Source organism: Hypomesus nipponensis, chromosome 19, assembly GCF_054491055.1.
Source record: "Hypomesus nipponensis isolate SF chromosome 19, ASM5449105v1, whole genome shotgun sequence".
NCBI classification, from domain to species: Eukaryota; Metazoa; Chordata; class Actinopteri; order Osmeriformes; family Osmeridae; genus Hypomesus; species Hypomesus nipponensis.
Genome location: NC_140379.1, coordinates 8,656,037 through 8,713,339, shown reverse-complemented (window position 1 = coordinate 8,713,339; position 57,303 = coordinate 8,656,037). Strand labels below are relative to the sequence as shown.

The following is a 57,303-nucleotide window of genomic DNA, read 5'->3' as shown; positions in this document are numbered from 1 at the left end:
TGATGGTCAGAGAGAGACAGGCCTTGCGACGGAAACACATAAATGCCTTCCTCACAATCCATTCTGTTAATGTAAGTCAGAGTGTGCTTGGCCAGGCAGGAATCGATCTCAGATACAAACCACTCTGGCATGTCCTGAGCCTGTCCTGCATGTGATGGCTCAGTGGAGTGTTAGGGAGTCCTGGGACCAACCCCTCTGTCCCGGGTACAGGAGCCTGCTGTGGCAGCTGTCTGTCCCTATTAGAGGCCCAGAGAGCGGTCCTTCCTCTCTCATTCAGACAAGTCTGTCTTGTTTCTAAGGGAGTGTTTTGCCGGTACAGCGTCCGGTGCGGTGTGTGAAGCAGCTTCCTATATTGAACAAACGTCATGTCTCGTCTTGCAGCTGAGGCTGAGGTCGCCACTAGCCAGTCAGGGCCAATAAGCGGCTGAGTGGCGGAGAGAGGAGAGGACGAGGACTGGGGAAAAAAGAGCAGAATGTGGAGAGAAAGATGAGAGAAGAAAGGAGGAGGGGGAGGGATGGAGAAGGAGTGGGGGCAAGGAAGAGAAATGGGGAAAGGAGTAGTGGGGGGTTTGGAAAGAGGAGAACCCTACTTTAATAGTTCCCATGGTTACTACTAACTCCTCTTCTACAGCACTCTACTGTGGCACTAGAAACAGGACCAGTGCCTGTATGAAGGAGGGGAGTGGATGTGGGTCACCCTCTGTGTTGGGGAAGAACAAGTGGGTCAGCCAGCCTGTAATCTGCCTGTCTGCATGCAGGCCTAGCTTCTCCTAGAGCACCCATTATGATTATCATTATTATGCTGCTGTCCCATATTTCACTGACAGCCTATTGCTTTGCTGTGGTCAACAGATGATGTCATACCATCACTGATGTTTATTTCTAGCCGGCGAGCCCAAAGCCAGCTCCTACTGCACACCCACCATCAGGCCTCACATTGGAGATGCAGCAGGCCTCCTCTGCTGCTGTCTGGCTGCGGTGTGATGTGGACACACCGTTCACGCCAGCCAGGGCAACAGCAAGGCTGCAGGACAGAGAGGAAAATCCCCCTGTCAACATCATAATGGAGAGATGATTTACTGGCCTGGACAGACCATCATCCAGAGATCAGTCACTAGTCCAGGCCTGAGCCCCTGATCCGCAGCTCTGGGCTGGGGATGATTGGCCCATCTGGACCTAACCATACGGATATTAAACATGTCTGAACTTCCCCTGGAGGTCTTGTTGATGGCAGGCCGGAAATGAGCTGTGATTGGTTTGTCCCCTGTGAAGAGATGGCGTTGATTGGCTTGCTGAGAGCCTTAGGGCAGAATGAATTATTTTTGTGTGTGATCAGGCCCCCTACTGAGCTCTACCACGGCAACATCACCTCTGAGGCAGTTCCTCAAGGGGGGGTACCTGAGTCTTGAGAACCAGCGAGAACATTACATGAAAATGACATGCTGGGGGCGTGCTGGCATACATCATCTGAGGTCTGGACGACCAGTTTGTTAAAACCAGGTTGTTAGAAGGGAGGGTGGAACAGTCTGTATCTGACAGACATAGGAAGCAACAGATGGAAATTAACAGCACATCACATTCTGTGTTATGCAACCATGTCTTCTTGATTTGAATGAAGGGACTTGTCAAGGTCATTCTCCCTTCTCCAATCTACCTCCCTGTCCCCTGCCTGCATCACCCCCCCCCCCCCCCCTCGCTCCACAGCAGTTTACCATGGCAATTATTAGATCCTATTAAAAAGCCTTGGTCGCTAATTGCTAAGCAAACAGCTCTCTGTCTCCAGCAGGCTGGATGAGATTCACCCGACATCTGCTGCTGTGATCTGCCCTCCTGCAATGGCTCTCATTGGGAAGGCTTCTCACTGGCGCACACACATGTACACACACACCTTTCGACACATATCTCTCTCTACACACCTCTTTACACACATCCCACCTTGATACAAACATCACAACCCTATACACACACAGGCTTTCTACACCCCCCCCCCCTCTACACACAAACAGACTTAAGCACCCCCCCGCCCACTACCCCCTACTGGGTACACACACACCTGATATGCATATAGATGGCCATATGGGGGTGGGCAGGGGAAGGGGGGGCTGAACTGAAATATGAATTTTTCTGACATTTTCATAACGCATAAAAATAGGGGTTTATGTGTGAGGGATGGAGGGATCCCGGTAATGGGCTGCTGATGGATCCTGGGCACTGGGCCGGAACAGAGCCCCTCCCGTGGTGGGATTCTGGCCCAGGATCTCATCTGCTCAGAGAAGAACAATCACGCCTTGAGATGCAAGCACAGTGGTAGAGCTGAAAGCTGCTTAAAGGGAGGGAAAGCTACACTCACTACGGCAGGTTATGTGACGTGCTTACAGATGTGTTGATGTCAAATTAATGTGTTAAATAATGTGAGACATTCATCCTAATGTGTTCAACTTGATAATGTGATGGCAGATAATGTCGCGGAGTGATAGTGAGTTACCAATGAAAAATGTGTTGACAAAGTAAACACCAGAGATCTCTTCTCCCACCTCTATTACCTCTGCACCATCATGACATGAACAGTGGAATGTGTTGGGAGTTTTGGGTAAACCCATGGAAGATTACTTTCTGGTGAGGGTGAACACCAGGGACGAGCCCAGGTGTTGGGGGGGGGGGGGGTGAGGAGAAAAGAAGTGACACCATGGAAACGCAGCAGCCAATTAGCCGACCTCTCACCGTTCCTGCCTCTATTATTAATAAGCTTAGCAGCTTTCCTGGTAGGGGGTTTTGAGGGTGGGGCACCAGCCTCTGTTACACACCAGCCTTTACAGAGAAGTCCCACTACAGACCAGCCTCTACTATAGGCCAGCTTCTATGGCGCTCCAGGGTAAACTACAAAAGTACACCAGGGTATACAGGGTAACAACTAATATGAAAGCATAATCTCCAGCATCTCCAGCCTCTTCAGTATAACAGCTCAGTGTATCAGTACTGTACATCAGTCTATCTGTCAGAATGTTAGAAATAATGGAGAATAGGATGCTCATAATGAAGCATCTTATTGCACCACATGATTGATAATTAGCACGAATAGGAGAAGAATGGAATGTGTTAAAAGAGATCTGTCTTTGGCGTGCATGGGGCGCCAGAAAGGTATGTGCCCTGAGGCAACAGGAGAGATGCTCGTTAACTGTCTCTCACACACAGACAGCTGCCTCTCACATAGCTAACTGCCTCTTCTACAGTTATCTGCCTCTTACACAGCTAGCTTCCTCTCACACACATCTAGCTGCCTCTAACACAGCTAGCTGCCTCTCACACAGAGACTGCTGTCTCGGCCAACAACACAAAGCAGCGTCCCCACTCCTCCAGCAAAGCTGGTTTGCAGATGATATACACTGGGTCTCCATGCACACTATTCACAGCTGTGTGGCACACTGCTAAAGTTAATGCTGTTGATTTCTGAGTGAATGTGCATGTCTGTGTGTGTGTGTGTGTGTGTGTGTGTGTGTGTCAAATGACAAGCTGTCTACAGCCTGGGGTGCTGGTGACATTTCCGGTGTGGAGGAGTAGGAGGGCTGGTGAATTATAGATGAGAGGCTGACATGGTCGAGTATGATTATGTGAACCTAGTGATACTCAGAGACACCTTTGTAGCTAACGGAGCACACAGCCTCTACACAGACTTCTGCCGCTATAGATTTACACAGCAGCCTTTTAACATCAGACAGGACAGGACATCATTTAGCAGACGCTCTTATCCAGAGCGACTTAAGGTAAGTACAGGGACATTCCCCCGAGGCAAGTAGGGTGAAGTGGCTTTCCCAAGGACACAACGTCATTTGGCACGGCCGGGAATCAAACCAGCAAACAGCAGACAGCAAACAGCTCAGCCACCTGACTCCCCTAACATGAGTCTGACACAGTTGGGAGACAAAGGAGCTTGTATAAGGGGCCTTGGTCAACAGGTCTGAGCTCTGGGGTGATGCTCGCGACCACCCCTCTCTGCAAGCAGGATTCTGATCTGTGACAGAGACTAAGGAGAAGGCCAGGGACCATGTGACCTCCCTCGGGTTCCATCACGACTGCCATAACCCGTTTCCATTGGTGTTTGTTACAGGTGACAATGTTCTGCTTTGGCAAACAGTTTAGAGAAATTTCAGACTGCGTTTATATGGGTTGGAACTAGCTCTGTGTCTGGGGACAAGGTGTTCAGACTAGGGCTGCTTCGCTCCACCACTTAACCAATAAGATCCGTTATCCACCATGGAGATGGGACAGATACGGCCAGGTCACACCTGAGGCTGAGGATGTCTTTTTGTGTTAGCAGAGGGACATAGAAGTGTTTCCACCTCTGTTCCATTCATAGCTCTCATTAGAGGGTCTAAACCTGTTAGACTGCCACGGGGGACAAAGTACCGGGCTCACCTAGCCATCCAGGGGGGTATTCCAGGAAGCAGGTTATGTGACGTACCCGGGTCAGTTAACTCCCCAGCTGACACCCAGCATTGTAGCAACATTGCCAGTAGGTTGCTGCAACATTGTGAATCAGCTGGTGGGTTAACTTACCCGGTTGTGTGGCATAACCTTCTTTCTGGTAAATTGCTGTGTTTAACAACAACAACCCCTTCACTGTTGAATATGTGAGGTGTCCACAATGCCCCTTTATAGAACTTTTACAGAACTTTTGATTTCATAATGTATGTGGGCAGTTACTTATGCAATACAATTTATTGGAAAAAAGCTAAAAAAGGGTTGGCTGTTTGAATCAGTTATAAATTTTACCTAAACACAGCAGTCAAAACTGGCAACACAGCAGTAGAAACATCACATTTAAGAACACCACATTCACCGTTTACAGGGGAAAAAATCAAACTAATTTAAAACGTCGTAACAAATAAACAAGAAAATGTTGATGTTTTGTCTTACCTGAGCAGATCAATTTCATTAGCATGTACTCCCGTTGTCTGTACCTACAGCAACATCACAACCTGTTAACCAGACAGTATCTGAACCTGAGCTGGATGTCTCTGCCAAGCCGAGCGACGACGTCCACAGCTGCTGGAGCGGGGGGGAGAGAGATGAGAAGAGGAGGCGAGCAGAGGAAAGGAAAGCAAATGAGATGAGGGAGAAGAGTGATGTGAGTGACAGCCTCTCAGTTGTTTATAAAGCCCCAGAGGTGTGTGTGTGTGTGTGTGTGTGTGTGTGTGTGTGAGTGAGTGAGTGTGTGTGTGATCAGTCAAGGGGACATTCAAACACAGCCTGTGTTCAGAGGTCTTTCCGGTACATGACTACAGCGTACTGATCAATAATGACACATTGACCTTGACACTCTTATCTTCTCAATAACTTCTGTCAGGCCTGTCACATGTTAAGGGTGCATGGAAATGAGCTCATCTTCAATATGTTAATAAACAGTTTTTGTGTTCTTCAATGGGTTTCTGTTTGATGCTATGCTTCATCTAATGCCTCTTTTAATTGAACTAGAAAGAAAGAAAGAAAGAAAGAGATGGATGGATATTGATCACATTGTAAAAGTCCTAGAGACTTGGCATCAGTTGTCTAGTGAGGGACATGAGGGAGCCAGTCAGACAGCAATAGCAGACGTTAGAACACTGGGGTTCTGTTTCATTCTCAGGGTAACACGTCATAGAGGACGGAACACGTGACAACGTAGTGTTGTCCCCAATGTAGAGTCCTCCCTAACTCCTCTATCTCTTCCTTATCCTCTCAGTTCTCCCTATCCTCTCATGAATGTGAGGGAGGGGAACTGTTTGTCCAGAATATAGAGAGATGCACAGCCCTGGGCAGGTGGGAGCTAGCAAGTACATAACCTAAAACTACAAACCATACAGTCACAGTCTGTCTCTTTATATATTTTTGTATCTTAGGAAAGATATGGCTATAATGTGTTTGGTGTATTTTTATTGCTACTTGTTTGAAGTTGTTTTGGTTTGGAATGCCAATTTTACGTCCGCAATTTAAAGGGCTCTTTTGTGAATCTTTGGTCTGAAAAGATGTCCCTCGTGTAGGTGAAAGATAAATAATAAATAAATCATGCCTACAGCCAAAACACAATACTATTTGTAGCCTGGACCGAGAGTCTTCACCACGCTCATCAATCTTGACTAGCCCTCACTGACAACACAATTTGCCCCTGCGTAAGTCAGTTATCGTATTCCTTAGAGGAGAACCAAACTCTCATATCATCTACAGATTATTGTAGCAGCATAGGCTATCAATTAAAAGTGTACTAACTTTCTACCCGAAGCCCTGTTAGAGGCCACAGAAGTATCTTTTTCACAAAGATATTCCTCATAAGACATTTAACATCTATAGGCTACAATTAATGTGTCCAGCAGTGTACTTGTTTCTTTCGTCGACATGGAACAACAGAACTGGAGCAAACATACTGGTAACCAACATTGAGGAGTACATTGTAACGGGAGAGAGAGATGAAGAGAGAGGGGTAGAGAGACGATAGCCTAGGCTACGTACCCGCAGAAGAAATGAAATCCCACGCAAGGCTGGCGTCCCTGTCCCTTAAATGGCTATGACAGCAGAAAAGAGAGATGGTGAAACTCAATTTGTAACGAAAACGACTCGTTCATCTTATCAAATATGCTAAGATGTAGCCGTATGTCCGCAGCATCAACCGATCCTGACCTGAGTGAAATCCCGACTAAACACGCGCAGTCGACTGGGGGCACGGCCCACCTCCACAGATTAGCGAGAGAATAACCTGTTAAAACTATGCGTAACACGTTCCTAGAGTGGTCACAATCTGATGCTCTACAGATTGCATTTAACATTTACTATCAAGGCACTTAATTATTTCTCCGTCTCCTGATAAATGTTCTCCCCTCTGCGGGTCGGCAGACATCTGCATTTAGCTGCGCTTTTGGTCATGACAACAGTCAAGTTGCCGTCGGGGCAGTGGAAATACAACCTTTTGGGTTAAACTCTGGCCGACGGTCAGGTTCTTGCGCTTTGATCTGAGTCTGCTCGGTAGCACATACACTGTTACAGTGTTGCATTTGTGTGACTCTGGGCAACAGCGCGGCAGTTTGTTTACTGAAGCGGCACGGGTTGGCACGTGGGTTGCGTCTCCCCTCAGAGAAGCCAACGGAGAAAAAATCTCTTAAAAGCGAAACCGTTTTCTAAAGAACAATCATGCATGATATTTACAAAACACCGATAAATAGCCTACAGTTCTAGGCAACATTCATCAAAAGCTTATGCGCTGTCCACGCTACAGGCTGTAGCGCTAACAAAGATTAATGATAGGTGTGTCGTGTGTATGAGATAGATCAGAATCCATGAAAGGGTTTGGCGACATCTACGGGCGATGTGGGCGTTCCAATGTTGTTATTTCCCACAGGTTTGCAGTAGCAGTTGTATTACTGCCCTCTTTAAGACTTTAAGCGTCGAAATCCGTGTCAGCTGCAAGACTGAAAATATGTTCTGTATCATTGCAGCTTGATAGGCGGCATGGGTGGATGTTGACAGACGGTGATGTTGTGTGGGTGGTTGTGGTTGTGGATGCTATGGGAGTGAGGCCTGTCTCAGAACTGTAATCAATACATGGGGCAGTCTTAATTGATCAATCGGTTAGGATCAATATTCTGTCCTCAACCAGAGACTATGGGCTGTGAGAATAAAATAACAGCCAGCCTGCTGTAGTCATACAGCAAACTCCCTGTTCAGTATTGGCAACTTGGCATTAGTTGAGGGTAGGCTGTACAATTCAAAGACCAATATGGTGATCACACTACTGATGCTTAAGGTTTGACCATTGAGAAGAGAGATGTCCTTTCCGACCACTTTCTCACTACAGCTGACTAGGAGAATTTACTGGACAAAAAGGAAGGGTTTTTACTGCAATTTCACAATCGTATGACTTTGTTATGAGCCCTGACCTGGCAGAGGCCTTGCTGAGTCATGTTTACAGACGAAGCCGAGAGAGAAGAGAATGAAACGTCATTCGCTGTCGTTGCCTCTCAGCCGTTGTGCTATTAACTTGGACTGATGGACTGGCTGAAGACTGGGGCGTTGGAGGCTCCCAGGACAGGCCATCTGGTCAGGGATGGACTCCTCCACGGCTGCCAACCATGTCACTGTCCCCCCCCCCCTCTCCCCACTGCTCCTTCCTCTTGAGCTCCTGATGCTGATGTGGAACATGTGTTGAAAAACGTGAGAAGGTCAGCTTGAAACACACACACACACACACACACCACTTAACCTATAACTTGAGTGTGGAACTGAGTGACCAATGGTGTATGTGTGTGTGTGTCTAAGTGAAGAGGAGGCTGAACACCAGAAGGCCATCTGAGAGCACTCTGAGGGCAGTGAGCTGGAAGATACTGAGTCGAGCGGGGAAGAGAGTGAGAGGAGAGCAACAGAGCCACAGGAAGGGGGGGGGGGGCGGTGTGATACAGAGAGGAGAGAGCGGAGGAAAAGATTAGGGTGAAGGAGATTGAAGGAGAGAGCAGAGGAGGACAGAGTAAGAGGGAGTGAAAAAAATGAAAGGGGGAGAGAGAGGAATGTGGGACATGGACAGAAGAGAGAGAGAGAGTGAAGAATACAGAGAAGAGGGAGTCAGATATAGTCTTATATAACACTACTACCCAATATCTAATTTTGAAATGCACTTTAGCCTTCTAGCTAAGTTATTCCAGGGTATTGGGTTGTCATGCAAAAATGATCTGTAGGAGGACAGTGATGTATAGATATTCTACAGTGAGTGCAATATTCTGACAAAACAAGTGCTACATAAAACCAAATAGTCATTTTTTCTTGTTATAGACCCTTTTCAGGATTTCCAAAAGTAAAAAATGTTTCCTTGTCAGAATAGTTGCAGTAGCAAAGGAAGGTGCCTGACCTTCACTTGTCATTTTGCTGTGTCACTGCATCTAATCTCCCCTGTAGAGATCAGCAGGGATCGATTCATGGTCAGGTGTGTGGGAGGTGTAAGCTCCACAGGGCACAAGAGACGAGAGAAGGGAGAGTGAGAGGAGAGGAGGAAAATATTTTCAAACATATGTTTGAGCATGTGTGTGTGTTTTCTAATGCTGGTCAAAGCAGGGCCTAGCACCACATGCTTATCAATAGGGAGATTCCTGTGCTGTGTGTATGTGTGAGTGTTTGACTGTGTCTGATTGTGTTTGTGTGTGTTTGTTTACAGAGTGAAGGGCAGACAGAGAAGACCAGTATGTAGGGCACAGGAAAAGAGAGTGTTTATCACTGTCTGGTTTGTGGTGTATTTCCATCCTGAAGAAAGGTCTCATCATTGTTCCCATGACTCTGCTGTTAGGTTTATATTTGTAAGTATTTACTTTTGTGAATCATAACATGCAGGGTTATAAACGAAATATTGTTTGTATTGCTCAGTAACAGGTCAGAGAAGTTTTCTATTTGTGAGTTTCATACATACTATTGGTAAGCATACATTTTGGTTATTCATAAAATACATACTAGGTAATAGCAACATTTAAAGCAACACTGTCATCTAGTGTTCATTTGGTATAACTACACCAGCCATCTGACACTTCAATATAAATGTATTTTAAATGATCGAGTTGGGTCCATGTCCCATGCCTTGTCGACAAAAACAACAGTGTGTAGTTGGGTTGAAAAGTAGGTAACAGGGTAAGGGTTTAAGGTTGAGGTTTAGAGTTCAACAGCAGCTGAGAGGAGGGATGGCCTCTTGTCGGTTTACTGTCAACGTATAAGCTTTCCATCATCCTTCCGGTCAGTACTTTTTCCGCTGTACGCGTGTCTCAATAAGTACATTTTGACATGTTAGTTTCCCCATAGAAGTTCTGTCATAACCATTGTCTCTGTGCTCCGTTTATTCAACATATACAAAACTTTTAAGTAAGAAAAGCAGTTGTTTTACATAATACAAACCATATATAAATTCAAGGCACATCATTTAGCTCATTTAAAGTATATCTACACAAAAAGGAAATGCATTGTGTTCTCAATCTGTTCAAATGTGTCCTGTACTGGTACCAACAGGTGTGTACAGTATGTAGGCTTTTCCATTCACACAAAACTCACACAGTACATCAACCCAAACACACCACTTGTACTCTTGTGCTAGCTCTTCTCTGCTACACAACCACTTAGTTATAGAACGTGTTCAGACGGCAGAGTGAACCAGTACTGAGCCACTAGCCTGGGGATAGTGAGGCCAGCTCCGAGGTACATGGCTCCAGTACAGTATTTACAGTGTCCAGACTATTACAACACATCTCAAGATCACAGGACATTGTCTTGATGCAATCTCCTTTGAAATCCAAAATGTTTTCAACACATGCTGACATACACTACAAAGCACCATTACCACACAATGTAACCATTATTCCCAAATAGTACTGTGGTGGAACACAATACAAATATGACATAGGATCTTTTTATAGTATATACCGCTACTTTAGAAGATGAGGATAAACTGGATAAAGGTAGTCTGGATAAAGGGTGAGGGTGGAATGGGATAATGGGATACAGTCAAGAGTAGATTGAGTTAGAGGGAAGACTGTCCAGATCTTTGCCAGTGGTCACCAGTGAATGAGACAACCGAAAAACGAGGCCTGGTGGTTAAAGCTTTAGGCCTGGACATTGTTCTGCATCTGTAGTGTCCCTCTCCCAAGGTTTTCCTCAGACCAGGAAAACAGGATGTGAGCTGCAATGTGTTGCTTTACTTAATAGATAAGCAGACAGGAAGCTGACTTCCTCTATCGCAGGAAGCTCATTCCAGAGTTGTGTTTAGGTGATTTCGAAGGGCGGGTGACGGAGCTGGACAGAGAGCTATATCCCAACAGCAGACTGCCAACATGGCTTCCATGTATTGTATCCATTGTTTATAAATGGGGTACCCAGCTGGCAGTGGGGTTTACCTGAAACAAAATGGGAAAAAAAGAAGAAAAAAAACCACACAAACTGACCAAACAAAACGAAAAAAGGATAAACAACATTTCAGAAATCAGATCAAGAGATCCAATAACATTTTGGGTGTAAACCTCTCCCTACTGCGTCACTGAAGCAGGACAGTAATGTCATCAGCTAAATGGCAACCCAACTAAAAAACCTAGGATGTGTGATTGAAAACACTGAAATCCATCTCAAACCCTGCTCCACAGAAAGGAAGATGGAAGGTTAAAAGAACAACAGGTTAAAGCTGTTCAGAGCCCACCATTGTCTTCTGTGTTCTTCCCTTCTCCTTGTCGTTTCCTGAGTTGGCTGAGATGTGTGAGCCACCAGGCCTGAAAGACTCAGGGTTGAAAGATCGACAATAGGCTGGGGAGTCCAATCAAATAAACTGGGGCCGGAGTTTGATTCTGTCAGCTTGGCAATCAGTGCTTCCTGCTACTGTGTCCCTGGGCACTGCTACTGTTGACAGCCCGGAGTCATTTTTGTGAGGGTGATTCAGAACAACTTGACTCGCTCACTGACTCATTCCCATTACTTAGGGTTCACATTATAGTGATTCAGTTAACCCAAAGAAAAAAAAACAACACCCAGTTTTTTAAATGTCCCTCCTTCTATGCACGAGTAAGAACCAGATAGCACTTTAAATGATACAGTTGTCAATTAACAACCCTCATTGCTGTGATTATTACAACTGTTGTCTTTGATGCCTTGTGACCATTCTATATCATAGCTCCGTTCTGTCCCCAAGACATTGTTTCATGGTTGATTTGTCTTTGTTGTTTTTTTTTAAAAAGGTCAGGATTTTTCCCCTCAACAAACACTTTGTAATAAAAATATATCAAAGTTATAAAATGTACAGGCTTTAAATTCAAGGCAAGTGTCAAAGATGATATAAGTAGAGGACTGACCATGCAGAAAGAACAAAAAAGAAAATAACTTGTTCAACAGGAACAAGAAAACAAGGATTAAAAAAGATACAAAGAGTAAGGGATGGATTGAGAGAGTGATAGACTGGGAGAGGAAGAGAGACAGGGAGTAGGCGACTGGGTTTTTAGCCTGTTGGTTCTTTAGCTCAGTGTTGGCATCAAGAAGGGTAGAGTGGTTCAGGCTTCAGGGGTCAGGGGAAAGGGGTCAGGGGTTGGGGTTGGGGTCTGTGTAAGGATTATCAATGGGGGCTGTATGTGTCTGGCCCATCCACCCCATACAGCTCGGCCAGGGGTCTGAAGCGTGGACCCCAGTCCTGGAGGAAATCATAGTCCAGGTTGGAGCTGGTGGAGGAGTTGTCCAGTGAGCTGAGGCTCCCGGCCAGGGACTCTGGGCCTTCATAGCCGTAGATGTGCAACGTGTCATAGGGGATGCCATCCCGGTCATGGTCTGCCTCGTCCTTCTTCACCTCAATCATCACTGCCATGTCGCCCTTGCAAGCGGGGGGCCGCTGGACCATGGCGTAGAGGGAGGGGCCCTGGCACATCATGCTGCCGTCGTGGCGGGCGGAGGTCAAGATGGACACGTCATAGCCGTTGGTGTCCATCTCCCCGCCGCCCTCCTCGTCGTAGGTCACGAGCTGCTCGTGGATCTCTGCATTCTTCCCCATGCTCACCAATGCCTCCTTCTGGTAGCGCTTCCTCAGGACAAACAGGATCACTATGACTGCAGGGGGAGAGGGAGGGAGGAAGAGGGAGAAGTACAGTATAGTGTGTAGTGTGGTTATGTGTGTATAGTATAGTGGTAGAGATGGAAAGAGGGGGGATAAAGTGAGGAGGGAAAAGATAAGGAAATGGAGATAAAGAGAGAAGGGGGGAGAAGGAGAGGGGGGGAGATCAAAAGAGGCAGAGGAAAAAAGAGAGATGGGAAACAAACAGTTAGATAGGCATATCTTGAAGTTTTATCCTCAACAGAAGTTCCAGAGGAGCTTCAGGAGATTTACAGAGAGGAAGGACAGCATCTAGGTCTGGGACACACTCTGGATTTTTAATAAGCGCCACAAGAGAAGATAGCATTTCTTTCATGAGGCAAATGAGATCTGTCTGTGAGAAACTTCTGTGGTTGAATGGATGGTGTGAGCGGCTCTGGGAACCTCACGATAACAAGTCCCAGAATTGAAAAGTTCATCTCCACTTGGTTCTATGTACTTGAAAAGAAGCCCAGTGTATTTGATCCTCTGTTCTGCTCCTGTTTTTCCCACACATCTGCTCTGCTTGGCAACTTCTGCCGGAGCTTCCGCAGCTCCTTGCTCCAACTCACCAGCTTTTCACTTAACATCTGTGGCACAAGGCTCATCTAATATGACAAATAAGGCCTTCTCCCTCAGAAAGCAGCCGTGAGAACGCATCAAAGTGAATATTCAGCTCAATGGCTTCTATTCCTGTTGTTATTTACATACTTGTGCATTATTCATACAATCAACACTGTGGAAAATAAAGGTTCTCACAAACACAACCTGGTCTGTAAATAGGACAGAAATGTGCCGTCTGTTGTCATTGGAGACCCGATAAGGATCACTGACATAACTTTACCATTAGCTCAATGATACTACCTGTCTTCACCCACAGTACAGTATAACTTACATTAACTAAAACCAGGTCGATGCTAACTGACCCAGGCTATGTGACATGGGCTAACCCATACCAAACTGAACTGGGTCTAGGGATCTACACTAACCCAGACTAAGTGTCCCAAGCTAACACTGCTGGACTGACCGAGGATGGTGAGGATGCAGAGAAGGATGGCGATTAGAGCTGGCGTGCTGACGCCCATCTTGAGATGGGAAGCTTTACACTGGGTGTGGATCCTGTTCCTGTCACAGCGACACACTCTTATTGGCAGAGAAGTGACACTGCTCTTTGCCGGTCTCCCTCCATCGTTAATCCCAATCTCAAGGATGTAATCCTTGGGGTCGTCCACACTGAAGCTGCCGTGTTTTAGCAGGATGTTGGCTGTGTTATCTGAAAGAGAAACAACAATGGCGGTCAGGGGATCTTACTTTGGCCCAACGAACCTCAAAGAACATTCTTAAGGCATGACGGGAATCCTGAGAACCGCATTTGGCAGGTTGGTAGTGATAGAACAGGATGTGAGAGAACACACTAAGAGTCCTCGCTTATGAATGTCTTCCCTTATATGGAATGATTGGAAATTACATCTTGAAGATGTACATCTTGAAGATGTGTCACACGAACACGACATCCACATCCCACTGATTTCTTAAGTGTGTTTCTTCCGTTCCTTATGACATTCCCCTGTAGGGCAGTGTAATAATGCACACATCACCCAAACAGAGCCATGTTCCTGTCTCAACTTAACAGGCTGGAATCTGAATTCAGCTCATTACACAGCTCCGCTTAACCGAGCCAGGTCACCCCCCCAGCTCTCGCCAGATATGCAGAAAAGGGCCCATGGTCGGTTTTAAAGAGCTTGTACGGCATGAATATTTCACATACTTTCCCGCCATATGTCGCTGTCCTGGTTTCCGACCTACTAGGTGAGGAGCTACTCAGATGTCTGATTGGTTTAGAGCTGAGTGGCGCACTGGCTGAGTGTTCCATGTCGAGAGACACTATCCTGAGCCACTCTGTGACCTCGGGAACCCACCAAGTACACCAGCTTCATGTACTGGTTTGCCCTTTCTCTATTCTTGGTATGATTTGGAGAGTTATGTACGAAAGTAGGTTGCCTCACCCTTGTTGTCAATTACTGAAAAGTTGGAGCTGGGCTCCATCAGTGAGAAGCTGAATGTGGCTGTTTGTTCATCCTTGTCTGTGGCTTGAATTGTCCCAATAACCTGCTCAATAAATGTAGAGACAGAAAGGAGGGGGAGAACACAGTTAGCTTCATAACATTGTTGTAGGTGGTTGTCGTCATGGTAGGGAATAGACATACTCTGGCACTTCAGGAAATCTAATGCAGCGTGGTGACAAAGCGGACAGAGAGATTGTAAGAACATGGCCCCTCACCGTGTTTTTCATGTCGTTCTCACAAACAAACACATCTTCGGCAGAAAGCTCGGGCTCATTGTCATTGATGTCTATCACGCGCAAGTTCACCTTCACAAAAGAGGCCAGTCCTAAAAGGCAAACCATCACTCTTAGTTCAAAGAAATTTTCAGTTGCGCCACTCTCTTTCTATATTTGTAAAGGTTTGGTTTGTCTACACATCGATGTTACTCAATAGGACTTTAACATATGAAGATGTAGGTGTCAGGCCCACCTTGGGGCTCCTCTTGGGCTTTGACCTGAATCGTGTAGGTCGCCTTCAGCTCACGGTCCAGCTTCCTTTGTGTAGACAGCTGTCCTGTGATGGGGTTGATTCCCACTGGACAGTCTATTTCCTCGATGGAGTACCTTCACAACACAGAGATCATGTCACATTCACACTCGGGACACTAGAGGATCATACCCGGACCATCAGTAACAGCAGTATTAGATACAGTATTTGAAAGTACTTTAGTTTTTTTATTTGATCTGATCCACTGGTTTGATTGCCGTTGGTTATACAAATCAAGCCCACCCAAGGTAATGAAGGTTTACCGCATGGGCTTGTGTAGATAGGAGTGCCATGATCATCTTGTGTAGATAATCAGTGTGTACCTTATGGTTTTGTTAACACGGTCAGGGTCTCTGGCTTTGACCACTCCTATGTTAGTGACCATAGTCTCCTCCATCACGGAGAAGGTATAGATGTCTCTGGTGAAGAGGGGGGGCTCGTCCACATCCAGAACCCGGATGACGACCTGTGTTTTGGTCACCGCTGAGTTCTTGTTGTCTGCTGGTTCCTGGAGGTTGTTCTCTCGCACATCCACAGAGAATGTGTAGCTGCTCTGGGTCTCGTAGTCCAATGGCTGAAACACATCAATCCATGAGCCAGTGGTTAGATAGCAAAGACTTACTCTTCTGGGAGAATATTTTTGGTGCATAGTGACTACAGTGATACTCAACTGATACTCATCTAAAAGATGTTAAGCAGTGTTTTTGAGAGGTGCTCAGCTATGAGGACCTATGGATCACATGAGGATCATAACAGGGCAAGTGAGGAGGATTGATGCGTGTCCCAAAAACACCCTCAAGCCCTTAGTGGTTGATATGGTACCTGTTTCAGCATAAGGTTGCCATCTTTTGTTGGACTGCGCTCCAAGTCAAACTTGATATTGAGCGGAGCGGCAATGGTGAAGAGGGGGTCTTTGTTATGCAGTTCATCTCTGTCCTCCAGCTCCAGGGTGCCGAGCTTCACATCCAGCTTCTGGTTTTCAGGAACTTTAAACTCATACGATTCTGGGGAGACGGGAAGTGAAGATAAGTTTGGATGGCTTCAAACCACTGAGCTGATTTAGTTTGATGATTGCTTTTATTCACTGCTATTTATTTTGTTCTCAGGAAAAAAATGAAACCATTCCTTGGTGGAGGTGGGCTCTTACTTCTGGTAAAGGATGCCATGTTGTCGTTGATGTCGGTCAGGGTGATAGAGACAGAGGTGGTCGCTGTGCCCCCCTGCTTTTTCCCCCTTGTGTCCTGAGCCTGGACAACCAGGACGTACAGGCTGCGAAGCTCACGGTCCAAGGGCTCAAACTTGGTCGTTATCAGACCTGGGATGGGCAGAATATCATTGTGGTCATCATTAACCCAACGTTAGCCTTGGGCCAGTGCAGCACAGATGCCTGAAGAGGACAGATCTTAATAGTGGTTGCTAAAATAGTAGTGGGTGTGCAGTGTTGTTACCTGTGAGGTTGTCGATGTCAAAGACGTCCCCTCCTTGGAGCAACGTGTAATGCAGCGCTGCGTTGGCCGTTGTTGGGTCATCTGCATCAGTGGCACTGGCTGTTATGACTTTAGTTCCTAAAGAGCACATGTAGATGGATTTCACCTCAGTGTGTGTGTGTGTGTGTGTGTGTGTGTGTGTGTGTGTGTGTGTGTGTGTGTGTGTACATGTGTGTGTGTCCATCACAACCAGATTGACATGCAAAGAGGGCCAATTTGGAATTTGTCTGCACCAGGAGGAAGTTGTTAGCCAGACCACTGTACAGGTGTACGAGTCAGGTATACATATCAATGATTTCACTTACCTCTATGTGACCTCTCTCTGATGGATGCATTGAACGATGGCGGGAAGACAGGATCGTTGTCGTTAATGTCTGTGACCAAGACCACAAAGTCCTCTTCTCGCTCCACCAGGTTGCTGCGGTCATCAAGCAGCTTGGCCCGAAGGTGGTACTCACTCTTCTGTTCGCGGTCCAGCTGGCTGGTAACGAACAGGTCCCCAATCTCATTCACCGTGAAGATGGGTGGGTTATGACCCACCACCCCTTCCCCTACTATCTCATAGTGTGTCTTATCATTCACCTTGGTGGACCTCAACTGGAGGTGGAAGAATTGATGAAAAAATTGATGAGTACAACAACTGATGAGTACAACAAGGAGAGAATCTGTAATCACAGTAATTGGACTGCTGAATTAGCCATCGAATTCTGCAGAATTAGCCATAGAAGCAATATATTCTAGTGGTATAAACATTTTTTTTGGCTGGCCCAGAATTCCTCTGCTGATGAGCATACGTCCATGTGGGAGGAGACAGAGACGGCGACATCTTGTCATACCTGTCCGATCTTGTACGGCACAGGAGCCGGCCTCTCCTCCTCCACGTAGAGTGACTTCCACAGCCACTCTCTCTTGTGGCGTTGCAGAACGGGGCCTGCTGGCCCACCGGCCCTCAGCTCAGCCATGCTGACGACAAAGAAGGAGAGCAGGGACAGGAGAGCCATGCTCAGCCCTGGTGCGCTCAGCCCACTGGCAGCTTGCTGCCTCATCATCTGCGGAACATAGGATTAGATGACAGTATAGGACACGCGGAGGAGGAGAAACAGTCGTGTGCAGGATAGGAAGCGGTCACTCAAAGGTAAGGAAACAGTCACTCGAATGCTGAGAAACAATCACTTGAAGACAAAGAAATAAGCACTCAAACTCTAAAGTCTAAAAAGAACAGTGATTAGTAATCAGTCATCTTTACAGTTTAATCATTTTCGTAACTCCAAAAAATATATAATTGTGGGTATCACAGAAAACCCACATTGTTGTAGGCACATAGGAGTAATGGGTGTGAGATGAAGAAACACCACCATCCTAGATAACATGCTTTATCGGGATTATGCTTCTCCTATTGTTGCCAGCCATGAGTGGAAGATATGGAGATCAGGTGGATTAGGGTTGGCAAAGAGCTTAATCTTATATTCTTCTATCTAAAAGTACTCCAATCAAATGACCACCATGCCTGGCCTCCCTTGAGCTTTACACATATTCTGTTATTGTCACGGTGACCAGTGATAAACTGCACAGAGGGAACCAATCAGTAACTCTTTCACATGCCAATGACATGGTAGTTTTCCGGTTTTCTTTCAATTTTGTTAATTAACATACATCCCGTTTCTTTTTTGTTTTGATGAATAAGAGAAAGGTTGGCTGGTAGTTCCAGAGGCAACAATCTTATAGCTCATGATCATTTTACAATCATGAATATTTAAGGACATGAGTGTCCTTAGCCTTTGTGTGTTTTGGTAATGAAAATAGTTTTTCACCCGATTTACTCCCTTTGAATTTTTTTAAATAAAAAAATACATTTTTTAAACGTTACCCCTTTCTTCCGTTTTGGCCTGGTGTGTTTTCCCAGCAATGACGTGACACCTTTCATCAGGCTCAGGAAGTGTAAACACAATGCCCTCTGGGAAATATGTCCACATTGCTAATGATGGGTCATCACCATAGTAAGGACTCACACCCTTCCTGCCATTCTGCTCATACCCTCCCTTTCCTTGCTCTCTCTCTCTCTCTCTCTCTCTCTCTCTCTCTCTCTCTCTCTCTCTCTCTCTCTCTCTCTCTCTCTCTCTCTCTCTCTTTGTACTTACATACAGTATATGTGTGTGCTTGTGTGTGTGTGTGTATGTGTGTGTGAAATGCCCCAGTACTTGACAAATTAGATAGTTGGCCAGCTGCTCTTACACTGAGACAGGTGTCTTACATCCAAATCTGAGTCTGGTAATGTCTCTTCATCATGAACACACAGATGAACGTAATGTCTCACCCTACTTTCAGTCATAAAAAACATCCTATACAAAGAGTCAACTATTAGTTCCTAGTTAGCTATTAGTTCCGTATAGAAATGTAATGGTAATATACTAAAATCGAATATTAAACCTTGTGATTGTGATGCTATGACACATTTCAGTGTGCATGCATGTGTGTGTGTGTTTGTGTATGTGTAAGCAAGAGAAAGAGAGAGAGAGAGATAAAAAGAGTCAGAGAGAGAGAGAGAGATCAAGATAGAGATCATTTGTGTGTTTACACGGTTCAGATTAAATTTAGGTTTAATCACAGAGCAGCCTTCAACAATCTGTCTGCCTGTCACTAGTCTAGGAAATACCGTCTGTTACTGATGAGCCGTCTCAGATCTGACACACACACACACACGTACACACACACACACATACACACAAAAATACACCGCAGTTTGAATTTTGAGGTGCTGCTGTTATAGGTGGTACAGTATGTAATTACAGTAGTAATCATTAATATTGTTATTTTTTATAAATATTTTAATTACTAAAATAAGTAAACAGTCGTATAATAACATTATGCGACACGTTTGTGGATTTTTTTTATATACTTAAAAACATTTCACAAAAGAAAAACTAAAATCCTTAAATCTTCACTGTTTTGTATATCATGACACAATACAACAAAACACAACTACTACATGAAGACAGTATTCAGCACAGTGTGAGTGTTCAGTGTGTATTAGTCCGAGAGAGGTGTTGTAGGTCAGCTTGTGTAGATCAGATTGTGTAGATCAGATTGTGTAGCCTACGACACAAAGTAACCCATGTAAGTCCACGGCCAGATGGAGGAGTTCACTGAGTCGGCTGGTTTCTTTTCTCCTTCTGAGCCCAGGGTATTAGAATAAAACGGAACTAACACAGAAGGCTTGTGGGGATCAAGTCCTCGCTAAAAATCTGCCCTGTTCTGAGAGCTGTGTGGCGTTATCTCTGCACTGTCCGTCACAGATTCAGATTCTTCTGCATTGTTTATTTCTATTCAATTCAACTAACTGCATAACTAAACCACACAGTTAGTCTGTACATTATAGTTGGAGGTAATTTGTGTTCCCTAATGTACACCCAACAATTTAAATCATAGTTTGGGAAGGAAATAAAAACACTCACCAAAAATGGGAGAAGTTTCAACTTGGGCTTATCCAGCTGTTCAATCAGGATAGTAAGTCCAGAATGAGATGGGTCTCAGTCCAAGGGTTAGATCCCACAGTGGAGGATTGAGACAGAGAGAGAAGGAGCCGTATCTGAGAGCCGTACACACAGCTGTGCTGTGAGTCTGTCCCCTGGTGTGTGTTGTGTCCTTATCCAGGCTGCTGGCCGCTATGGTCCCTGAAGGGTGCTGTTCACAGGACGTCCCAGTAGCAGAGTTCAGCCCCGTTCCCTGGTTACGCCACCATAGCCACTTCCTGCGATTGTCCAGTTCCTTTTCTTCTGTGGTGTCCTTCCATGCAGCTCCTGTGTGGCAGAGAGAGAGACCGGAGATCAGAGAGGAGAGACCAGCAGGCTCTATCTAGGCACAGCTGGAGGAACCCCGGTGTGAGGAGGGGGGAGAGCGGGGGAAGAGAGGGAGGAGAGCGTGCATCCTGGCAAGGTACGACTAGTCTGAAGTGAGTGGGGGAGTGTGTGCGAGAGCAGAAACCACATGTTAGCAAGTCAGGCATGCGTAGAAAATGAGAGAGAGAGTTAATGTGAGGGGTGAGGAGGGACTACCATGAGCAAGGCATTAGAACAACTCCTGCTCTCGCGTCCACGTCCTTGGTGAGCACACTGAAAACACTGAGAGAAAGAGAGAAAGCAGACAGATTAATTATTCATACCTCTGGGATGAAGATTATGATAAACAGGTTAAAGGAGTTAATCCCAGAGGATGGGAGAGGGTTGGATGTGTGTGGAGGGGGGGTATCTGACTCAGATCTGCCCTAAGCCGGTAAGTGAGATGAGAAGGGCTTTCTCCTTTGTCCCCACACCACCACCCTCCCACCATTAGTGTATATATGCTATTATTTGTCATTGGAGGAGGAAGTGGAACTGAAGTTTGGAAGTATGTTTTGATCAGAGCCCCTGGGCTGCCGCCCTCCCCCCCCCCTCCCTGTGCTACCTCCCCTCACTGTAGATCAGTTTATTGAGATTAGATTTAAAGAGAAGTCAAGCCTCTCAGACAGAACAGTCCTATTAATGCCACTGAGGAGAGAGAGAGAGTGACAGACAGAGAGACAGAGAGACAGAGAGACAGAGAGACAGAGAGACAGAGAGACAGAGAGACAGAGAGACAGAGAGACAGAGAGACAGAGAGACAAAGAGACAGAGAGACGTTGTTAACTCAAACTCAATCTTTATCCTGGAGAATGTCTCCACTGGCAGGATCTCCAGTGAGGTCTATTGTTCTTTGTGACCTGGAATTCGTTTGTATGTATTGCATTTTCTCCCCCTACTTTACATCCTAGACATAAACAAATCTGTTGTAGCATAAGAATAACACTCTAAAACCAAGTAGGTTTGTTTGGTACCCCACATGGTTCTTCCCATCATGCAAAGGGGTCATATGGAACAATTTATCAGAGAGTTCTACAACAGAATTATTACAAAGGTTTTATGTAGAGCATCACCTTTCTGTTTTGTAGTAATAACCTGTCAATCCTGAGTGATCTGACTCCGACCCGGCCCTCCCCCTGATGCCTGATGATGGCTCCTTAGTGAGGGGAGTTGATGGCTCTTTAAAAATAGCAGGGTCCCTGTCATGCTTGGTTAGCTGTGTCTGAGCAGCCCTGTCTGGGCTCCTCTGAGAGAACCCTGAGCTACAGCGTACAAGAACCCAACTGACTGATCTCAACAGAAATGTGCCATTCTGCCCCAGGGCAGTTAGCTGGGGTAAGAGGGGAGTGGGGGGCTGGGAGGGGCGCACGCACCCATTCTCTCTCTCACTGGCTTAGAGATGCACACTGTACGCACACTCATGACACGCACGCACTCACGCCATGCACCACACACTGACACACACACACACACACCCAAGGAAATGACCGCCTAAAGAAGTATTAGACAGCAATGATATTTGCGAAGGGTGATTTTAACCTTTCCCCACCCGCATACACACCCCAATATCCAACGTATTGCCCTTCTCCCCAGATTTCACCCAAGTGAACGATTGCCCCCTCTTTCATCAGCCTGTAAACTCATCTGTGTGGTGAGGCAGAGGTTACACCACATCAATGACCTGAGCCCTGCTTGTGAAGGTGCTGTCTGCGGAGATCACACTGAATCGCAGAGCAGGCTGACTGCCTCTACACAGCACCAATGGGCTCACGTCGTCCGAGGCTTTTTACCAATGTCACTCCTCGTTCATCTCAGACAGCTCGTTATCAGCTTGTTATCAGCTTGTTATCAGCTCGTAGTCAGTTCTCAGGTGAGGAGACTTACAGCAGATGCTTGGATGAAACACATTATAACCATCCATTGTGCTGGTATATTTGAGGCACTGACTAATCTAAAAATTCAACACTACAGACTTCAGCACTGGGACCAAATGTGTGACAAGAGTTGTTTTCTCACACTGCAGCTGTGAAGCTGAAAGCACCAGCAGCCATTTCTGGCGTGAAAAAAAAAGAGGAAAAAAGAAGCCACTTAGTTATTTGATAAAACAGACACAGGCAAAGCTTTCATGTTGTCTTCCTTAGACTCACATGTTGTAACCGTTAATACCCAGAATATATTCCCTCCCGGTCTCTCAGATTGGCTCAGGGTTTCATCATAGACCCGCGTTTTGCCCTTCATACTGTCTCCAATAACAAGCACACAGATGAGGGAAGATCACAGCACTAGGTGTTTCGTACAGAAAAAAACAGCTTTCCATAAGAAACCAGGAAACCACATGATATTGCAACAGCTATTAGTAAGAATTGCAATATTTCACAGCATTCTTCTCCTTGCAGTACAGAAACTCCCTCTTTTCCGTTTGTTCCAGAGTTTGATCTTGTTTTATGTATTGTTCAGGTGCACTCCACCAGCTTTTCTCATATCAACTCAGGCCTTGTGTAAACAAACACATTGAGGACAAATTAAATGGTAATGTACATCAATCCGTTACGATCGCTATCTCCTGCAATTAGAACACCTTAATCGTCTGAACTGTGGAAGAAATTTAGATTTCCTGTGTGCTTACATTATTCACTAATCAAGAGAACTAGTCATTGGATACTAGTTAGTATGTTCTCATGTAAGCTTGCTATTAATAAGAGTAGATTGTGTCTATGTGTCAGGGTTAATAGATGTTTGAGATCAGGAGAAATAACTGGCTAAATGGTCCTTGTCATGACTACAAGGAGAGCTCCAACTATGAACTCTGTAGTTTGAGTGGTCATGTGTTGGGAGCTGTTAATCTCTTTCTCTGAGACTGTCGTAACATCATTACTGCCTGACTGTCACTATCTATGTTTACATTCTTGTGCCCTATAAAAGATGGTCCTCCAGCCTTCAGAGCGGAGAGAGACTTGATTGAGACCTAAGCCTGGTGTTGTGTGGTCATTTATTGTCAGAGGTCTAGTTTTCTCTCCCAATCTGCAGATTGATAAATACTTATTAAAATCCAGAACTCAACTGAACTTAGTCACTCCGTTTATGAAGAGACGGACAAAACACTTTCTTCATCAGAACCTCCAATCAAAACACCCTAAATCTCTTCCTCTTCTCCACTGAGAAATAGTTGAGATCTGTGGATCTGGATCATATTATTATTATCTTCTGTACACAATGTGGTTTGGGAGCGATTGTCTCCAAAAGGAAGAGGGTTTCCAGCGTTTAGAGGTGTAGTAGTGTTAGGTGTGTCTCAAGGTTATGATGTAGGTTGCGATTCAGCTTGGTAGTAATGTGCCATCAGCTATCTTTGACTCTTGACGTTGACTCCCCCAGGAGCCAGTGGTGCTGGGGTGTGTGATGTGCTGTTCTCCCTCCAGGAGAGCCTGGGCCCAGCGTAATCTCTTCTGGACAATCCCTAATCAGGGAGTTTCAGGCCTCCCTCGCTTCCTTCCTCCTGTGTGTGTGTGCACATGTGTGTGTGTGTGTGTGTGTGTGTGTGTGTGTGTGTGTGAGCAGTACAAGCCGCTGTCCGGTAGTTGAACCGACTGTCGAGGAGGCTCCTCTCCTCTCATCAGACATGCAGATTAACTCTCTAAACACTGATTACACTACGGCGCACTTAAAAGGCCGACTAATGCACCCAGACCAATGAGCCTTGGACAGAATGAACATCAATGTTTCATGTGATTGGTGTACCGTAGAATCTGCGGTGGTGGATCAAGTGTTCGTTTGTCTGTTGGTCTTGGAACCTGGTGCTAATCGTGCATTGAAATTATTTCAAGACACACACACACACACACACACACACACACATGACAAACACATACATGACACACACACACAATGATGGCCAGCTGTGATCCGTCCCTGGGATTTTCATTTCCTCAGCAGGAAGTTGAGGGTCAGACCTCCAGAGAGGGAAGCTGCTACTGTTTCAATAGGTGGAAGTGTGACAGAGCCAACACACCAGCACATTCCTCCACTGGCTGGACTCCTGAATTGTCCATGGGTGGGAAGACTTACATCCATTCCCCCTCTCTTTCTGAGACACACACACACAAACACACACAGTTTGAAAAACCCTCATTTGACAGAACCTCCGTGTAATGTAGAGGCCAAGGGAGTGATCAGCGTTGTCCGTGTCATGGTGGCAGCTGGTGTGTGTGTCTGCCAGTGATTGAGCAGGCTGGACTCTGCTCTAGTCTCCATGGGCTGCGGATCAGACACAAGATCCATGAAAAAAGGGTTTTAAGCTTGTTATTATGGAGGCAAAGTCCCACAACTGATAACTGGAAAATTATTTCTGTCAGATTTGGAGACATCAGCCCCCTCATCCCCATTCCCCCTCCCCCCTTCCTGAGCAGACTGCTGCAGAGTTGTTGTTTGTTTCCTCAAGAAACAGGAGCGCTGTTAAATGAATGGCACGAGCTTGGGTGATGGAATGCTCTGGTGGGCCCCTCCAGCCCAGGGATTTCGGATGAGAGTTTTTCTAAATAGAGACATGTCTTCAGGCCGCTGTCTGGTCTGCCACCTCAGTCCACACAGAGGGTGACAGACTAACACACTAACAGCACGAGAGCTGATCAATCTGTCAGTCTCGTGGAACCGCGGGAGGACTACAGGGGGGAGGGGAGAGGTTGCGTTGCCTGACTGATTGAATGCTGAGAGGAGAGGAGGAAAAGAGAGGAATAGAGGAGAGCAGGAGAGGAACATGCCATAGTACTTTTGTCAGTTGCCGTGGGCCATAGGCTTAATTGAAGCATGATGAATAAATAAACTGATTGTGGATTATCTCTATAAATACTCCTAATTAATCCTGCGTAGAAATGTCATTATGGTCTGTTGGCTGCTGAAGAGGGAAATCTCTCTACTTGAGGGATTTCATCCAGTAGCACTTTAATGCAATCTTCCAAACCCACAGCTAGAGTTTTTATAGAAGCTTGGTGATCGCAGTTTATTTTTTAATATAAGCTGTACCCAAAGACATACAGAGAAAAGGAGACAGAAACAGTGAGAAAGACAGAGAGAGAAAGTGGAGAGTGAGGGGTATATTAAGAAGGGGAAAAGACAGACACAAAGCGATACAGAAGCACTCTAGACAGATTTATCCACTCACCATGAAGAAACAAGCTTGCTGAACACAAACACATGCATAATAGATCAGTATACAATTAAAGCCTCTTGCTGTGGCATGTTGTGATCCTGATTTGAGCTTTCACACTCTGTCTAAGATACTGAGCCTGGAGAACATAAATATCTAAACACACTCTCCCATTAGAGCTCAGCTCTGCACTAAACCAAACCACAGATAACAAGCCTGGGCTGGAAACCTGAAAACAAGGCAGTTCTTCCAAATGCTTCTTCTGTGCTTGACAATTTGGGTCTGGAACATTGCACTACCTGGATACCTCAGAAAGACTCAAGCGAACGATAAGATACATTTAAATATTTAAAACAGTATTTTGAATCAAGTTCACAACTATTCTAACTGATACCACCCGACTGTTAATCTTACCACAATATTATAAGGTTCACATACTCCTTCAGCATGAAGGACCAAGGCTGGATATGGTAGTCTGGCCTAAGAGGTGAGCAATCACAGGTCAGGGACCAGAGGTCAACGTCACAGTCAACCCAGGGCAAATCTTATTGAAAATGAAGAGAAACAGGGAAGAGAAAGTGCATGACGTAGAAACAGGACGTGTACATGCTGACATATATTAGTCTCATAGATTTGTTGGTGTGGTTTCTGTAAAGAAACAACGTTCAGTAGCTCCTTGGTGAAGGGAACCAAACCTGGGTGCTGTTTGCAGTCATTTCAAATGTTGAAATTATTTTTCTCACCCACTGCAATTAAGTGTGAGTTCTGATGTCTGAAGAGGACTGTTTGTTCTCCTCTCAGACCAGATGGTCAAGTGAGGTTTGATCTCTAGGATCACTTCAGGAAACTGATATTGAAAATGAACCAACCCTTAAGCCTGGTAAACATTTCCAGATATCTGAATGTTTCTGATGTTCCCTCTGATCCAACAGAAGCGCCACCAAATCAACTCAAACCCGGCCATGCAAAGTGAGAGATTATCCTCAAATATCTAATCCCTTTATATATTTTCTCATCTCTTGATTGCTTAGGCCAAAGCCACTTCCCCACACACTTGCCAGTGTACACACCTTCCGACCTGCTTAGAGCTCTTATTATAGATTAGGCTGTGGTCTAATCCCATTGTGAGGATCTGATTAAACAGACGCAGAAGCGGTCCCATCATCCACGCCTGAGTGATTGTCTTCCATCACCCCCCCCCCTCCCCCCCCCCACACACACACATACTCTCACAAAGCCCTGCACCCCAACCTCCAGATTCCACTCATCTCTTTTGTTTTCTCTCTCTCTCCATCCCCTCTTTCAATCCTTCTCTCTTAAACTGTCTTCCTCTTTTTCCTTTCATTTTCTTGTGATGCTTATTCTGCTCTGTTTTTCTGTCTTTGTCTAAGAACAGTGTGAGATGCATCTGGGAACAAGCTGATTATGTTTCCCATTACCTGGCCTCTGTATTTCTAATGCTATGTAAGTTAGTTATAAAAACATTCATCTATTCACGCTCCCACTACCACATGGGTGATAAGGTCAAATTGCAGTCAGTGAAGGAACTTGATGAAAAAGTGTACTAATTGAAGACCAGCACATGCTGATGCTTGTTAGTTCATAACAGTTTAAGACTGTCTTCGTATGACCATCACGGGGATAATGTTTGGCTACAGCCAATGTGCAAAATCTAGCAAATCCTGTTAGAATCTGTAAAAGCTTATAGTCGCCATCTAGTGGATGTAACATGTACATCCACAATTAATCTGAGGGTTACAGTGGTAAATTAAACCCTGCAGCGATACAACTCTTTACTCTACAACTCTCTCTTACTAACCTTGTTCTACCAGCAACGTAAAAGGACCAACAACCCAGTAATACATTTTATGAATATAATCAAACACAAATAATAGCAGTTTTATTCAGTTTCTCAACACTTTGTATCAGATTGAAAGCAACAACAATTGGCCTATGCAGAGCTCTCGATGCATGGATGTGACCGTTGGACGATGGCAAAATATAAAATATAAAGACAGATGACACAACTTTCTAACAAAACAGAACAGAACTATGGGGCTGAAAAGTAGTTTATGTCCACAGGTGTCCTGTTTCTGATTTGCTCTGTGTGGAGACCCCAACTAATGGTGGGTTTGCTTTATTACAACACCCACATGTGCAGGCAGTCCAGTATGCACATGATCAACTAAGAGTACTGTTTAAGATGGACCTTCCTTCAGCTTTTGACCTCCCAGTGACCCCCGTGTGAACCCCTTCAGCAGAGGCTTCTTTACCGACCAGCCTCCCACAAGGCAATTTGCTCTGGAGCTGTAAAGACATACACACAAACACACACATGTTAGTAACATTCTTTCCGTCTCTACCTGATCTTTTCCCCCACCAGAGCCTCACCATACTGGCAGATATATCGGTTGTGTGTTTTGCAGCGCTGGTCATTCCAGTTGAAGGCGCTGGATGCCTGAAGCTCCACGCAGTTACCAAAGCTGTAGCCAGATGGAGAGAAACACAGAGAGAGAGAGAGAGAGAGAGAGAGAGAGAGAGAGAGAGAGAGAGAGAGAGAGAGAGAGAGAGAGAGAGAGAGAGAGAGAGGAGAGAGAGAGAGAGAGAGGGAGGGAGAGAGAGAGAGAGAGAGAGAGAGAGAGAGAGCGAGCGAGAGAGAGAGACAGAAACAGACATAGACAGAAAGAGGTGCAAGAGAAGGAAGGACAGGATGACATCTAGTGGTCAGATCTGGAAGTGGAGATCTTTTTGACAGGTGGAAGGATTATTAATCACATCAACAGTATAGTGTTGCTTTGACAGTATAGATGTATTCATTCTGCAAAAGACCACCAAATTCCTTAGCTAGTACCTCATGGCACTGTGTCAGCACCTTCTCATATAATGATCCTCATTCTTACACAAAAAGAAAGATAAATATCTTTCTCCCTCTTCTCTTATCTTTCTCCCTCCTCCATCGGTCTCTTCTTGCCCTCCTTCCTTCCCTTCTCCCTTCACTCTCCCTCTCCATTCCTCCCTCCACCCCCGCCCCCCGTCTTCACCCCTGGTTGTCTGGCTGTCCAAAGGCAAAGCTGCTGAAGGTGGCTGCCTCTCCTGTGTCCCAGCGAAACGAATCCTTCCCTGGTTTGTATGTCAGACCTGGGAGAAAATCACACACGCATTCATGCTCACACTCTACTTATTATTTATTAATATATAAGGTATCAAGAGGAGAACAGGGACAGTTATGAAAACTGTACATTTCACCCTTCCTTTTTTCAGGAATCTACCCTAAAGACAAGGTTTGTGTAGGACTATGGTACCAATCCAGAAGTTCCTGGTCTCAAAGTCCGGGTTGGTGACCTCGTTACTGGTCTCCAGCTGACTGAGGTAGAATGCCAGGATGTCCTGGAACTTCTGGTGGTGGATCTGGGCCAGAACACCGCCATGCTCCTGAAGGGAGTCAGGGACACGGGGGCAAAACCAGAGTAGAAACAACCTGTAAAAGCACTGTGTCTCTGTCTTTGTTTGCCTACCTGGGTGTGTGTCTGGGTGCGTGTGTGCATGTGTGTGTGTGTGTGTGTGTGTGAGTGTGTCTCACCAGGCACTGGCTCTTTGCTCCATAGTAGGTTTCTGTCTCAGGGGACACCATGAAGCAGACTCCATCTATAGTAACGTCACAGCGCTGGAATGGGAAGCTGAGCTTCTCTACAATGAGAAACAGCAGACACACCGAATGAGCACAATATTAGATTAATCTAGCTGACAAAAATATGTACACACACGTACACACACCTCACCTGCACACTCGGCCCCTCCGTAGCCCACGTCACACTGGCAGGAGCATTCCTCCTCCTTGTAGCGGCCGTGTGCACACTGCACACTGCAGTGCACTGACACACACACACACACACAAACCTTGAGTAACTGAGGATAAAACACACACACACACCTTGTGGAACTAAATGTAAAAGCCACATGCACAAACATCCCCAGACAGACTGGTACCCTGGCAGAAGCGTCCGGTGAAGCCTGGGCTACAGAGACACAGGCAGGAGGAGACATTGAGACGACCGTGTGGACCACAGCTCATACGACACGGGTTCCTGGGGGTCTCTGAAACACACACACGCAGACACACACATACACATGTAGACACACACACACAGATGAAAACAGATACAAACATGTAGATTTAAATGCAAAAAAACCCCCATCCATTTACAAGTGAGAAAAAACACCCTTGACATGACCACCAAAGTCAACGAGTTACTTTTCACAACAATAAAAACATCTTTATTGTATTCCCTTGAATATTTAGACTATGACTTGTATTTGTTGTCTGTGTGGAACATTCTTTGCATGTTATCTATTTAAGACTTAACAGGTAAACCTAATTACGTAACTGAAAATACATCTGTGTGTGTGTCCTCACCACACAGTCCTCCTACATGATCCCACAGTCTGAAACAGCCAGACATGGAAGAGGTGCAGAGAGAGCAGGAGGAGCCAGCCTTGTAAGGGACCACCATCCGGCCATTCACCTCCCAGTTTCCCCTGCAGTAACCCACAGACACACACACACAGACACACACACACAGAGAAAAGTACTAAAACATGAAAAACACACATAAGATGAGCTCAGATAGGGAAGTTAAACAGGCAGACAGGCAGAAAGACAGACAGACAGACAGTGGCTTACCCAGGTGAGTATGCGCAGACAAACACATGGAGTCGTTCTGCTCCTTGCAGACACAGCTGGTTGGCACAGCCCACAAGACTGGAGGTGGCCCACACCAGCTAGGGGCATAGAGGGGTGCAGAGAGGGAAGGCAGGGAGGGGAGGAAGAGTGGAAGGGGGCAGAGCAGGAGGCAGAGAGGGGCAGGAGAAATTTGATCGTTTCACATCCAGAAGAAGAAAAACTTTTTTCCCTCATTAAAGAAGTATTTCACATTGCTACCTGACATAGAATGGAATGTGCGAGATGTGTGTCCATCCACCTAATGGACATAACAGATAGGCTGCTCTGTACTGTAGACTCTACTCTTTGTCGTTGGTTGTGGTTTACCTGTGTGTACTGTTGACAAGTGCTGTTCTCTCTGCATTGGCCACTCAAGTACATGTAGTTCCGCCCTTCCTCAAACCAGGCGCTAATGACATCAGTGAATGAGGTGCCAGCGTGGACCGATTGATGGATGTTCCATCCAATGTGACGTGGTGGAGCATCAAATGAGGAGGGCTCTGTAGAGCAGGAGACTGCCCTTTCCTTGGCAAGAAGGGACAGCTTCTCATTCCACTCCTGCAGCACAGAGACCAGGAGGTGAGTCATACACACACACATGCATGAAGGCATGTATATATGCACACTTTGTCAAACAAATTAGTACACACACACACACTTTAACAGGCACATGCACATTCATGTCAAATATGTATAATACGGTTCCACTCCATAAACTGGGCTGACTTTATGTCCTGTGTTTCTCTCTCTCTTTCTCTCTCTCTCTCTTACTCTAACTCTCTGTCTGACTCTCTCTCTCTCTCTCTCTCTCTTACTCTCTCTCTCTCTCTCTCTCTCTCTAACTCTCCCTCTCTCTCTCTAACTCTCTTTTACTCTATCTCTCTAACACTCCCTCTAACTCTCTCTCTCTAACTCTCTCTCTCTCTTACTCTCTCTCTAACTCTCTCTCTCAGGGCCAATTTTTTAATAAAAGTTCCTGTATTGTTTATGCTCAGTGACTCATTGACTTGGTCAGTTCTAGTATGTTTGTGAGTGCTCAAGTGGGTGTGTGAGTCTGTGTGTGTGTGTGTGTGTGTGCATGTACAGTGCATTATGTAGCACAATGACCTTTCTCCCTGCCTCTCCCTAAGGATCCAATAGGTCATTGGCTGTAGTCATTCATCTGTTAAACTGGTTCAGAACTGCATCCATGACGAACAGAAGAGTTGTCCCATGGGGATACAGTCCCACCCTACATCCAGACAACGAGTCAACCAGTCATCCACCCAGCCAGTCATATAGTTATCCAGCCAGCCAGTCAGCCAAACAGACAGAGGGAGGGGTAGAATAGAGGGAGAGAGAGGGGGTCTTACAGTCTGAAAGAGGATCCTCGGCTTGAAGGGATGGGGGCCTGAGGGGGGCTGCTGACCTCACGCCATCTGAGGTAGGCTGAAAGCTTTGTCTGCCCCTCTGGGACCATGCAGGGGGGGGGCAGGGGGGGGGCAAGGGCACTCAGGTGGGGAAGTATGGGCGGGCTGGGGTCCTTTAATCACTCTAGTCTGGTGAGAGGTGTGTCTGTAAAGTGAAGGGATCAGATTAACCTTCCTTTCACACACACACACACACACACACACACATACATACTGTACACACACACACGTTCTCTCTCTCACACACACACTCCCACATACACGCTCTCTCTCCCTTCTAATTAACATTCTCAGTGTTCTGTCTCTACCGTCTATAAGAGTAAGTGATATCCTGACACACACTTTAGACTGGTCCTGCCAGGCAGGCATGGATCCCAACCAACCAACAAATCTCCAGGCAGAAGCAGCCCTCAGCTACACAGTGTCACCAGTCACTTCCTCCTTCTAGCCCTCGAGGGGCTGGGTGGTCCGGAGGGAGAAGGGAGCAAACTAACCTCCTCTACAACCCTGTTTCCAGTTACAGAGACCTGGGATAGCCTGGGCCTCTGTTTGTCTGGAGCTGGAGTGGCTAACTGTCACTCACTGGCTAATCCAGTGACTCCTGTCTCACCTCACAAGCGTCAAACAACAGCGGTATGTCCCGCTCAGCAGAAGGCACCCTCGCAAGCGGTGTGCGTTGCCGTAGAGGCGACTGTCAGCACCCTGTGTGGTATTATGGGGTATTTCTGCACATGCAGCTTCTTGGACCAGCTGAACCCTGGGGGCAGGCTCTTCTTACAGCTGTTGGAGAAAAGGGGGAAAGAGAGGAAGGGATGGACAGAGAGAGAGAGGAACGATACGAGGGGGTGATAGTGGTCTCTCTCTCTCCCCTTAAAGACCCCGCCATCAGTCCATTGCTTCCCCTTTCCCCTTCTCTGCTGTCCCAGGGATCCTAGTGGTGGCGGAGGGTGGGGTTGGTGGGGGTTGTGAATGGTGGTATGACCAGATGTCTGTGGGGGTACTGGGGGGGCATAACTGAGTGGTGAGGATGCAGGCTAGTTAAGACCCTACACTGAGTCCCCTTGAATTCATTGTTCCCTTCCCTCTCTGATGTCTGCCGGTCAAAGTAATCAACGGCATGCGCTGTGTTGCCACCACGGTGTGCGTGTGGTGTGTGTCTGGTGTATACGTGTGTGTGAATGTGTGTGGGCGGGGAAGGGGGGGGGGGGCAAGAAGGGGGGGGCGAGAAGGGGTCCCAGTCCGGAAAACAACACACCCCGCCCCCCTACATGCCATGTTGCATCAGTTCAGAGCCGTACCCTGCTACTGAAGCCAGACAGAGACATGAAAAACTGCTCCACAAGGTTCTCCCATGCTGGCTCAGTGTGGGACTGTGTGACACACGAATGAGTCAGGCCCAGTGAGTCAGAGAAGCTACAGCTGAAAATACATAGAGTACAAGCTGGCAGGACAGTCCAGTCAGCAAAATGACTAGAGACAAAACAGAGCTTTTTATAGCGTGGTGACGATCAGCAAATACACTGCATCCCAGCCTAACCTACCAACTTGGTCTGCTACCAAACTGTGTCACCGGGAGAGAAAGTACATTATAACATAATCCTCATCCTGACCAAACACCTTTTTTGGTGTGATCTTCAGGCAGGATGTCATTACGTACGTATGCTTGCAGGCCTCAGATGGCATGGAAGGCCATCCTGAAGAGAACAGCAGGGCGTCTGAGCCACGAGACTCCGGCTTACAGCGTAAACATTATCACACTCCAGGAGCCTAGCCTACACTCTGTTGGGGATATCACCATTCGGACAGAGGATACCCTCCGAGGCACCACCGGGATTTCTGTCTTTGTTTGGGGCTGGTAGTTTGGGAAACAGGGATCCCTTCAGGGACCATGGCTGTGTTGGAGGGTCAGCTTTTTTACTGGGGAAGGGGCGCAGTGTCTGTCTCTTATGGGCTACAAATCGTAAACAATAAATTATGAACGTTCCTTAATTTGAGTCTGAAAGGTATTTGACAAGGGGGCAATGAATGTACTGTGACAACCCCTCATAAATCAAAACAGAGAACGAGAGAGCGAGAAAGAGTTAGAGAGAGAAAGGGAGAGTGTCAGAGAATGAGTGAGACAGGAAAACAAGGAGAAAGAGAGGGAGATAAGGAGAGGTGGAGAGAGAGGGAGAGAAGGGGTAGGTTTCAGTGTGACAGGTGACCTTGGTGTCCACAAGCAGCAGCAGTCGTGGGAAACAGAGAGGTGAGGAGTGATACCATGACACCTGCAATACTGTATTAAAAAGGTCCATAGGCTGTTTTATGAGTATATGGAGAGTGAAGTCTATATTTTACCTGAGGTGTCTGTATAGCACCAACAGAGAACCCAATGCAAGCATCATATGTGGTTAGGAGCAATCGAGGTTAGGTCGGTGGAATTCTGGTAAAGTACATTGCTTCTAAAATTCATTTTGGTAACTGCCTGGCTGCTTAAAACAACTATGAGCCAACGCCATTTATTGGGCAAAAAGACTATGGTGTATGGTGTTTGTAACAGTCAAGAGTCACAGAAAGTTATGTTATGTGATGTGATTAGCAACAAATAATCTACAGTAGATTCACAAAGAAATCTGTTTCTCTATTGTTCCCCCACCCCCAACTCTCTCTCACACATGTACACAAACACATGCACACAGACACACACACACAGACACACACACACAGACACACACACACACACACACAAGACGCTGCATGAAAGGGAGGAGACAAACCATTTTTTGCATGTTGGCCGCCATGGGGTTGACCCGGCTGCGCAGTCTATTGTGCAGCATGACAATCTGAAAATGCTCCTTCACCCCGAGCCCTGGAATAAAAGAAAAGCGCGCAATTACGCTGGCACTAGTTTCCATGGCAACGGAATGCAAGTGCCTTTAAGGGGGGTAAGGGAGTACATGAGTAGGATTTTGTTTGATACTGTGCATTCACTCACAACATATTGGTTAACATTTAAAAGTCAAATATCAACTATGGGCCTTTAGGCCTTGCATATATGCAAATGATGACAGTGTTTTAGGTCGCGTTAGTCAAAGGTATAAAAAACAATATTAGTTTATCTGGATAGATAGGCTCACAGTAGCCTATATTTAAAAGGTTTATGCCTTACCAAAATATATGCAAGCCTGTTCACATAATAAACCGATTGACCAGCTGTACCATGCATATACGGTTCAGCTTTCATTGCGTAGCCTGGCCTATCAAGTTCAGTGAAATTAATCATTGTTAAACATTAAACGAAATTGTGAGTTTGGTTAGTAAGGAACACGCGCAGCCAACTGTAAAACTATATCTTTCCTACGTCTAGAACACGCGTTCCCTGTTCCCTCCGTCAGTGCCATGCGGACACCCCGCTGTTTCTCTTGACCGGCACCGGTGCTTACCACAATCACGCAGGCACTTTTTACTTACCGCTGGGTGAGTCTTCTGTGCTGTCCACTCTCTTAGTGATTGTATGGCTTGCGTGGGACTGCAGGGTCTGGAGAGCAAGGCCTACCACAACAAACAGAAGTAAACTCCAGTGTCCCGTTATCAACCCCATGGCTAAGGATACACAGTGCCAAAGTAATTCTCCAGGACAAGTGGCTCCCGGACAAGTGGCTCCCTCTCCTTCCCTCTTCCTGTTCGTTCTCTCTCTCTCTCTCTCTCTCTCTCTCTCTCTCTCTCTCTCTCTCTCTCTCTCTCTCTCTCTCTCTCTCTCTCTCTCTCTTCGTTTCGCTCATTCACTCAGTTTTCAACGCATTGCAACTGTTCATAACCCCACACTCGCACACACGGCTTCACGGTCCACTCTTTCCCTATTCTTAACTACAGTGAAATGACACACGATCAATCGGAAAGCCGCAAGGACGAGTGGGCTTTTAAATCTCATCTCACCATTTAACCGCACAGTATTAGATGACATACATGCATATGTGAGAATGTTTCGTCTGCAAAGATTAGTTTACCCGCGATAAAAGTTTCTTCATGCGTCTCGGTCTTGATATGAATGTTTGGAACAAGTCCCAATGAAAGGTTTCGTCCCTGCCAACCACCCTCCAGCAATAAAACATTCATCCTAATCATATAAAGAAGCTAGGACAAATGCTTTTCACATGGGCTGTGCTGTGCTGACTTAAAGTTTTACACAAGCAGTGAGATCAATACAATGCAAAAGCAAAAAGTAATCAATGCTTTATACTATTGCTGTTGTTTCTTGTTTTTGGTCAGTTTCATACCCAAACATGCTTTATGAATGTAAGCAGGGCTCCAGTGTCACTGAGTCCCTGGGAGCAGAAACACACATTTTCAAAATAAAAATATTTCTCTTTTACTGAAGGCCACAGTCTGAACTTGAAGGACGAGTGAAGGTTTTTCCAAGAAATTAGATTATGTGTGTGTGTGTGTGTGTGTGTGTGTGCGTGTGTGTGTGTGTGTGTGTGTGTAGGTGTGTTGGTGTGTGTATGTGTATGCTACCGAACACAATCTTATGTTGTTGTAATTGGGAAACCAATAGCTATTACTGTGGGCATTTGACAATCCAAACAGTTGTAGTTGTTTGAGGATAGGTTCAGAGCCTTTCTGATCCTATTTCCTGATTAAACTAACATGGTCACAGAGACATGAGAAAACCACATGGTCCCTTCATTCAATAATATGTGAGAGCTGCATTGTATATTTTGAAATCGTCAAGGTTTCCTCCAAGATACGTAGTTGAGCTTAACAGAGTCAGTCCTGACCATCTCCTGTCAACCCTCCATTTAAGTAAAAACTTACATCCCAGAAGTCTAAAATGACAGATCTCCCCCACCCTTTCCAACAGATCCCTCCAAATTACAAATCTTCTCAAGGTTCTATGATTTCCTTTGAGGTTGGTGGAGAGACCTCTTGGTTTTCATGTCATGTGCTTAGAGATGTGGTTCTGTCCCCTGTGAAACCCAAACACATGGGTTCTGGAGGGAACCCATTGTTGTGTGGATCCTCATCAGTCTGTTTTACTGTTCTGGTTCTCATTAGAGGGTGATCAGACAGGATTTAGAAGCATCTTTGGTTTCATTGTCTTCTCAGATATATACAACTTGATACTCTGAGACCCCATGCAGTGATGCAGTAGTCTGCAATCACAAACATGTTACTGCTTTTAGATGACAGGGTGAAGACAGTTGCCCGTTATGCTTTGAGTATGCCAAAGTCTCCTACATTTTGCTATTGGTCCATAGACCTATTGGCAAGTACCTAGTATCTACCAATAGAGAAATATTTTATTGTTAGTCACATGGATATTTGCAGTAGGACAGTGATGTACCTTTGTCAGCACTGACATCACTTTCTAGTATTATAGACAGTAGTGTGTGTGTGATTTACTGTACATGAGCTCTTCCAAGAGTAGTAAAGGGATGGGGTCTATCTCTATGAGTGAAACAGGAAGCACGATAAACTGTGACATCACAGAGGTTAATGTAGGTGCTCCATTTTCAGTTTAAAAGGCAACTTCTAAGGTATCCCAACATGACAAATAAGGTGCCTTTGAATGATCCAAGTTCCTGATCTTATCATTTTAAACCGGCAATCGAGGAGTTTGTCAGACTTCTTGTTAAATTGTAGCTGTAAAATAATATTACTAAGAAGTGGTGTCAGTGAGCAGTAGCTTGCCTTGCTATAACCACAAAAAAAGGTTCACAGTGATTCTTCAAAAGATCCGTTTTAGTAGGGAAGAAACAAAATTGTTGATGATGAAATGGTTTCCCTTAAAAGTCATGAATGCTCTGAAGGTGTTTTACTCTGACAGTCCTCCAGAACAAACAGGCCAGGTGTTGATCCACAGATACATGCATCTCTGCCTGTTTGACAGTCAGACCTGTAGAGGGCAGGACTTCTCCACTTTCCAGACAGGAAACACCATCTGAATTTGTATCTACTGTAACCCCTGTAACCCCCACACTACCATAATCACACACAAACACCACCACAAACACCACCTCCATCCCCACCCCCCTTCCCCTCTCCCTTTCTCTCTCTCTCTCTCTCTCTCTCTCTCTCTCTCTCTCTCTCTCTCTCTCTCTCTCTCTCTCTCTCTCTCTCTCTCTCTCTCTCTCTCTCTTTAACATTTGTTAATGAGCTTTGTGTTAGGTCAAAATAATAAGTGTAGTGCTACATCTCTAAAATAATATTTAAAAACATGTTGAAGATATGTGAAAATATACTATAATGTATATTATAGATATATTGGTCTATTCTAATTGCATTGTGCCATACACCATACTACAGTAAATTGTACAGTTGGTGAATGATGTGTTGGACCTGAAATTCTACATTTATTATTGTCAAATTCTGATCAAAGTGCAGAGATTGGCTTGCCTCAAACGTATTATCCTGCTGCGTGGGCCACTGGTCAGTGCGTAAATCCATCCAGGTTTCCGGCTATATTTTGTTTTTCCTTCAGCTTACAAATTCCACATCTTATCTAAGCGGCTTTCATGAGAGAGGAAATTTGCCATGTGCCTTCCAAAAAAAAAAAAAAAAAAGATTGAAAAAAGATTGAAAAAAAGGAAAGGGTAGTATGAGCCTGTCAGGATTCTCCTGTAAATATTTGGTCAACAGCTTTTTAAGATGTGTCCTGATTGGTCGGTTAAGGGCAAACCCAACATTCCATCAAGGTTCACTTTGGCAACTTGTTCGACATATGAATGAATGAGAAGCATTTCTCACAAATACCAGAGGTGCATGTGCGCATTTACGCACTAGACATTCACTACGCAGAGTTTTCTTCGACCTAGCAAAAGCGTGTCCGGACTACATTTTTTGCGCCTTTCAATAGGATTACATGAGTCAAAAATGATTCATTCGCATGTCATCATCATGGTCCTGTGCCTTGGTCATTTTTACACAGCATTTGGACAGGTGAGTGGTCACTTTGCTCATGGCACTTTTACAATGGCAAGAGCTATGAGAGAACAAGTTTGTGAATGGCAATGTTAATAATGAAATATCTCGTGACTTTGTAACAACAAAAAATCCCAATGTGAAATTGTGAAAAGCTGATCTTGCATGTTTCACACAAACAAATGAACACTGTGTTTTGGCAAAAAGGGAGGGGAAAGAGGGTTGTGTAACTCTCTGGCTGAGAAAATAAGCCTGAGATGACGAATGTTGCAGAGTCCTTTCACAGACAGTCATTTGTCCACAGCTCTGGCTGCAGGCTGGGGGACCAGAGAGACATTGGACACGTTTTCCTTCGCTGAAGTGACTGTAGTCTCTTCTTAAAGTCAAAGAGCCAGACGGTCAGCTTGTGCTGTCATTGCCACAGTTTCACCATCACCAGTTCACAATGCCAGCCTTTGGTTTGACCACACTGGTAATAACAATTGTCAGTGCTTGGCATCCATGTCCACACCATGCAGAACTGATCTATGAATGACTCACACCCAAAACATGGGTTTGATGCTGAACTGCTAAACTTCTCAGATGAGCAGTGTGCGTTTGTGTGTGTTTTTAACCCTCCTGACCCAGCAGTTTTTTTCTCAAGTTCAGTCCCCTGTCAACATTCCGTTGTTTTAATGCGATTCATTATTCATGTATTGTTTGTCAACAATGCTGTGAACCTTGAGATAATGAGCTGACTGGGAGAAGCATCCAGGTCTTATTAGAGACCCGTGGCTACCTGGCAGGCTCATTCACATCCTGGCATGACAACTTGCGCCCCAGGGATCAGACCATGTTCCACTTAAACAACCCATCACGGTCAACGTTCAATGCAGAAACACATTACTGCCACACACACTTCAGCTCAATAAACAACCTCTCTGTGTTTCACCAGAGGGAGAGCTGCAGAGAGTCTGAGGTTACTGTTACCTTGACCCAAGCTTCCGTTGACTCCTTAATTCAAAGGCTAGCTCGTTATGCCGGTGAATGGGGAAACTGAAGGCGTGTTAAGCCAAACACGAGATACGTTCAGCGTCACTACATGCAATGAAACCACATGGGATTTTTGCCTGGGGAGGCAAAAAGAGCGCAATATGGCAGGGATGCTAACAGCGGCTTTTCTCTCCATCTGAGTCTGACTGACGTCCTTCCAGAGCCCACTCCTGCCCCAATCTGCCAGGTGTTTTCACAGGACCTCCAAATATTGACCCTTCTCTTTCCTGCATGCCAAAAACATGAATTGGCTTTCTGAAATCACTTATCAGAGGAGGATGGAAAATAATAAATACTGTGAAAAAGAGACAGACAAAGAGAGGAGAAAAGAAAAGGGAGAGTACAAAGAAAATAGATGGTTGAGAGAGTTGAAAGTCGTAGAAAAAGTGAACAAAAAACATGCCACTACTCCTCAATGTTTTTTTTCCAGCCAAACAGAGAAGTGGCTGTGCCCATGAACGCGCCTCTAGTTATTGCGTACACAGGCAATGTTTACCCACGGCATGTTTTTTATGCTACGCAGTCTGACCTGGCGGCCTTCGCCACCCTCCACTTCATTACACACCGCAAGGTTAGCAACCCCTCCCAGAGATGCAGGCACATCCCAGGATACCCTCCAGCAGTACACATCGCTTATCAAAGATTGCATTGTAATTAGGATCAGTCAAGGATCGGCCTCCAGGCCTTTCTTTCCACTGGCTAAAGCTGATGACTGGAGAGAGGAAGAAAGAGGGAGCGAGAAGGAGATGTAGATTACAAAAAGCAGAATAAGTGAGTGATGAAAGAAAGAGAGAACGTTTCCTGAAAACATGCTGCCTTCAAGGCAGGAGAGGAGTGGTAGTGTGTGTGGCTTTGTGGATGTGTGTTTGTGTGGATGTACATACACGTGTGTGTGTGTGTGTGTGTGTCTTGGTTCATGTGTAGGTCAGTTCACCAGGGGGGATAAAGTCAACACTCAATGAAATAATTCACCATTCACCAGCTCCTCTGCTCACAGTCAGCTCTGAAACCTTGAATCCCCCCCTGGGGAGGAGACACAGCCATGTCGGCAGGGCTCAGCGTCCTTCTCTTCCTTCTCTTCCTTCTCTTCCTTCTCTTCCTTCTCCTCCTCTCCATCCTCCTTTACCTCCTCAACCTCCTCCTCTCCTCCTACTTCTTCATCTCCTCTCCTCCTCTCCTCCTCTCCTCCTCTCCTCCTCTCCTCCTCTCCTCCTCTCCTCCTCTCCTCCTTCGCCTCCTCCTCCTCTGCCTCATCCTCCTCCACCTCTCCACATCCCCTCCTCTTTCTCCCCAAGCTTCTCCTTCTCCTCGCATCGCCTCTTTTCCTCCTCCCCCTCCTCCCCCTCTCCACCCTCCCCCCAGGTCTAAGTAAAGCTCTCTGTGACTCTGATCTTTAAGCCCAGTCCACATACATCTAAAACCTGACTGAACTATTAGATCTATCTTAAGAAAACTTCAGTCTATCTTAGGAATCCTTTCATGCAGCCCTTCCTCCAAACCAGCATGAAAGCTCCCTGTGTTGCTCACCACACACAGCTGATAAATAACTTGGTAATGAGATCTGATTCAGTAACATGAAAGCCTGATCTACATATTTTCATATATGCTTTGTTCTGTGTACGGAATCTTGATTATGTTTTGCTTGGATGCAACAGTGAAAATTGGGTGTGTCAGTGAGACTGGACAAATTGTACTACACAAAGGAATCTTTTACCTACACATATAGCTTTCCTGGTCATAGATAAGGCTTAGAGAATTGGTTCCATATTTTCAACATTCTTTCATTAAATAATTAAGCTTAAAATGTTAAACACTTTCTCATACACCTTCCCCTCCAGGACTGTGCCAGCAGGCAGGAGATGCAGAGCTCTCTGAAGCAGGTCCAGAAGCTCCTCTCTGCCCACGAGGCTTCGTATGTCCAGAGCCTGCGCACCCTGAGGAAGAAGATCAACCTGCTGCAGGCTGCCACCACCAAACAGGCCGCCAAGCCCGACAACGGTGAGCGTCTCACATTAGACAGGGACAACTTTGTTTGGATTGTTGGCTCATAAAATGTCATCACCCGTCTCCCCGCCCCCACTCTAGGAACCTGCCCAAAGCTGGAGGTTCCCGTCAACGGCAGGAAGTTGGGAAAGGTGCAGACACCAGGCCATGAAGTCCACTTCCTGTGTGAAGCAGGCTATGAGCTGGTCGGAGCAGAGACCAGAATGTGTCAGGATACCTTCACCTGGAGTGGCCAGCAGCCCACCTGCCGAAGTGAGTTATCTGATCACCTGACTACATTGTCACCTGACCACCTAATCACCTGATCACATGGTCACCTGAACTTTTTTGGCTATTTTTGGCATGACAAGGATGTACAATTTAAGTTATATTCCTTACCTCCAATTCACCTCCTCCTCCTGGTCCCTTCTGTTCCACTCGTCCCTCACTCCTCACTGCCCACCCCCCCCAACGCAATCTTCCACACCCCCCCCTCCCTAGTCATTCCTCTCTGTATCTGCTCTGCCCATCTTTCTCACATTCCCTGTCACCATCCTCTTTGTGGAACTCCTCCCCTCCCTCTCTCTCTTTTTCCCTTTTGACGCGTCATTCATATTGTTCAGATTTGTCTGTCTAGATAAGATGTGCTCTTCTGCCCGCCTTGTGATCAGGTTTCTTGTGTGTGTACCTCTTGGTCTTCCAGTGCTTTTATTGAAGGCAGTGACACATGTGACATACCAGCCCAGGACGGCTCGCTAACGTACAGATAACACTTCAAAGCCTCTCTGTGAGACCAGAGGCTTCCCTTTCACTCTGGCTGGCTAGGTCCAGCAGCATAAACACACACATACACACACACACTCAAACCTATAGGGTTACATAAGGGCTTGTATCTGAGAGTCCAGCAAGCAGCTCACAGCCCATGGTACTGAACCAGGTAACCCCCCCCACACACACACACACACCTTATCCTGCTACATCCGCCAACCCCTCCTCCTGTCTTTCCTCAGACATAAACGAGTGTGAGTCCTCTCCCTGTCTGAATGGAGGGACGTGTATGGACGAGGTCAACCAGTTCTCCTGCACCTGTACCAAAGGCTGGGCTGGAGCTACTTGCCAGAGCCCTGTGCCAACATGTAGGTATCTCTATACTAACAAGTTGGTATCTCTGTGCTAATATGTAGGTATCTGTGTGCTAACGTGAAGGAATCGCTGTGCCAATATACAGGTACCGTTGTACTAAGGTATAGCTATCCCTGAGCTGAGGTTGGCTGGATTAGGTCTGCTTCTCCTGGGTGGCGGGCAGTTATTCTTCTCATCGACGGAATGAGCATTGGTTCTGGTTCCGGGTGGTTGGGCTAGCATACACGGCACTAAATTCTATGACGATGAGCTAAATCCAGTCCAGTTAGGTTCTGTGGCTCTGTGAGAGTTTGTTTTCATTTCTGCATGCAGGGCTACAGTGCAGGGCTGTAGGTGGGAGCCACACAGGGAGACCAGGGAGTTCAGTTAACGACACTCTGACCATGAGCGGTCTGTTCCTCCATACTCAGCACTAACACTACTGGCTCTGTCAGGGTCCACCTCTCCGTCCCTTCTGAATGACTTACAGTAGGTCTGTGATCTCATACACACACACGCAAACTCACTCATACTCACACACACAGATGCCAACACGAAAGCACATGCATATTCTGTACATACACACATAGATACCAGAATAGAAGTACACAATCATCCCATCACACTGCAACAAACACATAGACACAACAGCAGAGCAACATATTATGAATGACTTGTATCCATGGCAACAAAATAAAGAAATCCACCATGGTATCAGCTCTGAACCCACCCTGTTTTCCATTGGCAACATGATGTGGGCTTAAGAAGGTCTTTAGAGAGCACAGTCCTCTCCTTGCCTCCTGTACTATTCCTAAGAGTCTCTATAGTCTCTCTCTCTCCACACAGACTCACTCTCACATAGTATGCATGCATTCACACACACACACACACACTCACTCATGAGCACAAACATAGACACAATATTTACTTAACTGTCCCCTCTCTCTCTCTCTCTCTCTCTCTCTCTCTCTCTCTCTCTCTCTCTCTCTGTCTCTCTCCCCCTTTCTTTCTCTTTTTCTCTCTCTCTCTCTCTCTCTCTCTCTCTCTCTCTCTCTCTCTCTCTCTCTCTCTCTCTCTCTCTCTCTCTCTCCCTTTCTCTCTCTCTCTCTCTCTCTCTCTCTCTGTCTCTCTCTCTCTCTCTCTCTCTCTCTCTCTGTCTCTGTCTCTCTCTTTCTGTCTCTCTCTAACTCTCTCTCTCTCCCTAACTCTGTCCCCCCCCCCCCCCCCCCCCCAGTTTTCGTCACCATGATGAACACCTCATCTTCCACAGCTGGCTCCTCCTCCACCTCTGCAGCAGCTGCCAGCACATTGCCAGCAGCAACAGCCTGGCCGTATGTCCGTCCGTCCCGCTGTACACAGGTTCAGGGCACCACCCACTGCACCTGTGACCCAGGGTACACCATCTCTGGACGAGACACCTCCACCTGCACAGGTGCCATGGCAATGTCACAACACACATACATTGCGCTCCTGGTACATTATTCATTATACATCATTATTTTTGTATGTGTTTCAGACATTGATGAGTGTGAGCTGTTCCACAACGGTCCAGCTGGTCGACTGTGTTTGCACTCCTGTGTGAACACCCCCGGAGGCTACCGCTGTACCTGCCCAGCAGGATACAACGTCACCCGGGATGGACGCAACTGCAAAGGTCAGCTAGGGTTCACATGCACACACACATGCAGACACACACACACACACACACACTCACACACACTCACCTCCTTAGTTTTTCTTTTCCTGCATCTCATCTTTCCCATACAAACAACATCTGAATACACGGTAAAAAATAATCTGAGAATACAGAGGACATTCTTTCTCAACTCACTATCCTTTCCTCTTTCCCTCTGGTCTTAGACATAGATGAGTGTGCCACCAGACAGAACACCTGTTCACGGGACCAAATGTGCATCAACACCTACGGAGGGTTCCAGTGCGTGCGTGTGGACTGCCCTCGGGTCAAAAATGCCACTTACGTCAAGACCTCACCTATGTGAGCCCATGAAATTGAATCATGCCCTTATTTATCCAGTGCAATTACACCATTATAGACTCACCCTCTCTCTTTCTTCCCCACTTTCCTGTCCTCCCATCCATCCTTACCTCCCTCCATGATCACCTATGCCCTCCCCCTTACCCCTTCTCCTGCCACCTCCCTCCTGTCCCTCTCCCCAAGGCGTTGTGAGCGGAACCCCTGCCCTGTGGACAACAAGGCGTGCTCCCAGGCGCCCAACTCCTTCTCCTACCACTTCCTGTCTGTCACTTCCAACTTGTCAGCACCACGCGTCATGTTCCGGGTGTCGGCGGTCCGTGTGATGGGGGACACACTGCGGTTCTCTCTGCTGGGAGGAAAACAGGCTCGCCGGCACTTCACAGTGCAGCGCTCGGACCGCCAGACGGGTCAGCTGATGCTGGTGAGCCCGATCCCAGGCCCCACAACTCTGGAGGCCGAGGTGGAGATGAGTGAGCTGGAGAAACGCGTCCAACTGGGGAGATACATCACCAAGGTGACCATGTTTGTGTCTCAGTACGACTTCTAGAGGGGGATGATGGGTTGGTGGGCAGGGAGGTGAAGGGAAGGGCTATTGGTGAGGGGAGTACTGGGGTTGAGAGAGCGAGATTGAAAGAGGGAGAATGTGGGAGAGAAAGGGAAAACTGGGAATTGGAGATATGGAGGGAGTGCGATTATAGAACATGGATGAAAAGGTGACTGTGGGTATAGTGATTTGAGTGAGGGTTAAGGAGTCGTGAGTAAAGGGGTAGGAGGTACCACAGGGGTATAGACAGAGATACGGACAGAGCTAGTAGTTTTCCTCAATTGTGAGGAGGTGTCCATCTTTTCCCAGATGGCTTTGCACTCTGGTGACTCACGTAATCTGATGGTGGTGGGTGGGCATCTTCAGTGCATCTTTGTGTGTGATGATCAGGATAATCCAGGCACACAACCACACTTCCTGTATTTTCTGCTCTTCTCTACAAACCAGTTTTTATATTTATTTCTAAACAACGATCGATTGTACAATCTTGTTTTCCTGCTTTTTATTTATCAGCCAAAGCACCATGTATTAAACATCTGAAACAATATAACTACTTCTTTACTTTGTCATTATTTTTTCCTTTTAAATTATTAATGAATTTGGGGAACACCCTGTCTACAGCATCACTTTCTCTAGGGGCGTACTGCATATTTACAGAACATACTGGATATCATTATACTATATATCTCATTAGTTTTTGAAAAAGGCACATCCCCCTCCCCCAACTTTTCATTAAGAAAATTATATTTAAAGGCTGCATCCTGAGAAAAACCTGTCCCACCTACATTTGAAACAAACCTGCTTGTGTTATGTGTCAAAGAGGTGTGACAAACCAATGGATCACATGTTTGTGTGTTTAGGAGAAGGTGTTCATCCTGGCAAGTGATGCTGACGCGTGGGCTGTAGAGCAGCCTGGAGAAATGTTTCACCTCCATGTCACTGTGCCCACTAACTATCTCTTCTCTGGTCTATCAATCATCATGGATGTGAAAACACTCAGTAACACTGAGCCAATGTTGCCTACACACAGAGATCCTGTTTACTGTGTGTGTGTGTGTGCGCATGTTTCCAAACCATGTACCATACACAGTTAAATATATGCAATGAAGTGGACAGGGAAAGGGGTGGTGTAAGGGTTAATCAGCTCAGTGCAGTCACACAGAGCCAGGCAGTGTGCCCCAGTGGAGACAGACAGACAGGCACTAATGCTGCACCGCTGGCTTCAGCTCAGAGTCACCCTATGGGGCGAGGAGAGAGGCACAGGGGGGAGGGCTCCCTGGTTTGGCTCACCCCCTCCAAGGTCTACACAGGAGGCCTGGGGGGGGGGGGAGTGTAGGCGGGGGCACGATCCCATACCCAGATTGCTCACAGAGGGAAGAAAAGGAAGAAAATAAGAAGATAAAGAAAGCCAGAGGAAGAAGAGAGGCAGCGAGAGAGTGATGGCTGAATGGAGAGGGATGAATAGTGGGTGATTCACGATGACCAGTCCGTCGTCGGCTGAGGGGTGCTGCTTGAATTAAAGACCACTGTCTCTATTTCTGCTCTGAAAGAGCCACCATGCTTTTGCTTCATTGGCTCTTTCTTTTCAGTCTTGGTGAAAGAGAGACTAAAGGAAGAGAGAGGGAGGAGACCGAAGTAAAGGCTCGTAAAGAGACAGAAAGAGATAGAGAGAGAGAGAAAAAACTGTCGTTGAATGACAGCCTGCTCCTCAGAAAGAGGTGAAGGAGTCCCCAACAGTTTATGACCACCCTGACACCTCCGCCTCCCTCAGCCTAACTCCTCTAAAAGCCCTCCTCTTTTCTCACAGTTCGTCCACTCTCTTTTCTGTCCGCTCTTATTCTATGAGGTGGTTAAGTGACTCAGAGCAGATCAAATTCACGTGTAGAATACCATCTTCCCCAAAAATCTGACCGTCGGTCTCCGGCAGATACTGTGCATTGTGCACCTCACTCCTACACCCTCCCTCCCAATGGCGGACTCAGGCTACCTGAGAAGCAAAAAAGGATGAAAGCACCAGCTGCATTAGGTAGGGCACAGGGGCGTTGCTAGATATAAAGGTCTACTGGGGCAAAGGCCCCTCCTTAGAGCTACTCATCACTTTTCTTTTTCTTCTTAGACACTTGGTTCATACAAGAAGTATGCAATACCATGCACTATACAAACTTTCCTTTGCTTAACCCTCTATATGTACAGTTCAGGGACGTAGGTTTCATATCAGTTTAGGCAGGGTTAACAATAGCAAATGCCAGCACAAAAAAAGAAAAATTGTTCCGCAACAATATGTGCGCAAAATAAAGCATAATGTAAAATAATATGTTGGACTTGTGTTGTTATTATGTTTGAGTCAAAATAAGATCATTCTTCAGTGGTTGGGCACCCTAGAAGGGACTTTATCATGTCTTCTTGTACACTGGGCCACCGTATAGGATCCGTTATCATGTTTAATCTACTGTAGGGGCATCCAAGAGGGCACTTTTGCTAGCGTCAGGGCACTACCCCCCCCCCCCCCCTGAGTCCACCACTGCTCGCTCCCTCACCCCTTTTCCTCCTTCTGTTCCGTACCCCTCATCACCCCTCCTCGTCATGGAGGAAGGAGAGAGTGTCCTGGATTGGGAGGATGAAAACAGGCTTCCACAGACAGACCTGGAGCTGGAGTCCAGGCCAGCCTGGCACAGATCCAGTCTGGGTGGGCAGGCAGGTGAGAGTAAGGGGGGTGGGGAGCAGCGGTGCCCAGTTGTTACAATGGGGGGTTTGTGAACGGTATGGCTGGTTCAACAAAGTGCTGCCTGTGCCCATGTCAGTCTCACACAGGCCAGAGCAGGTAGCAGAGACTGGTGAGGCTGACCCCAACAGGATGTGGGGTGGGGGGTGGGGGGGGGATCAGCTCTGATCTAACCTCACACTCTCTTCACTCCTCTGGAACTGTAGCCAGGGTACTCTCTCTCTCTTTCTCTCTTAGAAAGTACAGTGTGTGTCTGTGAGAGTGAGAGAGAGAGAGAGAGAGAGAGAGAGAGAGAGAGAGAGAGAGAGAGAGAGAGAGAGAGAGAGAGAGAGAGAGAGAGAGAGAGAGAGAGAGAGAGAGAGAGAGAGAGAGAGAGAGAGAGTGCACACTTGTATCAACAGTACATTAAATAACACTGCAGTGTTTTAAAACTCGTTTTGTAGGTGTATCCTGTACTCATGGCACAATATTGCCCTCTGGTGTCTTTTAATAGAAACGTGAAAAGAGACAACTCAAAGTTAAGAAGCCAGGTTGAGTTGAGCCGCCTAATAACTAACTCTAGCTCAAATTCTAAATGAATCCCTGATTTGTGCCCGTAACGTCTATTCCCCACTTGTGGTCACTAATGATTTTGATCCACTAGGTGGCAGCGCCAGCTTACACAGTGACATGGAGCCTCTAAGGTCAGTCCGCTGCTTTAGTCTGCCAGGCCCTCCACACGAGGTGAACCCTCACAAAGTTGTGAAATAATTATCGATCTTATTTCCCTATGGTTGATTGTTAGCTTAGAGGTCAAATGTATATTTAATTGGATGGCTTATGGCTGATTAAAGAGTGAGTACTCGTTAACCAGGTGATGCATTGCTGGCATCTTCACACCCATTATAGTCCTGGAGAGCAACCGTCCCGTAGGTTTGCACTCCAAACCCAGCTCTAATTAATGTGATTCTGCTCATGAACCAGCATTATTAGAATCGAGTACGTTCTTGGAGCGAAAGCCTCGCATGACGATTGTTCCAGTGTCATTTCCTCGACTCTGACTGTCATACAGAGTTGAGAAAAACTGCTTTGTGTCTGAGTAAGAAGCAGAGGTACACAATCAGGCTGTTATTTCCTCTTTTTTTTTTACTTTTAACTTCTGTCGTGTTCTAAATCAGGTTGTTTTTTATTAGGTTATCCTGACCAGATGGAGGCTAACGTTTTCCTCTCATTTGTGTTCCTTCACTTTCTCCCTCACTCCATCACTTATTAGACCAACAGACTCCGACAGGTGGCCGCACGTCTACCTGCACTGCGTGGGTAGCTGTGTGATTACTGTGGTTCAGAAACTAAAACAACTCACACATTCCCAATTACATCTCCTCCCAGAGTTTAGACCACCTGTTTCGTGCGCAGGGTAATTGTATCTGCAGCCACGATTGCCTTGAATACCCTAATGAACCCAATGAGGGGCGAGCAGCCGGGCCGAGGCCCGCATGTCTCAATAATTAAGCTTCGTTTCAGCCGCAGTGCAGCGCCAGGAAGATTAACAAATGTCTGACATGCAGAATGCAGTGTTGACGTTTTGATTGAACTTAACGAGTGTTGGATCATAAGCACGGAAATTGCCAACATTTGGTGAAAACATTTGTTTATGGTGTGTTTCTGATTCATCAATGTAATTCAGACACTGTAATTGTATGTCTGGCCTAACTTCCCACATGGGCAATGTTTAAACATGTACAGTAAGACAAGTGCATGCATGCACACACACATTTACACAGGCACACACACACACACACACTCCATCTTTCATACACACATGCACATACACTGTATAAATACACTTTCTTTGTCACACTCTCACACACACACCTGCTTTTCTATGGTCCAGTTGGCTGTGCCCCCAATGTTGAGTTGAAGTCACACTGAGTGTGTGATGAGCCGCTCAATGGCTGTGATCTGCAGGGTTTCTGAGGAGCTGTGTATGGTTCTGTCAGGACCTGCAGGAGGTCCTCTTCACACACTCACACACACACACACGCACCCCCCCCCCCCCCCAACAAACACACACCAACTGCATTCACACACTCACCATCCTAATACACACCACACACCACACACCCACTCTCTCTCACACACACACACACACACACACACTCCCCCAACCCCCCCCCCCTCCACACACATACACCTGTGGGAGGTCTTCCTCTCCTCACCCACTACAAACACAGTCCACCCCCCCGCAGGATGGCACTCAATCTCAGATGTGCGGTCGGCGTTACATGCGTATTTGTGTCAGAACAGGCCTTGCCTTGGGCGGAGACGGAACTGCTCCTTCCAACACCCAGGCAGCCGCTCACTGAATGACAGGTCTATATTACCAGCCTCAGCAGACCCAGGGCCGATCAATAGTGTGGTGTCAACTTTTTGTCTGTCTCGCCTCCCCTTCACCACCAGGCAGATCCTCTCCTGCTGCTGTTTTAATTGTATCCTGGCAAGGGTCAACCAGCAGCATGGGAGCAGTGTTGGTCAAAGCCTATCAGTGGCTGAGTCCTACTTGGTTTAATCAGGGCGCCTTGCATCTGTTGCAGGCTGCTATTTCACTCTTCCCCCGACCACCGCCTACTGTACGTTATTATACGTTCTCTCTCAGGTCTGGGGAAAGGTTGCAGAGCGTCTGGGAGCTGGAGGTGTTGATCAGTAATAACAGCTACGCTTGCGCTCTCTGTCACCTCAGACAGGGCCAAGAGGGATAGGAAAATACGTGCTTTTCAAAACCGTGTCTGTCTCGGAAATCTCAACTCTCATTAGAACGCTCTGCATCCTGCACTGACCTGGAAGCAGAGCAGAGTGCTGTCAGGCATGGGCGTGGCAGGACATTCTTGGAGAGCAGAGGAGTCAGGGGTGGGTTGTGAGCATGACTTGTCCACATGCAGCACACCCTATTCAAAGTAACATGCAGAGACACAGCAGCATGGTAGAAAATCAAGGCCAATTTGATTTGGGAATGGATGTTACTGGCTTTGGGTAGCATTTCAGGCCATGATGGTGTCAGTCTGGCTCATAGCTAGCTGTTATTGTAAAACTCAAACACTGACATTAGGATTGGACAAGCGCTATTAAATTGATTGGCAGGGTAAATTGAGGCACAGCAGGGTCAAACTCTCAAATAATCAGCCCACTTACAGATGTTTACTGGAAGGCATGTCTTGATAGCAAAGTAAGGAAAGAGGAATGGCAATGTATGCATAAAATACAATCAATCCAAAATGCACTTTGTCTTTCCTGCTTTGTTTTGCCATTGAAATTGAATAATTTCATTGGTGCTGTTGGCCGATGTATTTTGTTCTATTTATTGAGAGTGCTCTATTACGACCATACCTCTAATTATTTCACACTATTTTGTTTTTCATAACTGTAGTTGAATCCTCCACACACGGTACATGGAGAAGCGCATTATATTTTAGGGCTGCTTTGAAAAGGGTTAAGATTCCTGCCCTTTTCCCACTGTTACATCAGGTGCTCCGTCGCCACGGCAACGGTAATTAGCAGGAACTCGGTTTCCAGGCAGGCAGTGAATAACTCCGTGCCTCATCGTCATGGCAACCAAGGTCAGGGCAGCCACACACACACATGCACACACATGCACACACATGCACACACACATACATCTGCCTAAACCATATAGCATCCACTGTGCTAAAAAGCATAGAACACATGCAAGGACTCTGTGTGGAGAGTCTGGATCACTCACAGTGGATAAATCAACAAAGCACACACACACACAAACACACACACAAACACACACACACACAGACACAGCTCTGAATCTCCTGAATGTGTATCTAAGTATGGACTTCAGCTGACAGAGCACAGCTGTCAGTCAGGCTCTCTCTCTGCCTGTGTCTGTGCTCTGAGTGAGAGCTATACCCTAGCGGTCAGGATAGGTTACCTGCTGCTCTGACTGCCAGCAGCACCATGCACTCACAAAGTCTCCACGTGTCCCCAACCACAGGAGCCCTTTTTAGGTGACATGGACCGCCAGGGTCTCTTCTCCTCCTCCAGGGTGTTCTGAGAGAACACCAATTTCGGAACACCACACAGTAATGCTAACCCTGGAGGGTTAGCCAGGGTTAGCCACCTAATTGATGAATTGAGAAATTGTAACTGGTCACAAGTATCTCTGGTGATTGTATACATAACTGTAATGCTTCATCAGATGACATGTGTAGCTGAGGTTGTTTGGTGCAGTGCTTGACTGATTTGTATCCCAGCTTGCAACTGAAGAGGAGATGTTGACAAGTGCATGGTGACCTGGGTGAGGAATGCAAAACAGGACTCTAGCAGAACTCTGACCAAGTTCATTGCTCACTGTCCAGAGAATATTTTGGCAAAAACATTTCACTTAATCTTTTCAGATAAAATATTTTTTTGTTGAATTTGTCTTTTTTTTTTTTTACACAAAAGGGCATTATAGTTACAAACCAGAGCAGTGGGATCAAATAAGTGCAACTTGAATTACTTTTCATTGAATCATTTCATGTTGGGAACTCTTAGCAGAAGTGTGGATTTCCAAACTATAAGTTGGACTTCAGGAGAAGGACCCCCACCACGAGAACCAACTTTTTATAAAGGTTATTATTCAGTGGTAATTTAAAAAATCCATTTTCTTTCCACACCGTTTGTTCTTAAATGAAGTACCTGCAAATCTCACCTCTCCTTCTGAAAGAAAGAGAGCTGAAGTGATTGGACTAAAATTGGGACTCCTGTTGAGCTTCTTCTATTTTTTCCCTGTTCTATTTTACATTACATGTCTGGTATTCAGGTAAAATCTGATAGAGAGAATGAACTTCCTTCCACATGCTAACAGACACCCTCCTACTCACCCACCCACACACACAGCACACACAGTGGGTCATGCTGCAGAATCACGTCTCACTTCTCTTTCAGAGAGCGATACTGGCAGTAAGAAGGGGAAAGATGGAGATAGAGGAGAGGGCAGCAGGGAAAGATAGAGAGCGTGGAGAGTCAGGAGTAGGAGAGGTGATGTGGCAGGGTTGTAGCCACAGAGAACTACACCTAAATATTCTTAATGAGAGTATATGATGGGGAGGGTGATAGTAATGCTTTGAGTTCACGTAAGCAAAACTGATTCAGAGTTCAACAGCATTGAAATACCATTTGGACATGTCCTTGTTGCAAGAATTGTGTATTACTGAACAGATCACTCAGAAACAAACAGAAGATAGAGCTATTACAAGAAACCTGTAGCCATCAGTCATGCCCATCTCCCTATATCCAACAGTGAACCCTGTGACAGGGTCTGTTTGTCTGTCTGTTTATTTAGTGGGGGAGGAGGGCGTAAAAAAGTCACCCCTTTCTTTTCTATGCTCCTGCTCTATCATTCTCTGTGCTTTTTCCCAGTTTTATACTTGTTTTTTTCTTCTTTTAAAGTCCACAGTGGAGTGAGAAATGCAGGGAGAGCTGGAGGCAGGACCGCACGCCTGGCCGTGAGTGCAGCATAATCGCTCTAACACCAATTATCCCCACTCCGTGCATGGCCACTTTAAAAACTTATAATTTCCTTTGATAGCAGCCTGTTACTCTGCTGTAGGCTAACATTAAAACCAGACTGCAAAGAAAAGAAGGAGGACCATTTCTGGTCTTTGCAATGTGTGTTTTTTTTCATAGTGGATTTAGGGTTTTAGGAGGGAGAGGTCTTAAGGATGGCGGGGGGGACGTGAGGCCTGTGAACCACAGCATAACGAACATGACGAGGAAACACACACACACACACACACACACAATGACGCACCCAATGATGCTGTGAGCACATGTAATTATTTCTGTTAGTTATTTCTTGCAGTGCAATTAGACAGTTGTCCACATATATAGGCTTTTAGCAGCAGGCTGGGACCTGGACATGGTGGAGCTGTGATGATACGGAGATAGGGATGTAGTAGAAGGCTCTAGTGCTTTCTACGGAGGAAGGCCAGAGCCCTCTTGAGCTCCATTTGGTTGCTCTTACAGGCCTCTCATCTCTGAAAGGGTCCTTTGTTCTGCCTGGAGACCAGAAGGGAGGCTGCTGGGACACGGTGGGGACATGAGGGTTGAGGGGGGTTGCATTTAGTAAGTGGTTCCTTCAGAGTTGTTGAGACATAGCAGGGGCCAGGATATTTTAAAAGGGACATTATATTGCGAAATGAAATGCTGGTTCAGCAAAGGGTCTTGGTAGACGTGGTTAAAAAGGTTCCTCCTCAATGAAAAGAAAACAATTGCCCTAATCTATAAAGTCCTTTGTTGTAAAAACAAATTATAGCTTGACATGTTCAATTTTTTCATATTAATTTCACATAAAGAACATCCTCTACAGACTGTTCATCCACTGACAAATGTAATATAATGATACTTAGGAAGTTTTTGAAGGTCGTACCTGAACAAAAATAATGTCTCCTTTCAGACACACCCAAGTACTGATTCTCAACTCAAGGTCTCGAGATACATATAGTTTATCTACCAGAATACCGCTAGAACCTACTTCCTGTGCTTCAAACAGTCTCTATCCAAGCAAAGCTTCAAGCTTCCAGAAACTCAGCTGTCCGCAAAAGTGTGACAGCTGAAGGGGGAATGATTCAAGGTGGCCATATTGGTTTGTGTGTGTGGGGGTAAGGGGTGGATGTGTGTGTGTGTGTGTGTGTGAGGGGGTGGGCTGACATAATCACCACTGATATTTGATTTGATAGTAATATTAAGGGGGCCATATGGAATATCTTATCATGGGAGCCAAACTACCCATCAGTGAGAAACCTTAGATAAGACAGACTGTACAACAGCACTGTACCTACAGCATCGCCCATCACCATGACTGTTGACTGCAATTATCAGAAAATGGATAGCAATTCATCTCATTCATGATGAATGTTTACACTCAATTAGCGCCCTGTGTGTACCCTCTCTCATGTTGTAAATGTGTTAGCTAATAATGACTATTATTGTCCTATTGGTAGTGGACCACATGAGTAATATGTGATGCGTGAAAGGCATCCGTGCCGTTTTGATTTCGCCCACCCGATCAGAGGGATCGGCCTTGCTTCACTCTGCCGGCCAAGCCCCAGGCTGTTCTCCACAAAGAGGAAAGCCAGCCACTCACTGACAAACAGCTCAGGAAAAATCATTTTTTTACTCTAATGCTGGTTACCGTGGAAACCGTTCTGTGCCAAACAAAGGAAGAGATGGAGAGAAACAGGAAGGAGAACAGTTTTCCAACTTGAGCTTCGTGCCCTCTCCTTATAGTGTATGCTGAGTGTACGTGTGCTTGTGTTTATGTGTCATGGAGAGAGAAAATGTGGAGAGTGTGTTTCTGTGTGTGTGTGTGTGTGTGTGTGTGTTTGTAAGCCTGTGTGAGTGCGTTTGTGTCATAAACATAGATGACGGGGGGAATGTGTGTATGTGTTGGCATATTCATCTTTTGACAGCCTAATCATGTGTGATGACGGAAGGTGGATACTCCTGTCAGAAAGTGCAATCAACACACACACACCTGTAATGTGTGAAATAATGCAGTCATGTAATACTGTCCTTTGTGTTACTGTTTAATTGGCTATGGCTTCAGTGTGCATATTTGTACAGTGTGTGCATTTCCAAATGTGTTGCTGTGAAAAATGAGAGAGAGAGACGTAGAGGAAGAGAGAGAGAGAGAGAGAGAGAGAGAGAGAGAGAGAGAGAGAGAGAGAGAGAGAGAGAGAGAGAGAGAGAGAGAGAGAGAGAGAGAGAGAGAGAGAGAGAGAGAGAGAGAGAGACAGAGACAGAGACAGAGAGACATGTTTGTGGGGGTGGTGTGTGGGTGTCCTGAACAGATTGGGTGACTACACTTCTGCTTTTGCTTGGTTTAATAATCTGATCTTTTTTTCATTTGGGTAAGTTGAAATGCATGGAGAGACTTTTTTGTTGTTGCAGAGATTCTCTCCTATTTCCTCCGTCAACAACTTCTTATGATCTGTGCTTCATCTCCTCCTCATCATCTGCTATGATTGTCCTGAACATGTGCATTATGCTTTAGCTGTTATGGAACTGCTTTAGGAGGGGATGTATGGACACATGTATTGGTGCATGTACTGATACAGTACTGAGTCTGACTACAACTACAGAATTCGAACACTTGCACAACAACTGCAAAAAATAATCCAAATGCCTTCTAAATATCCACCCACTTCAAAAAATGAAAGCTTCCCTGAGAGTTTCCACCAGGCAAAGAGTAGAAATAAGCACCTGACGGACAATGATTGCTTCTCATTCATCAGTGGAAGAGAGTGGCGAGGGGAGAGTGGAGCACTCTGACCAGGCACTGTGGGAGGTCTTGAGTCCACCCGTCACGCACGAGGAAAACCGCCCATCACCACCACACCCCAGGGGTGATAGAATCACACTCCGGTCAGCTGGAAGGCACATTCAGGCACGACGCAAACCCACCCTCTCTAAAATTAAGCGCAGATTGGCGGTTCATTCATTTCATGTGCCACATAACCGCTCGTTAACAGTGAAGCGAGTGTCAGATCTCTGTTAACTTGGAGTAATGAATGGACCCTCAGTGTCTGACCACAGCTTGTCTGATAGGTTTGGTGCAGGACCACTGTGTTGGAGGTTTCACACCTTCCTAAAGGTCATTAGCTAATGAGGGCAGCTACCTGGAAGAGACGCACCTGCAGGGAGATCAGACTTCACTGTGAGTTGCACAAGCAGATGCTGCCCTTCTGAACACAGAGACTGAGGCTTTATACTCTGCCTACACAAATTCAGTCAGGTTGCAGACAGGTGTGTCCACTGATACGGACATCTGCTCGCTGTTGACCTTTGAACTCCCGGCTCTGTTTTCAAGGCGTTATACAGTCCTTATCTGTTCCTACGGGCTTGGTGTAGCTGATTGAAACCATCGGGGAGTACAGACAACCGCAGTGAAGGAAGCATAAAGTGAACTTGCTCCTTGTGGTAGCTTTTTATTATTCCACTGCTAAAACAGGTAAATGGATTCATTAAGCACATGTTGCACACAGGGGTCGGATAAACATCATACTTGAACATAGAAAATGACTGTACTGATTGAGAAAATTATTAGGCTACAATGCAAAATTGAAATTTGCAGAATGTAAAAAAAAAAAAGCTTCCAAACATAAAAATACATAGAATTATGTTCTGTGTTTTTTGTACACAT

General features: G+C 46.0%; 3 protein-coding genes across 5 annotated transcripts; 1 reads left to right on the top strand and 2 right to left on the bottom strand.

The window, feature by feature from the left end:
- Positions 1-9,818: 9,818 nt before the first annotated feature.
- On the bottom strand, positions 9,819-20,655 carry cdh5 (cadherin 5). 3 transcript variants are annotated; one of them, XM_084682967.1, is made up of 12 exons: positions 20,123-20,655; positions 17,507-19,763; positions 16,976-17,267; positions 16,632-16,748; positions 16,331-16,498; positions 16,006-16,187; positions 15,507-15,757; positions 15,127-15,260; positions 14,874-14,983; positions 14,599-14,701; positions 13,620-13,865; positions 9,819-12,570 (listed from the first exon to the last, which is right to left on the bottom strand). In XM_084682967.1, exons 2-12 carry the CDS (start codon positions 17,717-17,719, stop codon positions 12,086-12,088), a joined length of 2,301 nt encoding a protein of 766 aa, XP_084539093.1. In that variant the 5' UTR covers positions 17,720-19,763; positions 20,123-20,655; the 3' UTR covers positions 9,819-12,085. The 3 variants fall into 3 exon arrangements, with proteins under 3 accessions (XP_084539093.1, XP_084539095.1, XP_084539094.1); XM_084682969.1 differs by having other exon boundaries at positions 17,507-17,719; positions 20,123-20,654; XM_084682968.1 differs by lacking the exon at positions 20,123-20,655 and having other exon boundaries at positions 17,507-20,108.
- A 6,967-nt stretch (positions 20,656-27,622) lies between these two features.
- On the bottom strand, positions 27,623-35,394 carry LOC146246809 (C-type lectin domain family 18 member A-like). Its single transcript, XM_084682377.1, has 12 exons — positions 35,265-35,394; positions 34,571-34,662; positions 30,733-30,963; positions 30,367-30,464; positions 30,100-30,221; positions 29,673-29,780; positions 29,465-29,557; positions 29,266-29,372; positions 28,988-29,117; positions 28,727-28,823; positions 28,077-28,168; positions 27,623-27,992 (listed from the first exon to the last, which is right to left on the bottom strand). Exons 1-12 carry the CDS (start codon positions 35,392-35,394, stop codon positions 27,955-27,957), a joined length of 1,338 nt encoding a protein of 445 aa, XP_084538503.1. The 3' UTR covers positions 27,623-27,954.
- A 3,272-nt stretch (positions 35,395-38,666) lies between these two features.
- On the top strand, positions 38,667-45,394 carry LOC146246808 (fibulin-7). The gene is made up of 8 exons (XM_084682662.1): positions 38,667-38,732; positions 41,585-41,744; positions 41,832-42,002; positions 42,740-42,865; positions 44,086-44,283; positions 44,368-44,505; positions 44,712-44,847; positions 45,031-45,394. The coding sequence occupies exons 1-8, from the start codon at positions 38,667-38,669 to the stop codon at positions 45,392-45,394; spliced, it is 1,359 nt and encodes a 452-aa protein (XP_084538788.1).
- The last annotated feature ends 11,909 nt before the right edge of the window (positions 45,395-57,303 follow it).

What these genes read in the sequence shown, in the direction of transcription:
- LOC146246808 (XM_084682662.1), top strand. Translation starts at nt 38,667, where the DNA reads ATGATTCATTCGCATGTCATCATCATGGTCCTGTGCCTTGGTCATTTT. An exon ending in GGCCGCCAAGCCCGACAACG is followed by an intron (nt 41,745 to 41,831) that starts GTGAGCGTCTCA and finishes CCCCCACTCTAG; the next exon opens with GAACCTGCCCAAAGCTGGAG. An exon ending in GGATGGACGCAACTGCAAAG is followed by an intron (nt 44,506 to 44,711) that starts GTCAGCTAGGGT and finishes CTCTGGTCTTAG; the next exon opens with ACATAGATGAGTGTGCCACC.
- cdh5 (XM_084682967.1), bottom strand. Translation starts at nt 17,719, where the DNA reads ATGATGAGGCAGCAAGCTGCCAGTGGGCTGAGCGCACCAGGGCTGAGC. An exon ending in CAGAGAGAGGTCACATAGAG is followed by an intron (nt 16,749 to 16,975) that starts GTAAGTGAAATC and finishes TGTGCTCTTTAG; the next exon opens with GAACTAAAGTCATAACAGCC. An exon ending in CGTGTTAACAAAACCATAAG is followed by an intron (nt 15,261 to 15,506) that starts GTACACACTGAT and finishes TGTGTTGTGAAG; the next exon opens with GTACTCCATCGAGGAAATAG.
- LOC146246809 (XM_084682377.1), bottom strand. Translation starts at nt 35,394, where the DNA reads ATGGGGTTGATAACGGGACACTGGAGTTTACTTCTGTTTGTTGTGGTA. An exon ending in CACAGAAGACTCACCCAGCG is followed by an intron (nt 34,663 to 35,264) that starts GTAAGTAAAAAG and finishes CTTTTATTCCAG; the next exon opens with GGCTCGGGGTGAAGGAGCAT. An exon ending in CTTGTCAACAGTACACACAG is followed by an intron (nt 30,465 to 30,732) that starts GTAAACCACAAC and finishes CTATGCCCCTAG; the next exon opens with CTGGTGTGGGCCACCTCCAG.